Source organism: Astyanax mexicanus, chromosome 21 (genome assembly GCF_023375975.1).
Source record: "Astyanax mexicanus isolate ESR-SI-001 chromosome 21, AstMex3_surface, whole genome shotgun sequence".
NCBI classification, from domain to species: domain Eukaryota; kingdom Metazoa; phylum Chordata; class Actinopteri; order Characiformes; family Acestrorhamphidae; genus Astyanax; species Astyanax mexicanus.
Window position 1 is genome coordinate 5509643 of NC_064428.1, and position 72089 is coordinate 5581731.

General features: G+C 37.3%; 2 protein-coding genes across 3 annotated transcripts; one reads left to right on the plus strand and one right to left on the minus strand.

Moving 5' to 3' along the window:
• The first annotated feature begins 314 nt into the window (after positions 1 to 314).
• LOC103024513 (chloride intracellular channel protein 4) lies at positions 315 to 34348 on the plus strand. Of its 2 annotated transcripts, none has more exons than XM_022674956.2 (6): positions 315 to 3016; positions 22641 to 22750; positions 25082 to 25207; positions 25318 to 25424; positions 27989 to 28170; positions 30691 to 34337. In XM_022674956.2, the coding sequence occupies exons 1-6, from the start codon at positions 518 to 520 to the stop codon at positions 30850 to 30852; spliced, it is 3186 nt and encodes a 1061-aa protein (XP_022530677.2). In that variant the 5' UTR covers positions 315 to 517; the 3' UTR covers positions 30853 to 34337. The 2 variants fall into 2 exon arrangements, with proteins under 2 accessions (XP_022530677.2, XP_022530680.1); XM_022674959.2 differs by lacking the exon at positions 315 to 3016 and adding an exon at positions 20410 to 20583 and having other exon boundaries at positions 30691 to 34348.
• A 5310-nt stretch (positions 34349 to 39658) lies between these two features.
• urp2 (urotensin II-related peptide) lies at positions 39659 to 52782 on the minus strand. Its single transcript, XM_015603792.3, has 5 exons — positions 52127 to 52782; positions 45788 to 46339; positions 43238 to 43278; positions 42953 to 43112; positions 39659 to 40067 (listed from the first exon to the last, which is right to left on the minus strand). Exons 1-5 carry the CDS (start codon positions 52248 to 52250, stop codon positions 40036 to 40038), a joined length of 909 nt encoding a protein of 302 aa, XP_015459278.2. The 5' UTR covers positions 52251 to 52782; the 3' UTR covers positions 39659 to 40035.
• Between the last annotated feature and the right edge of the window lie 19307 nt (positions 52783 to 72089).

Below are 72089 nucleotides of genomic sequence, written 5' to 3' on the forward strand. Positions count from 1 at the left end.
TTTCTGTTCACAACTGTTCAAAAACTTGGTGCTTACACCACTACACCACAAAAAAACGTGTAACAAGCTTTTGAACAGTTGTGAACAGAAACCAAGGAAATAAACTCCTGGTCTAACGTTTGGACTTGTAACAAAGGCGAAACAAAAATGGCCAAAGTCAACCAAAACAACTGAAGAAATAGAGTTTCTAGTTTCTAGGCTTTTCCATTAAAGACTGAGGGCATGCAGGAAGTCTGCCGTGGAGAGTCGGTGAGGTGGAAGGCGTGTCCTGCTCTTTAAACCGATCAGCCTGGGTCAGCCTAGCTCCCAGTGGAGCGGATTTAAGAGAGCCAGCAAGTCATGTGGGGATCAGGATCCGAAACTCACCATAATCCTCCAGAGAAGAAAGGGGGTAGGTAGAGAGAGAGAAAGAGAGAGAGACAGAGAGAGAGACTTAGTTAGTGCAGCAAAACTCAGGCTCGTACACTCAGAGACTCAGCGTACTCTCAACATACTGTAGGCTCCCTACATTCGCATTATGGCCCAGGCCAAAAGTGACGCGGGTCTCGACTCTGAGATTTCTAGTGATACAGTCGTCCAGTCTACTGTGGGACCAAGTACAGACCTGGACAGTCGAAGCAATGAGGAGGAAGAGGAGGAGGAAATCGAGCTTGCGGAGGAAGTGGATGAGTATATTGGCTTTGGAAGTGAGAACGGCACAACAGGGAAGCAGATAGACGGCAGTGGAAAGTCTCCACTTGGCCAGGAAGAGGAATCTAAGCTGGCTGTGGTCATAGCGCATGAAAACCCAGAAGCTGAAGAACAAGGCAACATGGATGAGGAAAGTACTAATGATGGAGAATCTACGGAACAAATGGATGCCCCAAAGGAAGAGCTTGAAAATGTAGCAGAAAAGACAATGACGAAGACAGATGATGAGCCAGAACAAGCACAAGCTAACTTAAATTTAAATGAGCCACAGAATGAAACTGAACCAGCACCTGCACTATTACCATCCCAAGATCCCATCCCAAAAGCACAGCCCATTGCTGAAGAACCTTCTGCAACAAACATGGAGGACAAGGAGCTGGAGCTTGAGCTTGACAAGCCACAAACTCAACTGGAGGAAGTTCCAACAAAATCTCAGGAAATCCAAGAGGAAGAGAGGAAGTCTGACATTTTCAATGCAAACTCAGAAGACAAAGGTATAATAAAGATAGAAAAGGTGGAGGAGAAGTCAGATATTCAGGAACAGGCTGGAGAAGAACGTGGCACAAAGACAGAAATGGAACAAGTGGTGGCACAGGCATCTTCTGAGGTAGGAATGATGGAGAGTCAGAGCCTGGAGATAGAAAACCAAGCTAATTTTCTCTGTTCTAATGATAAGACATTGCAGGAAACTGTGCATTTGACTGATGCCATTTCCTTTGAAGTACCCCAGAATAAAGTTGAGCAACCTACAGAACTGGAGAAGCAATGCATTGTCAGTACAAATGCTACAGTTCAGGAGGTTAAAGAAGTGGTGGTAGATGCTGTGTTAGGTGATCAACCAGCTAATGAGTTCCAACAGTCTGAAAAGTCTAAACAAGTTGCAAGCCATCCTGTTTTGAGGAGTGAGATAGGTATTGCTGAACAGGAACAAGCACTAGAGAAGAACCAACCAGATTTGTTCAACAGGTTAATCACAAAGGAGCCATTGCTAGAACACGTAGAAGATAAAACAGCAGCGGTGGCAGTGGTAGAAACCAATGCTGAGGTCCCAACAAATGACTCAAAGGAGCCTAATGTGGAAGGACTTGCTATTATTAGTCAGCCTGATGAAGAAATCCAAGCTGAGGAGAATAAAACAGAGGTGAACGAAGTTAAAACAGAATTAGTTATACCAAATGTGTCTTCAGTAGAAGCAGAAAAAGACTGCCAAACCATTCCCAAATCACCAGAGTCCTTTCAAAATGATGATGCCTTTAAAAGTGACAGTGGACACGCCAATAAGACCAAGCAACAGACCACTGTAGAAGATGAGCCAATGAACAAAGAGCTCGACGAGGTGAGATTGGAGAAGGAAGCCACCATTTCTTCAACGGTTCAACAGCAAACAGAAGAGGCTACAAGCAATGAAGGCAACAAGCTTTCAAAGATGGCTGACGAGACTGGTCTGGAATTAGCGGAAGAGTGTGAAGAACTAAAGATGCAAGATGAACAGCCGATTGAATCAGTAGAAAAAGATATACCAGAAGAAAAAGAGGGAGATAATAAAGAAATACCTGTTGAAAAGGAAAAAAAGAAACATGAAGAAAATCTCATTCAAATCACGGAGGATCCGACCGCTGACCTGAGAGAGAATACAGGTCCAGTAAAGCAGGTCAGCAAGGAGGAGGGAGGAGTGTGTAATGCGATAGAGAAGCCAGCAGCAAAGGGAGTGTGTAAGAAGATAGAACAGCCAGGTGAGGTCAGCAAGGATGAACCTGACCCCGTGCAGGAGAGAAGGAGCAACAGGCTAGTGCTGGAACAGCTGATCAGAGTGATTGAAAGCAAGCAGAAGGCAGCAGAAGCAGAGATCACCAAAAAGGAACAGCCAAGTTCGAGTCCAGTCACTGAAGTGGTGCCAAAAGCAGCACAGGAAGAAGAGAGTAAGGTAGTAGAACAGTCCAAGGCCGTCACTGAGGACGAGCCAAAAGATGAGCCAAAGAAGAGAGTGAGAGAGGGAGGGCGTAAAGTGGCGATACCCGCCTGGTTAATTGCCAGCGAGACATCAGAAGTACAGGAGCCTCCGAAACCCCCTGTTAATCGATTGAGGAAGTTTAGCATTGAGCGTGAAGCAGAGACAGGTTTTAAAGCCAGAAGTCCAGAGGTCATGGTGGAAAATGGACTTCTCGGGTCTCCAGTGAGAAAGCAATCAGCTCAGCTGAAGAAGTCGCCCCCAGACGTGATGCCAGAGGAAGCTGTGGAGCCTCCAAAGACGACTCCAGTGGAGAAAAAGAAGGAGAAGATTTACAGTTCTGATCCTGCGGACTGGGAGATCTCCCTCTATGTGAAGGTATTTTAAAACACTAGATTTAGAAACTATAATCATATTGAATTACATTTTATTCTGATCAACACTTTTTGGGGCAGTTGTGTAAATACAAGTATTATAGGATCTGATCATTTCCAACGATAGCTCTTGTCAGCAGAGCTTCAGTCAGTATTTTCTTATTTGAACTGTGTGGTACATCACGCAAATCTGTGTGGTTTGTGGTCTCCAATGCTGCCCGCTACCCATTCCCAGTTCCATTTACACACCCCAGGTTGCCAGGTATAGAAGACAACAGCACACAAACTCTGTGCTGCAGCCATAGAAATGGGCGAGCTGGTTATTTTTCTGCTAAACATGTGATCACTAAGCCTCAGTAAGGTTGCTAAGCATTGCTTGGTAATTTACCATCACTATTTTATATGTATATATATTCACTGATCAGCTACAGAGTAAGATCTGTTGTTGTCTGCCATGCTTGTCAATCTGGCAATCCACGTGAACTTTGTGTCTGGGAAAGTTTGGGTGGGGCAGAAAAATCTATCCTGTGTTTGGAAATTGGGATTCCTGTAGCCATTTCACACACACACTTTCATTTAATACTGATTATTCCTTTAACCATAAGTCTACATTGCAAAATATAAAGAACTAAGTGAAACGGTTTTGCCTTAATGTTTTAATAATTTGAATCATTTAAGTTTAAATTATACCCTGAACTAAGCACCAACAATGCATATTTTAAAGCTCCACTAGGTAGGATTGAGATTTTGTGCTTGTGGGCTCCCCCTACAGTTGCAGAGTGTAATAAATGTTTCAGGCGGATTAGTTTCTCTTTCTCGTTTTCTGGCTTTCACAGACATATTCAGTCTGTTTCCAGCTTCTGCCAGAGTGTCTGTATGTTACTTTGTAAAGAATGAACCAGTATTCTTTGTAGAACTGTTAGAACTAAAGGTTGGAAAGCAGGTCGCAGTTCTCGCGAGCGTTGGTCGCGGGCTCCTCTGAAAAAGTACAGAGTCTGGTTTGAGCTCAGAGGAGCTCCGGCACAGACACGAGAGCACCGCTATTCCTCCTATTACACCTCAATGCAGCGCTGCAGTGAGCTTCAAGCTGTAATTTTACTTCTTTAAAAAGTTCAAAAATCCTGCCTAGTGGGGCTTTAAGTGTATTAAGTGACCTGAGCTTACTACATTTAAGTTGGCATTACTCAAACAGCACTCTTTAAATCTGGACCCAACACAGCTCACTGATATGAGACCTAAATCTTATCTTAAGTAATAGCTATTGATCCCATAGCTCTGCATTAGAGCACAAGTAGCCATTTTAGCTTATAAAGCCATTTTCATTAGCTGAAAAAGGGATGGTTTGCTCCTACAGCCTACAACAATAATGCCAGACAGTTGATAGCCAAAAGGGCAGTTTCTTGGACAAGGCTTAAGCAAGTATTTTCCTTTCATTGGGAAATCTTTGCTGTGACTAGGTTTAATCCCTGTCTGAGAAACTGACCTAATATGTACGTATTATGGGTGAACACATAATGGAATGTACAGTAGACTGTGAGGAAACACTAAACAATGATGGTCATTTGAAGTATGCAAATGAATGGTCCTAGGAGCCAATGGGAGCACTGTTTGACTTGTTAAGTTTAAACTGTCCATAAAATACTTTATATAGCACATCCTAAAGTTCAACATATTTCATTAAATCTCTTATTAAGATCACTGCAGGCAGTATAACTCAGTATAACTGTATCAATTCATCTTAACCCAAAATCTGCCAAAATGCTGATCTTGCACAAATAAACTGAAGGTTGTCTCTCAACTATTTATTTTATTTTATTTATGTACAGTAGTAGTGCATTTTTTACAGTAGGAGTTACATTGTATTTTGGAATTACAGCAAATATTTAATGTTACTAAATGTCATTAATTTATATGTTACTCTAATATCGCCGCTACAACACTACACAATCAAATAAACCTGATAATTAACTGGAAACTTCACTGGATTCTAAATCATCATTAGATTGTAGATCTTCAAAGATTTTTGAGTACATGATCTTTGCTCAAGCAGTCATATTCAGAAAAGGTTGGGACAGTATGCAAAATACATTTACATTAAGGGTGTACTCACACTAGGCAATCCGAACCGTGCCCGGGCACGGTTACCTCCCAAAGCACGGTTCGTTTGGGTAGTGTGATCGCTCCGAACCGTGCCCGGGCACGGTACGCTGAACCGTGCCCGGGCCCGCTTGGAGAGGTGGGCCCGAGCACGGTTCACTTGGACCCGGGCACGGTACAGATGCAGTGTGAGCGCAAACCGTGCCCGGGCACGGATCAAGATGACGTCAGTGACCCATTTTATTATTACTTGAGTTTTATGTTTTGCTCCTTTGGTCACTATTTATGTATATAGCAAGTACGTCTCTTACCTTACTGATGAACGTGAATTGTAGTCCGCGAGTAAAGCTGCAAATTTCTCCCTGGACGTCTGCTGCTTGTGTAAAAACCTTCTTACACGTGCAGCACGATTAGCAGTAAATCGTTGTGTTGCACAATCAATGAATCTCTGGTTCAGTTGCGTATTTGCACGCCCAAAACGACTCCAGAGAAACAAAAACAACAGTACAATCCTGAACTCCATTGTTTTGCGCGCGCATACTGTTCTTCAAAACAAAAGTCACCTGTTGACGAAAGCGTGCTCGGGCACGGATCGTTTAGCGCAGTGTGAGTGCAGGCCTGCGGGGGAGTGGGGAGGGGGCCGAACCGTGCTCCGGCACGATTCAACCAAAACGGGCCTAGTGTGAGTACACCCTAAGTTGAGTTAATAGCAAACAGTATGAACCCAGTTATTATAGATATTGCATGTTTTGTCTGCTTAAATTATGTTTTATTATTAATACTGTATATTGTACATCCACTCCTTATTTTTACGTTGGCAACTGATTGCAAAAAAAATAGGATGGTAAAGCAGTTTTCACTTTGTAATGTTGCTAATCCTTCTAACAACACAAAAAAAGACTTTCTGGTACCAAAAATACCAATCGATGAAATGTGTCACATGTTTAATAACTATTCTGTTATCCGTGTTATTATTATTATTATTATTATTATTATTATTATTATTATTATTATTATTATTATTATTTATTGTTTATTTGGTAACTGCAACCACCTAACAATACCTTATGCATCCACTTAGCAACATCAGAGCAATACCATAGCAACCACCACAGATACCAAAGTAACATCATAGCAACCACCTGGCCATCACTTAGCAATACCTTAGCAATACCATAGCAACCAGCACGGATACCATTGCATCACCTTAGCAACCACCTTGCAACCATTTAGCAACATCATACCATGATCGGAGAGACCACAGCAACCAAGGCATTTCTGTCACGAATCACACATTTCTAATTTTGTGTTTTTTAGTACTCCAAACCCATCTTAATGTGTGCAACATATGGGTTGTGTTATTTCTTGCCAAAATTACCCACATATTTGGTTGGGGACAGTCCAGTAGCTGCGCCCCTGAAATAGAAATCCATCAAAGTCAGAGCGCACCTGACTCTTACAGGGAATGGCGAGTGACATGCTCATTGGTTTATTGCATGTTACGCCCAAAACACACCCATGATTAATTAATAGAATTAGTACATGCCTTTGGCACGTTTTAAGCCACACATGGTGTACTTTTCCTGTCATTACGATAGCAAAGACTAACTGAAACGCCCTAAATCAAGATGCACGGTTGATGGCTCGCCTGTAGATCACTAAAATAGGGCCCTTAAACTGTTCTGAAGAAAGACAGAAATTAAACAGATGTATGCAGTGTCCAATCATGTATATATGTGTTTATAAATTAAATTCTGATTAATTAATAACATTGCAGTGTCCAGTCATGTAAATGTTGCTGCAGCGTTGCATTCATATCATTATTATCAAGAACTAAATAAACTAAATAACATCGGTCTACACGTCTTTATGTGGGAAACCCCAGTACTTAAATACATCAAAAGAATTTGATAATATTAACATTGGTTTTCTTTATATTATATTTATATAATATTTATATTTAATTTAACTATGTATTCTATTAATACCTACACTATAATGTATATGTATTTTAATATAATGAATATCTGTACAGTTTTCTGTATAATTAGAGTACATCTTCACTGTTAAATGAAAAACAAACAAAACAATCTAGGCAGCTGTCCTTCACAGTTGTGTCCGATGTTCTTGCCATCTTACACCCCGTCAACAGTCTATTTATTTTACACCTTGCACCCGTGATGTTAAAATAGCATCAGAGTTTAGTAATAAATCTACACTGATGGTTCAGGTAAATTGCTGGCCTGTTTCTATTTTTATAGTGGAAAACACAGGAGCTCCACTGACTGATTAAAACCCTGACAACAGTCAAAAGTCAGAGTCCATTCCTATAGGTCCACCCAGTGTGCAGAGCTCAAACCCATCTTTTAACTCAACAATAAAATAAAGAATTAAGAATAAAATAACATTGCTGTTCTGCTGGTGTATCTTCACAGTGTGAACAATCAGATCAGTATCTGTCTCTGCTGAGATGCACAAAAGCACCGCACTGTTAAGATAATTGACTGATAATTGACTGATTGGTTTATTTCAGGTTGTGCCCAAAATTAACCACACCCATGATTAATTAAGAGAATTAGTTCATACCTTTTGCATGTTTTGAGCTTCACAAGGCGTATTTTTTGCACCCTCATGATATTAAAGACACTCCGACACGCCCTTAATCAAACTGCACGATGCACAATTAATTGACTGATCCTCTATATATCACTAAAATAGATCTATTAAACTGATTTTTTAGGTGCAGCTGTAGTTTGCTTCTTTCTATTGCCAGTTCATTAAGAATTTAAATAGATTTATTTTTAAATATAGCGTTGTTGTATAACATTTCAGAAAATGTAGTAATCTGTTATTGTAATATAAATAGAAGCAGCAGCAGGTGAGTGGGTGAGTAGTAGTTACAGTGACAGTAAGCCACGAGGTGATGGATGTTTAAAGCTTATAAGATTAAAGAGGATTGGTGATGATTCACAGGTCAGCACAGCACCTAATCCCAGCCCACTTTTACTAATTAATAATTATAAGGCTGCAGGGATTTTTACTATATTTAGATCAGCTTTTTGCCCCATAATATATAAACATAATAAATATGTTTGACAAAATTCTTCCTCATAAAATCACTATTGAAGTCATCCGAACTGTGACGGAGCATAAGGAATGTTGTAACTTTCCTGGAGTGGTCCTGATGAGGGCCAGTTCCATCATAATTTTATTTGCAACTGCACTTGATGATACTATTTTTTAATTTTAATTATATATTATATAGATTGACAGATCTTCATTTCTTAAAGTATTTTTTTCTTTATTTAGTTGAGTAGTTCTTTCTTCTCATAATCTGGATTAGAATATTACTCAAATATTCTCTATTCACTGTATACCTGTAACTCTACCTCTTCACTACTTTACTTTAACTGATGCTCTCAAACACTTTATTAAGAGACAAGAAATTCAAGTAATTAACTCTTGATGAGTTCAGCACAGCTGTTAACTGAAAGCCTGAATTCCAGGAGACTCTACCTCATAAAGCTGACTGAGAAAATCCAGCAGAGATGTTGAAAACTGTCATCTAAACAAGACAGCCCAGACCCATTTATGAATATTGATACCAAATTCAAAACTGAATCAGATTAATTCAGTGAGCAGATATTTTATGTTTGTTTCTTTATGTGGGAACGTGGCTGTAAATATAGTAAAGTTAAAATCCTAATGCAACACACGACACAACAACAATTTAATAACCTATATTTGACCATTTTGTTCTATAAATCAGATCAATACTAGTTATAGCAACGTAAAACATTTAATTAAAGTGTTTTAACCCTTGTGTGGTGTTCGGGTCTGTGGGACACGTTTTCATTTTTCATCAAAAGATACAAAAAAAAACTTCTAACTAAAACTCATTGGCATTGGCTCATTTTTTGTGAAGAACATATATCAAAACACATTTTCGATAAACACACACTGTACACCCCCCCACTACACATTTATATTACATACAGTATGTTTGGCCAAGGGCTAATAAATTGCTTCATTTGTAAATTTGAAACTAAACAGTTTTTCTACTCATATCTTGAGTTTAATTCATTTTCTTTTACATTTTATTAAAAAACTAATAAAAAAAGAGTAGCACTTTTTGAAAGAAATGTAACATAAGAAAGGTAAAGGGCAAATATTAACCATGTAAGCTGTTTAAATTGCTTGCAGTTTAGGTGAAGCAAGCATGTGTAAAGCATTTTAATGTAAAATTGCTTAATTTTGCTGAATTAAATACAAGTAACAAAGTAAACGAGTAACACAAATATGAACACCACACAAGGGTTAATAGTTAAACTGGTTTTGTAAAATGTCGAAGTAAAAAAATACACTTAAAAAAGAAGCTAGTTTTCTGGTAGTGATGCTCTCTGGATGTTCAGAATCTGTCACTAAGAAACTTCACGAGTTAAAGTGAAGGACAGGGACCTGTATGGAACTTTAAACAGCTTTTAATGTATTTGTGCCACATGTACATCACCATGGCTTCTTTTGGGTTAATGATTAATCAGTACAAACTTTAATAGACAGTGACTGGAATTGTAATGGGTGATGGAAGGTATATCCATAGCTTGACAGAATAAAAACTGTATTTTGCTGATAAATTGCAGGGTACCACTTTAAAATAAGACTACCTTTATAAAGGGTTTATAAATGGTTTACAATTAGTTTATTAATGGTTAGTAATTAGGTTGTAAATGCCTGAAAAATGATTAATAATCAGTTATAAAACGTATAATAATACGTTTTATAACAATGACCTGTTGTTTGCCTAATAGTGAACCCACAGCCGTCTATACTGCTACCCTTTCTACGTATGTGTTATAACTGATTATTAATGATTTCTAAGGCATTTACAACCTAATTAGTAATCATTAATAAACTAATTGTAAACCATTTATAAACCCTTTATAGGGTAGTCTTATTTTAAAGTGGTACCAATTGCAGTAATCCACTGTTATTGGTTAACCCACTCAACTATGTTACTGTTAATTTACACGCGCTGCATTATTATATAATATTACTTTACAAATATTATTAAATACAGTGCAATACTACTTTAAATCACAGTACAGTCATTCAGACAGTAGTAGGATGATCTCTAAACCAGTGTAATAATGTATGTAATGAATACATTACACGTCTGATTAAAACATCGTTAAATAAACATCAGATCTGTTCATTGAAACTACATTCAATTTTAATTAAAGCTAAAATGGTAAAAAGACGTTTATTTAAGAACACTTTGCCATACTTTATATTTTGTTTGTATTTGGTGAAAAGTTAAAAAGATGCCAGTCTATTCACCAGACATTTTGGCATCTTTATTCCTAACAGCTTATGTATTATTATTGTGTAATTAATGCTCTCTCTGCCGGGGTTCCTCATACCTGCTGACATTTAGATCCATGTCATAGAAAAGGCGAGAGGAAAATTCCTGTGAATAAAGGTGGCTGAGCAGTCGGATTTAAGCCTAGTAAAAATGTCCTAATAATAAATCTCCTGTAAGGTCTAAGCAAAGCAGCTCCCCAAACAAAGGCTTCCATTGTTTGAGGTTATTTCATTATTCGGCTGTTTATTTTAGTTACAGAACAGAGCTGACACCAAAATAATTGAACACTTTATTTATTAGTTATTTATGATGATATTAATAATATGCAAAAAAGCACAACATAGCCAGAATCTATTATAATGGGCTAGTAAATAAAGAGCATACATTAAAAACTGCACTTGGTCTTAACCCTTTGATGTGCATCATATGCAGACCCCCTCTAATGCAAAACATGAATAAAAAAGTGCTGTTTCTTAAATTAGTTACTGCATACTTGGAATAGAAAAAAGATTATTTTAAAGATATATCATGGAAGCTCTATTGGATCATTTTTGACCCATATTGTGCATTAGAGGGGTGGTGATATAAAAATGGCTTTTATTAAACAAAAAAAAAAAGAAAAATAAAATAAGGATATATGATAGTTTGACAAGTTAATTAAGGAATGCATTGAATACTGAATGATTTAATTTATTGCAAAGATATAGAAAATTAAATCTAATTCAGGTCACTTTGACTCAAGGATTCAAAGAGACTTTATTACAGAAACTGGTATAAACAATATGGTGACCATTTAGTTAAGCTCATTTACTGGCATCCCCCAGGGCTCTGTTTTAGGGTATATAAAGTTGTATAATGCTAATTGTGGCAGTAGTGTACAGTATTTATAAGGAAGGAAACTAAAGTCTTTCAGTATAGGCAGGATTTAAAGGGTTATACAGTGGGTACGGAAAGTATTCAGAGCCCTTTTCATTTTTTACTCTTTGTTTTATTAAAGCCATTTATTCAAATAAAAAAGTTAATTTTATTTCTCAATAATGTACACTCAGCAGACCATTTTAACAGAATTTTTTTTTTTTTTTTTTTTTACAAATTTATTACAAATTTCACATGGCCATAAATATTCAGACCCTTTGCTCAGTATTGAGTAGAAGGACCCTTTTGAGCAAGTACAGCCATTATTCTTCTTGAAAATGATGAACAAGTTTTTCACACCTGGATTTTTTTTTTTTTATTTGGGCATCCTCTCTAGTTCTGTGAGGTTTTATGGTAAACGTTGGTAAACAGCCATTTTCAGGTCTCTCCAGAGATGCTCAATTGGGTTTAGGTCAGACTCTGGCTGGCCCAGTCAAGAATGGTCACGAACAATGAGTTGTTCTGAAGGCACTCCTTTGTTACAGTATTTTAGCTGTGTGGTTTGGGTCATTGTCCTGTTGGAAGGTTCAGTGAATGTAAGGTGAACCTTTGGCCCAGTCTGAGGTGCAGAGCACTCTGGAGGAGGTTTTCTTATTACAGGATATCTCTGTATTTGGCTGCATTCATCTTTCCTTCAATTGCAACCAGTCGTCCTGTCCCTGCAGCTGAAAAACACCCCCATAGCATGATGCTGCCACCACCATGTTTCACAGTTGGGATTGTATTGGAGCCGGTAATGAGCATTGCCTGTTTTTCTCCACACATATTGCTTAGAATTAGTGGCAAAAAGTTCAATCTTCATCTCATCAGACCAGAGAATCTTATTTCACATAATCTGGGAGTCCTTCACAAAAATCAGTAATATTTTATGTCTAATATTTAATGTCTTCTGACATAATACTCTTACTACATCTCTTATTTCTGAATTTCATTGACCGTCGAAGAATCGGTCAATAAAATGCAAAGAATCACCCCTGGCTTTGATTGAAGAATCATCCCTGGCATTAAATATCTTTAGGAAGGTAATTAAATGTAAGTTTTTATGTAGAAATCCCTTTGCTAGTGTCTTTGTAAAATACCCATAAGAGTAGAGGGTTAATCTCTGTATTGCTCTGCATTCCACTGAACTAATCTCATTAGGATGTTTGCTGGTCTGGACATGTTATGGGATGCAGTTGGTGATTGTGGGGGCAGGGCAGTGGGATTTAACCTTTTACATAAGAGCTCCTGGTGGAACCATGTACTACTTGTTTTACCAATAGCACTTATATTGGACACTGAAAAATAAAATGACCAGTGTTGAATTATTTTAGAGTTTAACATCATTCATTTCATCCAGCTATACAGTAAAATGTAAAGTGTTAAAGTGTTAATAGAGCTGAATTTAAAACGGTCCTGTATAATATATGAGGTCCTATTTTAGATTTGATTCAGGACGTGTCAGTGTGTCTTTGCTATCGTAACGACGGGAAAAGTATGCATTCTCTCTTAATTAATTATGGGTGTGTTTTGGGTGTAATGTAAAATAAACCAATCAGCATGTCCCATGCCATTCACTTTTAAGAGTCATAACTTCTCTGACTTTGGCGGATTGGTATTTTAACAGCGCAGCATTTCTGCACTTCTCAGCAGAGGAAACTGACCTGCTCATTCACGTTGTGAAGGTGCGTGAGCAAATCTTTACAGGAACTGGCACGTGCTATGGGTTTGTGTCAGGGGCTTCGCTAGCCTCTAATTGAGTCTCAACACCACTAAAATTCAAAGCAAGAACATTTTTTGTTGTGTCTCTGATAAGCTTATAATCCTAAAAAGTAGATAATGAATTTTAAGCACGAAAATACAGTAGTCTCTCCTCTAAGCACAAATGATAATCCACTTTCTCTTTGCATGAGTGCACATGCATGCACACATAAAAAAAGGTCTTTTTATTCTGTTTTTTCTTTTAATTCAGTAAGCTAACGCTGAAGACGAGGTGCTAGACTAGTACTGTCTGTATGTGTATCAGCTAATTAATGCAACAGAATATTGGAAGATATGATGAGACTGGTGATGCCACACTCCTGATACGTCCTGTGTAGTTTTATGTGTGTGTCTGACATTTAGACATTGATATTGGGTTGTTTTTTCAAAGTAAAAAGCAAGTTCAGTTTCAAATGAGAGAGTAAGGTGAAAATAAATGATGGGATTTCATTGTCCAGCGTGTTCAGATTCCCACTTTAAGCTATTTCAAGAACCACTAAGCCCTTAACCATATTTTTTCAATTAATACACTGTAAACCCAGAAGTTGTTTAAACTCAAATGATTTAAGTCTGTTTTACATAAATTTGGATATTTCTAAACTATTTTCCAACTATTTTGAGTTAGTTGAACATTTGTGGGAACATATACTGTACTATTCAAACTGAGATCTTTGAGTTGAACCAACTTATAATAACTGAGTTTAGTCTGTTTTGCCATTGGCAGCTTCTTTTCCATTGGCTTCTGTCACAATCTATTTGCATACTGGGTGTGTCCAACAGTTTCTGACTAACACTTACCATCAGTGTGTAGTGATTCCCCCTGGGCTACCTTACAAATAAATCAACTTCCCCTTTAGTTGTAATAACTTGATGTTCTAAGTTATGCTAACTCAAGTTTTCATTACTTGAGCAAATTGAGTAAACAGGCTGCCTTAAAAAAGTTAAGTAAACTCAACTTATCCGGTCTTACAATTAAACAAAAATAAAAAGTTAAACTTTTTAAAGTCAACTTCCCCTTTAGTTGTAATAATTTGATGTTCTAAGTTATGCTACCTTAAGTTTTCCTTACCCGTTACTTAACTTTTTTAAAGCAACCGGTTTCCTTAAATTTTTTAAGTAAATTCAACTTATCCGGGCTCACAGTACAGATGAAATGTGTTCTTTTGAAGTAATGAAAAGTACCAGTCCTGCTTAAAATTTATAAACATTTCCCAACCTTCCTAAACGCTTTTATTGTGGTAATTTTTGCCTCTGTGGCTCCTCTCAGGTTCAACTCTGCTATAAGTGAGGATGATGTGTCAGTGTCCTTTAATAAGCAAACATATCACAATATGCAAATCAGTCAATCAATAATACTGCTATTAGAGGGACAGTGCTGCTGCTGCTGCAGCTCAGCCTCTAAACCCATACATCACCCAGTGCCCCTCTGAAAAACTACCCCTCCCATTTTTCTACCATTTTCAAATTTGAGCTTAGGGTGGAGTCATCAAAATCAGGGGGTTTAGTGCCTGTTTAAATGAGACCAGATAATTGAGAATGCTGCATGACCAAGAGTTTTATTTATTTATTTATTAATAATTATAATATATATATATATTTTTCTAATTTTCCCATTTTCTCCGCAATTTACACAGCCAATTACCCAACCCACTCATTAGGACTCCCCCTATCACTAGTGATGCCCCAACACACCAGGAGGGTGAAGACTAACACATGCTTCCTCCGATACATGTGAAGTCAGACACCACTTCTTTTCGAGCTGCTGCCAATGCAGCATTGCCAAGCAGCCAGCGTGCTTGGAGGAAAGCACAGCGACTCGGTTCTGATACATCAGCTCACAGACGCCCTGTGCTGCGGACATCACCTTAGGAGTGATGTGGGGAGAGAGCGCCATCTACCCACCCGGAGGGAGCAGGGCCTCCCTCCGCTCCAGCTTGATGGCAAAGCTTTATGAGCGGGGTTTGAACCTGCGACCTCCCACTCATAGTGGCAGCTCTTTAGACCGCTGGACCACTCGGCGCCCCTGAGTTTTTTTTTTTTATCTGCTGAAAAGATGTTTAAAATGAAAGTAACACACCTGATTTGAATCTACATGATTATATTCATGTACAAGTTTTGTTTTTAAGGTAGGGCAGTGTGGCTGGTTTCATTGGGTGCTCAGCACCCCTTAACCTTTGATCCTGGAATCACCCCAGGTTTGTGCATTGCTGCGTGTCCATGTGTGCGTAATGAGTAAGGGTGTTTGTTGGGGATGTGCCTGTGACAGTTTGCTAGCAATGATAGCAAGATAGCAATGAACGTCTGACTGTTGGCGTCCGTCTAGGTAGTTTTCTGTCAGTGCACCTGTGTTTTCCATTGCCAAGATAGCAATACACCAGAATTTTACCTAAACACACCTCATTTCCAGACCACCACGCCCATCAGTGTAGATATATTCACAAGCACTGTTGCTATTTAAGGGACGCAGGTGGAAGGCTGGGTGTAAGATAGCAATTAGCATCGTGACATGTCTTGTGCAGGGTGTAAGATATATAATAGGGCCTCATGAATTTTACTACATGGTCTTAAATGAGCACTACAGGTGTGTTAATTCTACAGTGAGGATTGTGCTGTGAGTAAATGAGCTTGTTGGTCACTGACACATGAGCAGACAGGACCTGACTGAGTCCCCTGAGATGTTCAGCCTCTTAGATCTTAAAGACCTTCTGAAGGAGTTAAGCAGCTGATCCATGATGAGCTTTCGTTACCTCGAAGTAAACAGAGTGTAAAGTGTCTTTACGAGCTGAAGCACACTTTCATACAGCAGATTTCAGAGCTGTGAGGAAAGAAACCCTGCAGTGCCTCCATTTAGTAACCCTGCCCTGAGATTGACACAGAATAACTAATTTAGCTCCACCCCCCCCCCCCCCCACCGCTCTCTGCACCTGTTCTCTACTATAGAGGCTAGCGTACCATTTTTAGACCTCCGCTGTCATCGTTCTGAACCTCATGTGAACATTAACCTGATTATTCAGCTTCTTTCACAAGCACTTTATTACACGACTCAAAATACTGCTCCCAAACTTAACAGTAAATAATGAAAAAAATATTTAATGAATCATTCTATTACAGAAACACACATAGATATAATACAACATAAAAAAAAAAAAAAAACATTTATTAGGTCATTTGGTAATACACTACTAAGTGAAAAGTTAGAGTTTAAAAACTAAACTTTAAATGTTACAGAAACATGGCCTCAAAAACATAAACACAAATATACAAAACTAAACACAACAAGTAATTAACCAACTAAATACTAACACTGTCACGTCTGGTGCTGTTAGCTCCTCTGTCCCTTCCACACCCAGCTCTAACGGAGGTTCTCAGGTCAACAACTACACTACCCAGAATGCACCACCCGCTGACATCACGCACTCACCTGGTCACGTGACACCTCACCTGCTTCCTCCAGGAAGTCCCGAATACTGATTACTGGCACTATATAAGAGCCCTCCACACAAACACCCACGCCGCGTATTGTAGGTTCTCTTCTTTACAAAGCGTTACTATATCTCTTGTCTCAGTTTATCTTGTGTATGACCTTGGCTTTGTTTTCTCAACGCTGATTATTGCCTTTGCCTCTGATTTTGGATTGCTTGTGTATTACCTGGACTGTGTTTTCACTACTGCCTCTTGGATTACCTCTGATATTGGACCTCTCGTGTATGAACTCTGGACTGTCTCTCGTTTATGGTATGGTTTTGTCTACATTGCTCTGGTTTCTGGTGATTACCCATTTTCTGTATCAACCACGTCTTACATCTGTTTATTTTTATAATAAACATAGTGTTTTATCAGTATCTGCACGTGTCTGCAATTCTGTGCTCACCATGACAAACACAAAATACAATATACTAAAAATACTAAAATTCAAACTACAGTGCTGTAAAAACATGTTTGCCCCCTGTCACGTGGGTCAAACCAAGAAAAGATAATCGCAGTATCAAACCGACAGTATCAAAAGGGCAACAATAATAAACAACATACCAGAGTGAGCAGGAAACAGGGTCAATCCAACACGAAAGGGCAAGGCAAAAAGTAGTCAAACAATAGGAAAAAAACAAAAGAAACACTTAGTAGAAGCGCTAGTGAACTAGATTCAATACCCGATGAGAGAGAGAGAGAGAGAGAGAGAGAGAGAGAGAGAGAGAGAGAGAGAGAGAAAACCGAGGGGTATATATACAGGACAGACCAGGTGTGGGTAATCAGAAGCACAGAGAGCTTGAACGCTGTTGCTGATCAGCTGAATCAGGGAAGTCCGGTATGAGTGCACGCTGGGAATTGGAGTCTTTGTTTGCTAAGTTCAGAATCCAGAGCATGCAGACTGACAGCGTCAGGACTGACAACCCCTTACAGATATTATAAATATAGAATCTGAGTAAATATAAAAAAGCAGTTTTTATTTGTTGATTTTATTTATTAAGAGAAATAAACAATCCAAACCGATCTGGCCCTATGTGAAAAAGTTATTAACGCCCACATTAAATTAACTTTAATTAACCACATTTTGTGGAAAGTTGATTAAATTTCACTACTGACCACAACCAGACCTGTAGAATCAAGAAATCACTTCAATAGAACCTGACTGACAACATTAAAAACTGCTCTATAACAGAAAATCCTGAAGAAGAATCATCTGTTTGTGACCTCAAGCTCAGGAGTACTTGGGTTCTGCAGCAGGACAATGACCCAAAGCGCACAAACAAGTCCACCTCTGAATGGCTTAAAAAAACTAAATGAAGGTTTTGGAGTGGTCTAGTCTTAAACAGAAGGTTCATGCTGAAAAACCCTCCAATGTTACCGGAATAAAACAATTCTGTAAAGAAGAGTGGAAAATTCACTCCATTGGCAGTTATCAGTAAAGTAACGAGTAACACAAAAGTAACGCAATAGTTACTTTTACTGGTAACTCAGTTAGTAACTCAATTACTTTTTTGGAGAAACTATTACTAATTACTTTTTTAAAGTAATGTGCCCAACACTGGTATTAGGGTAGTGAAAAGTTTTGTTTTTGTTACTGTAAATCTTTAGCTAAAATCACCTTACTGAGCTTCTGCTTTCTGTAGAACACTCAGATAAATACATTTGGACAAAATCATCAGTAACAGTTTGTACACTGCTGTCCTCTGCTGGTGGATAAAGCTAATACATGCCTCAGGTTTCTTAAAGATCAGAATATACAGTACCAGGCAAAAGTTTGGACACACCTTAAATTCAGTTTTTCATTATTTTAAAATGTTCTGCATTGTAGATTAATATTCAACTCATCCAAACTATGAAGAATAACATATGTAATTATTTAATAAACAAAACCAGAATATGTTTTATATTTTAAATAGATAGATAGATAAAAGCATAAAGTATGACGATACATATAAATACAATAGAATAAAAAATAAAATGTAAAGTATAAAAGTACAGTCTTTAGTGTGTGTGTGTGTGTAATGTAGAATAGAGGTAGTGCAGTTGAACAATAGACAGTGAACACCAGTTGATAAAGTGCATAAAGTGAGGATAACTGATGTCAGCCATACAGAAAGTGCAAATACACAGTTATATAATAATTTAAATTTAGCAGTGCAAAAGATACGTAAACAGTAGATGAATGAAGTAGTGAATGAACTACTAGTGCAAAATAGGGTAGAACTATTAAAGACTCTATTACTAACTATGAGTATACTAATAGAGTACTAACTATTAAAGAACTATTTAAGACTCTTTAAAGTAGCACTTCTTGCTTAAATGACAGCTTTACACATCTTGGTTAGATTTTCTCAGTCAGTTTTATGAGGTAGAGTCACCTGGAATTCAGGCTTTCAGTTAACAGCTGTGCTGAACTCATCAAGAGTTAATTACTTAAATTTCTTGTCTCTTAATAAAGTGTTTGAGAGCATCAGTTAAAGTAAAGTAGTGAAGAGGTAGAGTTACAGGTATACAGTGAATAGTGAATATTTGAGTAATGTTCTAATCCAGATTATGAGAAGCAAGAACTACTCAACTAAATACAAAAATAAAATAAATGACTTTAAGAAATGACGGTCAGTTAAATAAAAAAAAAAACAAGAATTTTGAAAGTGCAGAAAGAGTAAGAGTTTCCTCTGTTGCACAGGATGAGTTCATCTGAGTTACCAGCCTCAGAAACTTTAACAAATTACTTGAGGTAATTACTTTGCTGTAGTTTATGATTAATTTAAATATTTTTGGTTCAGCTAAGATTTAAGATTGTTTAATATATATATATATATATATATATATATATATATATATATATATATATATATATATATATATATATATATATATATATATATAAATTATATATATATTTTTTTTCATTGCTGTTGGATTATGACTGGATCAGTCTGGGGAAGAAAATGTTTAAAATGAGTAAGGATTAGTTTTTTTTTGTATTTTCATTTTTTAATTATTGAGATTGTAAAGGGGGAGAAATTAAAAATGAATAAAAAAAACTGCAAAAACTATAAAAAAAAAAGTTGTACAATTAATGTCCAAATTCACATTAAATGGTTAAACAATTAAACTGATAAACTTTACAGTCATATGAAAAAGTTTTAGATCATTTGAGAGTTGTTTTGATGAGCCCATGATGCCACTCTTCAGAGGAGATTCAAATAGGAGAACAACTTGCAATTGGCCACCTTAAATACCTTTTCTCATGATTGGATACACCTGGCTATGAAGTTCAAAGCTCAATGAGGTTACCAAACCAATTTTGTGCTTCAGTAAGTCAGTAAAAAGTAGTTAGGAGTATTCAAATCAATAAAATGATAAGGGTGCCCATACTTTTGCACCGGTCAAATTTTGGTTTAATGCGTATTGCACATTTTCTGTTAGTACAATAAACCTCATTTCAATCCTGAAATATTACTGTGTCCATCAGTTATTAGATATATCAAACAGAAATGGCTGTTGCAAAAACCCAAATATTTACAACTAAAAATGATCAAGATTAATAGGGGTGCCCAAACTTTTTTCATATGACTGTACAGTCCAAACTTTCAGTCCCAGTCTATTATCCATCTGTTCTACTTGTGTGCCTGGTGTATCTGTTTCAGAACAAAGAGCTTTAAATTCCTCTTTCCCACACAAAGCAGCAGAACACAGTTCAGAACAGTGAAGCTGATAAACAGGCCGGCTATTGACGTGTGTTTCCTGTAACAAAGAGCGAGTGTTATATTTCTGCTCTGAGCTGCATATTTCACCGCACTCCACATCAGCATTACACACAGTCCACACTGATACAGACGTGAAGGATGATCATTTTAATGCTATTAAACAGTAAAATAAAAAGGATATAAATTAAAATACAATGGTAAAACCAGTCTGGAACAATGGCTTGGTTTGATATAGCAGCTAAAAGGTTTGGATTTCCCACTATTGAACTGTTTGTGAAGGTAAGAAATTCTCCACACAAGATATGGCATTTGATTTTTAGATTTGATGCACTTTTTCTTGTTGCAAGATAAATATTTGACTTATATGAAATAATCTGTTTGTTTTAAGTAAAATTGGATATTTCCAAAAATATATGAAAAAAAAATTAGTTAGGTCAATATTAGTTGCTGTATATACAAACATACAAATTTAAATCTTTGAGTTAAACTGACTCAAGTATTGAATTGAGTTTAGTTTGTTGCCATTGCAGCTTTTCCATTGGCTTCTGGCACCATCTATTTGCATAGTAGGTGTGTCCTCCAGTATCTGAAACTCACCATCAGTGTGCAGTGTGTAAACTACCTGGCCCTGGTGTTGTAGGCTGTAAGAACAAGCTAAGCTAAAAACTCTGTGTTGAGTATGTCAAATCTATATTTAAGTTAAATTAATTTAAAAACAATCTGTTTTTATTCACCTGCTCGAAGAAGGCGCAAAAAGCATGAACTAATTATCTTAATTAATCATGGGTGTGGGTGTTAATTAATCATTTTGTGCATCTTAGCAGAGACAGATACTGAGCTGCTCGTTCGCACTGTAAAGATACACCAGCAGCTCATTTAAGGGAACAGTAATGTTATTTTATTCTTTATTCTTTTTATTTTTATGTAAAAGCTGTGTTTGCAACACTGACTACTGATGTTTTGATTCATTTTCGAATCATGGCAACAGCACCACCAAAACCTCGACCTATCCTTTATATTTGACAATATTTGATTAACTTCCTTACTCATCTTAAGTTTATTTAACTTAGTTTGAGTTTTATATCTACTGTGCGTTTCCAGCAGCCAGTGGTATTTTCTAGTGCTGGACGAGACTTTAATTAATGAATTAATATATTTTATATTTTAATATATGTGACCTGATGATAAGAAACGAACGGTAACATATAGCTTTATAGATAGATAGATAGATAGATAGATAGATAGATAGATAGATAGATAGATAGATAGATAGATAGATAGATAGATAGATAGATAGATAGATAGATACTTTATTGATCCCCGGGGGGAAATTCTTGGCATCCAGCAGCAGGTTACACAATACACAAAGTTGAAAAAGATAAAATATAAAATATAAAGATACATATAAATACAATCAAATAAGAAATAGAATATACAGTGTAAATGTACAGTCTTCGTGTGTGTGTGTGTAATGGAGATGGAGAATGGAGGTAGTGCAGTTGAACACAATAGACAGTGAACACCAGTTGATGTGCATAAAGTGAGGATAACTGATGTCAGCCAAACAGAAAGTGCAAATACAGTTATATAATAATTTAAATTAAATTAAGCAGTGCAAAAGATACGTAAACAGTGCAAAAGATACGTAAACAGTAGATGAATTAACTAGTGAATGAACTACTAGTGCAAAATATGGTAGAACTATAAAAAGTGTTCTAGGCATCAGCAAGTCTGAGAGTGTGTCCATAGCTGGGGGTGTGTCCATGGTGTGGCCAGAGTGGCCGGAATGAAAAAGACCTGTGTGATCATTTTCTTTTTGAAGTATTTCTTATTGAATTCGTTTTTGAAGCTGTGTCACATTGGCCGAGAAGATTTGGCAAATTTTTCATGGGCACAATTCACACACTCATCTCTGCTGCTCATCCCACAAAATATTGTTCCTTACAAATGTGGATCCATTTTAACGGGAAATTAACAGATTTTTCAACAGTATAGGATGTATTTCAAAGAAGCATCATTACAACAAAGAAATAATCTAACAAACATGGATCTTCTTACTTTTTGTGCTATATTTATAACTCATATAAGACAGATTGCAGTATGTTTTGTAGGTTTGTGTTGATTAAAATTGTGTTTTTTTATTTCACAAAAGAAGGCTGTAACCACATAAAAATCCTTGTCTGCTTTTGAGTCTGGACTTCAGACTGTGTTTGTCCACGGTCAGCTATGAAAGAGAAATAATGTTGGATTAATCTGAGCTTTTTATATCTAGGGTGAAAACTACAGACTCTGATAGTTAATATTTCACTAAGCGAATGCTCTGTTGTATTTTGCAGGCAGGAAGTGATGGTGAAAGTATTGGAAACTGTCCTTTTTCTCAGAGGCTCTTTATGATCCTCTGGCTAAAGGGGGTCATCTTCAATGTGACGACTGTGGATCTCAAGAGGTAATTTTACAATTTATAAAGCAGGGATGTGCTAAAACAGTTTTTTGGCCAAAACTGAACAAAATTAAACATTTTACCAAAGTTAGACTACAGAACATGGTATTTTTTATTTTCCACTTTGCAAATTTGTCCAATTTTATTTAAATTAAATAGCCTAAATGCATATTTGTCTTTAAAAAAAAAAAAAAAAAAAAAAAAAAATATATATATATATATATATATATATATATATATATATATATATATATATATATATATATATATATATATATATATATAAAATTACAATTTAGAATATTTACTGAGCACATTTCAGGAGACAAACCAGCAAAACAAACACATTTACCTCAGCAGTGCTATTCTAATCATGAATTTACCTCACCAGTGCTATTCTAATCATCCATTTACTTCAGCAACTATTCTACTCCCTCATTTATCTAGCTAGCTGTTTAAGCTAAGCTTATGAAATTATAATTAGGCCATACATTTACCTCAAAGATGCTGTTCTAATGATAAATTTACCTACAAGGTGTAGTTCTAATCATACATTTACCTCAGAGATGCTGTTCTAATGGTAAATTTACCTCAGTGAAACTGTTCTAATCATATATTTACATCAGAGGTTCTGTTCTAATCATACATTTACCTCAGAGATGCTGTTCTAATGGTAAATTTACCTCCGTGAAACTGTTCTAATCATATATTTACCTCAGAGATGCTGTTCTAATCATACATTTACCTCAGAGATGCTGTTCTAATGGTAAATTTACCTCAGTGAAACTGTTCTAATCATATATTTACATCAGAGGTTCTGTTCTAATCATACATTTACCTCAGAGATGCTGTTCTAATGGTACATTTACCTCAGTGAAACTGTTCTAATCATATATTTACATCAGAGGTTCTGTTCTATTTATACATTTACCTCAGTCATCATTTTCCTATCATAAATTTACCTCGGACATGTTGTTCTAATGATAAATGTACCTCAAAGGTGCTATTTTAATAATAAATTTACCTCAGTGAAACTGTTCTAATCATATATTTACATCAGAGTTGCTGTTCTAATTGTAGATTAACCTCAGTTATCATTTTCTAATCATAAATTTACCTAAGAAGTGTGGTTCTAATCATGAATTTACCTCATAGATGCTATTCTAATCATGAATTTACATCAGTAAAACTGTCCTAATTATATATTTACATCAGAGTTGCTGTTCTTATTGTAAATTTACCTCAGTTATCATTTTCTTATCATAGATTTACCTTAGAATTGTTGTTCTAATCATTAATGTTCCTCAAAAATGCTATTCTAATCATAAATTTACCTCAGTGATGCTGTTCTAATCATAAATTCATCTCAGCATTGTAATTTTAGCTACTTAAGGTGCATGTGAGTGAAATATACACAGAAAAAGCAGTCAGACTTTGTTAAACAAACAAATGCTCAGCTAAAGTTAATTTTAGAGCACTGTGTAGCTTGCATATTTTTTTTCCGGAAAACAGAAAGTTTGTGAAGAAGTAGAGATCTGAGTAAACCGATATAGAGCATGATAAATGCTGAACGCTTTATTTTATTTCAGTTATGCAAGTAGAATTCAGTGTGTAGGCACTCCAATGTTAGCTACCTGCTGTCACTGTTTAAACAATCAAACTGCAATATGCAATAAATTATTCATTGTTTGGTATAAATTAGGCTGTATTTTCATTTTATTCAAACAAACACTATATATATACGTATATAGCTCTGGAAAAAATAAGAGACCACTCAAAAATGAAGAGTTTATTTTATTTTACCAAATTAAAAACCTCTGGAATATAATCAAGAGGAAGATGGATGATCACAAGCCATCAAACCAAACTGAACTGCTTGAATATTTGCACCAGGAGTAAAGCAGCATAAAGTTATCCAAAAGCAGTGTGTAAGACTGGTGGAGGAGAACATGATGCCAAGATGCATGAAAAAAAAATGTGATTTAAAACCAGGATTGTTCCACCAAATACTGATTATTTCTGAACTCTTAAAACTCTTTATGAATATGAACTTGTTTTCTTTTTCTTTGTATTTTTGAGGTCCAAAAGATCTGCATCTTTTTTTTTGTTCATTTCTCATTTTCTGCTCTAAATAAATGCTCTAAATGACAATATTTTTTTTGGAATTTGGGAGAAATGTTGTCTGTAGTTTATAGAATAAAACTTCAATGTACATTTTACTCAAACATATAGCTATAAATAACAAAATCAGAGAAACTGATTCAGAAACTGAAGTGGTCTCTTAAGCTGTATGTTATATATATTTTTGACATATTTTTGGGTTTATATGGTTTATAGAAAGCCAGCGGACCTGCAGGACCTTGCTCCAGGTACCAACCCGCCTTTTATGACCTTCAATGGTGAAGTGCTGGTGGACGTCAACAAGATCGAGGAATTTCTTGAGGAAAGGCTCGTGCCACCACGGTACTGATCTAGATATTGTGTCTTTTGCTACTTTGCAAAAATAATTCACTTAAATTTCTTATTCCTTATTTTACAGTTTTCTGATTGACCTTTTATAAATGCTCTTAAAGGTACCCGAAGTTATCTGTGAAGCACCCAGAGTCAAACACTGCAGGAATAGACGTGTTCGCCAAGTTTTCTGCCTACATCAAGAATCCTCGCAAAGAAGCAAATGATGGTAAATAAATCTGAACACTGAAATTATTTTATTCCTCTGTAGTTAAAGCTCTGTAGCTACTAACGCTACGTTCACACATCAGTTGAAAGTGGTACAAATAGTTTTTCTCACCAGTTTTTTTCACAAACTGTTCACACTATGTTTTTAGTGCAACACATTACATTACATTACATTACATTTGGCAGACGCTTTTGTCCAAAGCGACTTACAATAGTGAAGTTAGTTAGAGGTGTTAGGAGAGTAGGTGCTCTTTGAAGAGCTCTGTCTTCAGGAGTTTATTAAAGATAGTGAGAGATTCTCCTGATCTGGTAGTAGAAGGTAGTTAGTTAGAGGTGTTAGGAGAGTAAGTGCTCTTTGAAGAGCTCTGTCTTCAGGAGTTTATTAAAGATAGTGAGAGATTCTCCTGATCTGGTAGTAGAAGGTAGTTAGTTAGAGGTGTTAGGAGAGTAAGTGCTCTTTGAAGAGCTCTGTCTTCAGGAGTTTATTAAAGATAGTGAGAGGTTCTCCTGATCTGGTAGTGGAAGGTAGTTAGTTAGAGGTGTTAGGAGAGTAAGTGCTCTTTGAAGAGCTCAGTCTTCAGGAGTTTATTAAAGATAGTGAGAGGTTCTCCTGATCTGGTAGTGGAAGGTAGTTAGTTAGAGGTGTTACGAGAGTAAGTGCTCTTTGAAGAGCTCAGTCTTCAGGAGTTTATTAAAGATAGTGAGAGGTTCTCCTGATCTGGTAGTGGAAGGTAGTTAGTTAGAGGTGTTAGGAGAGTAAAGTGCCCTTTGAAGAGCTCTGTCTTCAGGAGTTTATTAAAGATAGTGAGAGATTCTCCTGATCTGGTAGTGGAAGGTAGTTAGTTAGAGGTGTTAGGAGAGTAAAGTGCCCTTTGAAGAGCTCTGTCTTCAGGAGTTTATTAAAGATAGTGAGAGGTTCTCCTGATCTGGTAGTGGAAGGTAGTTAGTTAGAGGTGTTACGAGAGTAAGTGCTCTTTGAAGAGCTCAGTCTTCAGGAGTTTATTAAAGATAGTGAGAGGTTCTCCTGATCTGGTAGTGGAAGGTAGTTAGTTAGAGGTGTTAGGAGAGTAAAGTGCCCTTTGAAGAGCTCAGTCTTCAGGAGTTTATTAAAGATAGTGAGAGGTTCTCCTGATCTGGTAGTGGAAGGTAGTTAGTTAGAGGTGTTAGGAGAGTAAAGTGCCCTTTGAAGAGCTCTGTCTCTCTGGTAGTGGAAGGAAGTGTGTTCCACCATTGGGGAACTGTGTAACTGATGCACATGCACAAAACAGCAGTGCTTCCTGTGAAGTTTCAGGTTCATCTTTGCCAGAATCACAGAAGATATGCATAGCTATAGCATTGTTTTGTGTCTTTATGTGTTTTGAAGCTATTTTATCTTCTTCTTTGAACAGAATTCAGTGCATACCTTGCTGTCCCATTACTGAATTTATCACTCACTGCTGTTGTCCTTTCTGTCTTCCTTCTTAATATAAAAGTTGAATGGATTCTGATCTGGCTGTTCTGTATATGTATCAGATTTCATATTAGAACACATATTGACATGGCCCACAGAATTAAACATATTAAAATAAAAAAAGTTTATTTTGTCATTTATACAATAAATAAAACAAAACCTTTGACGACAAAATCTAATTTTGGTCACTATTTCCTGCTGTGTCAACATAGCCTTAGTTAGGTAACTTTTAATTAAGCATATATACAGAAAATATACATTTGTATATCGGCAAAGTCCAATAAAAAACAAGTATCTCTACTTTTTTTACTTTAAGTGTACAACATAATTTGGCCACACAAACTTTACCTTAGACTGGGTCAGCCTTTTTCGATGAATGGACAAATAGAAATTCTTAAAAATGTTTTTGTATTCCATTGTCTTCCATTAAAAGGTAAAAATAATTTTCTCTATCCTGTAAATGTTCTATTTTAAAGATACAGGTGTTGGACAATGAAACAGAAACACCTGTCATTTTAGTGTGGAAGATTTCATGGCTAAATTGGAGCAGCCTGGCGGTCAACCTTTATTAATTGCACATTACACCAGTAAGAGCAGAGCGTGAAGGTTCAATTAGCAGGGTAAGAGCACAGTTTTGCTATTATAAAATATTGCAATGCACACAACATAATGGGTGACATACCAGAGTTCAAAAGAGGACAAATTGTTGGTGCACGTCTTGCTGGAGCATCTGTGACCAAGACAGCAAGTCTTTGTGATGCATCAAGAGCCACGGTATCCAGGGTAATGTCAGCATACCACCAAGAAGGACCAACCACATCTAACAGGATTAACTGTGGACGCTGTAGGAGGAAGCTGTCTGAAAGGGATGTTCGGGTGCTAACCCGGATTGTATCCAAAAAACATAAAACCACGGCTGATCAAATCACGCAGAATTCAATGTGCACCTCAACTCTCCTGTTTCCACCAGAACTGTCCGTCACCACAATAAATTATTGTGCTCTAAAACCAGGTGTTTTAGTTTCATTGTCCAACCCCTGTACAAGGTTTTTACTGGACAGAGACAATATGCTGTATTGTTGATTATTGTTTTATATGCTTCTCTTGATCTTTAGGTTTGGAGAAGGTTCTTCTGAAATCTTTAAAGAGATTGGATGAGTATCTGCAGTCTCCTCTGCCGGAGGAGATTGATGAAAACAGCACTGATGACCCTGGACCGTCCACACGAAGCTTCCTTGATGGACAGGATCTGACTCTGGCTGACTGCAACCTGCTTCCAAAACTCCACATCATTAAGGTATTTATTCTTAATCTCAGTGATTACACCACAGCATTTTAAAGTGACAATCATCAATCAAACTTCTGCATCTTTTTCTCATCTGCACTTTGAAAAATTATCTACAGCAAGGTTACAGAAACAGAATGCGCTATTTAAGAGAGCTCTTTAAAGCCTTATCTGGACGGTATTAGTTTCTCAGGGGGTCCTGGGGTAATTTTCTCTTTTATAGGAGGTCCTCTGTGATTTTATTTCTGTCCAGAACGACCATGTACATGTTTTTCTCAGAGGTCCTCTGAGAAAATTACAGGTTGAATTATCTACTGTTTTTCTCTGAACTCCGTGCTCCTCCGGTAATTTTAGTCCCGTCCGGATCCACATCTCTGAGATTCATCACCTCATGTTCAATAAAATAGTTATTTGTCCACTGCCGCGCACCGTAATTACACTTTGGGCACGTGGGCGTTTCCATGGGGATCCATGTTAAAAACACAACAGCAAGTGGAAATGGAGGAGCTACTGAACATGATGTCATGTGACCGAGAAAGCCTAAAAACTCACTGGTCCTCCTGTTTTTTCAATTGCCATCTTGAGCAGAAGTGTGGAATATTTTTCACAGACGTACCCTGATAAACTAATCCCGTCCACATAGGTCTTTATACAGCACCCTGTATTCAGTGTTTTGTCATTATTTAAATATGTTCTACATTGTAGATTAATACTGAAGTCATCCAAACTATGAAGGAAAACATATGGAGTTATTTAGAAATCAAAAAGTGTTAAACAAACCAGAATATGGTTCTCGAGCTTTACACATCTCTGCTGGATTTTCTCAGTCAGCTTAATGAGGTAGAGTCACCTGGAATTCAGGCTTTCAGTTAACAGCTGTGCTGAACTCATCAAGAGTTAATTACTTGAATTTCTTGTCTCTTAATAAAGTGTTTGAGAGCATCAGTTAAAGTAAAGTAGTGAAGAGGTAGAGTTACAGGTATACAGTGAATAGTGAATATTTGAGTAATGTTCAAATACATAATATAGCAAGAACTACTCAACTAAATAAAGAAATGAAGATCAGTCAGTCCGAAACATTTTAAGAACTTATTCAAGAAAGTATCATCAAGTGCAGTCATTGCAAAGACCATCAAAAACATTATGGCTCTATAAAACTGGCTCTCATCTGGGCCGCCCCAAGAAAAGGAAGAGCAAGAGTTCCCTCTGTTGTACAGGATAAGTCCATCTGAGTTTCCAGCCTCAGAAACCACAAGTTACAGCACCACAGATAAATCTAAATGCTTCTTCACAGAGTATTTTGGTTTGTTTAACACTTTTAAGTTACTACATGATTCCTTATGTGTTCCTTCATAGTCTGGATGACTTCAGTATTTATTTACAATGTAGGAAAAAAAAACAAACAAACATTGACTGGTAAAGTATCTGCCTGAGACACACTTTACCAGCATGCTAAGTTTAGTCCGTGAATGTATAATAAACCTACACCTTCTATATGATATTGAACTTGGGTAATATAATGTATAATAATGTACACTCACTGGCCACTTTATTGGTGAAATATTCAACTGCTCATTAATGCAAGTGTTGAATCAGCCAATCACATGGCAGCAACTCAATGTATTGAGGCATTCAGACATGGCCAAGACGATCTGCTGCAGATCCAACCATCAGAGCATCAGAATCTATCTATCTATCTATCTATCTATCTATCTATCTATCTATCTATCTATCTATCTATCTATCTATCTATCTATCTATCTATCTATCTATCTATCTATGATACAGCAGCAGAAGATCACACTACAATTCACACAGAATCACCAAAACTGGATAATAGAGGATTGAAAAAACGTTACCTGATCTGATGAGTCTCAGTTTCTGCTGGTAGGGTCAGAATTTGGAGTACATCAACCGTCCATGGATCCATCCTGCCTTGTATCAGGCTGGTGGTGGTGAGGGAATGGTGTGGTGATCTTTTCCTGGCACACTTTAGGCCCATTAATACCAATTGAGCTTCGTGTCTCAAATGCCACAGCCTACCTGAGTATTGCTGCTGACCATGTCCTCCATCCCTTAATGACCACAGTGTACCTGTATCTTCTGATGCTACTTCCAGCAGGATAATGCACCATGTCATAAAGCACCAATCATCTAAGACTGGTTTCTTGAACATAACGATGAGTTCTGTACTGTACTGGAACGGCCTCCACAGTCACCAGATCTCATAGATCCAATAGAGCAGCTTTGGGATGTGGTGGAACAGGAGATTCGCATCATGGATGTGCAGCTGATAAATCTGCAGTAACTGCATGATGCTATCTTGTCCATATGGATCAGAGTCTCTGAGGAATGTTTCCAGTAGCTTGTTGAATCTGTGCTATGAAGAATTAAGGCAGTTCTGAAGGCAAAATAAAGGGGGTACAACCCATTACTACCAAGGTGTACCTAATAAAGTGGCTGGTGAGTGTATGTGAGGTACACTAGCAATGCTGGTCAGTTATTGATTGTATTATTACACTTTTTTTTAAGATTGTTGCAAAGAAGTACAGAGGTTTTGAGATTCCAGCCGACATGACAGGAGTTTGGCGGTACCTTAACTCCGCCTACCAGAGGGAGGAGTTCATCAACACCTGCCCTGCAGAACGAGAGATCGAGTTCGCCTACCTGGATGTTGCCAAAAAGATCAGATGAATGTGGCAAAACATGCCAAAAAGTGTTCTTCGGAGTGATGATGCCACAAAAGACCATATTCTGCTTCCCTAAAGAACAGGTTAATAGATGGTTCTTTAAAGAACCACTTTTTTTTAAATGAGAGGAGTGTGAAGAGTTTGGTCCCAAGCCAAGCGTTATTTTTTATTAACCTTTACTTTAAAGAGTGTGTGCAGGTTAGACTACTTTGTGAGTACATACACTATATTGCCAAGAGTTTGTAGAAGCAGTCTGCATCACTAGCTGCTGCTTTTATACACCTGGCATAGAAGTGTTTGGAACCTTAATGTTAAAACCTTAAGCTTAATGATTTGAATGGGTGAGCAAATATGTTCGGCAATATAGTGTATAAATGTCTGTGAGTGTGCAAATGTGTGTGTCTGTGAGAGAGAGAGAGAGAGAGAGAGAGAGATAGACAGAGAGAGAGAGAGAAAGTGTGAACGAGTGCACTGACTGGGGTATAATGGGGTAATACATTTCTAATGGCTAGGTTTAGGTATTTTATATAGACTGAGGTTATTTGTTTCTTGATGGTATCCCCTCTAAACAATCAAACACAAAAAATAAAGATTTGCAAATATACTGTGACCTCCATAATGTTTGAGATGAAGGCATTAACCCTTCAAGGCTCCTTTCTTCATTTCTAAATTTGCAGCTGTGTTTAAAGAGGACATCTCTAAAAATCCCAAATGTTTTCTAGGAACAATTTTAGGATGCTTTCTCACCTGCCTTGTTTGGTCCGGACTTTCCAAGTTTTCAGTTTGGGTCCAAACCAAAGTAGCAGGTGTGAAAGAAGCCGCAAACCACGGTCCAGATCAAAGGACCAGAGATTTTTCCATCCAAAAGAGGTGTTCTCAGTCCGGATCTACTGAACCATGGTCTGGTTCATCTGCAGTGTGAAAACACTTTACTAGATGGTTCAGACTTTCAGACCACTTACAGAAAGTCTCTAAATAAACCAGAGGAGATCTATAAACAGAAATAAAAGGAATCTGAGGAGAATATTTTACACTTATTCTGCTGCGGGGAGAAGGAAAAGTCAGATTCTGACAGAGATCTGAAATTCAGCACAACATCTGAAAGCAAAGCAACTGATCGCTGATCTCAAACTATCATTCTAACAAAACTATCATTCTACAAACCAATTAACATGAAGTATAGAGAGACTCCGCCCTCATAGCTGTCACTAAACTGAAGTGTAAACAATCTAACAAAGACATTATTAAGCTTTAGTGTGAATTCTGATTTAGACTATCAGGTGTGAAAATGCTCTAAAATGTAGCACACAGGATGTAATGTAAGAACTGTAGTTTTATGGAGTCTGGCCCTGCTAATGCTTGATGATTGATTTTCTTTGATGATAAGTTTGACACCCTGCAAGAAAATGTTTCAGCTTTATACCATTATTATATAAAATCATGGGCAGCCCATGCTTTTTGAGTGAGCATTATCCTGCTGAATGATACCTGTTGGATGGCTCTGCCATAAGAGGAAACATGTGTGACTGCAAGATGTCATTTTATCAGCTTATTTGATAATATTTTGACCACATAAAACAACGTGTACGACACCCTAGCAAGAAAAACTTCCATTTTTTTCTGTTAAATAAAAATCACAAGTCATATAGTAAACACCACTAAGTGCACAGTGTTCACTCAGACAAAACAGTTCAGAAATGTCCTCGCAGCTTAAAAATCATATAGCAAATCGGCCTTAGTTTAAATGGGACATAATATACCTGTTTTTACACAAGTTAGAATAGATCAATGGGCTACACAAAACATGTTTGTGAAGTTCTTTGCAAAAAACAACTCTCACATAAAGAGATCTCACCAGCTCTATTCTTGTAAGTTTCAGTCCCTTTCAGAATGAGCTGTTTAAGGGCTCTGACACTTTTATGCCAATAAGCTGTTGCTGGCCATACCCCATGTTTACACAGAATTCACTATTTGAAAGTACTTACATCTCCCTTATTTGCTGACTTTCCACAGACAGTAGGTACAGATCCCTCCCTCAGACAAAGTCTTCTGGCTAATCCTGCTGTTTTCTGTCTGAGATTCTCAACCAGCAGACATGAATCTGGTTGTTGGTTAATGGGTGAAGGGTGGTGCCAGGGTGGTTCTATGCAGTTTTCTTATTGTGATTTCCAAAAAGCTCATAAAAACATATGGTTTCTCACATCAAACTCTTTTAGCTGATTCACACAAAACATATGGATGGATTTGTTGGTGTTTGGAGTGTTTATGGAAGAAGCCGAGACCCAAGTGGAAACACAAAAACACATAATCCTCTTTACATGCCTGAAAGTTTTAAAAAACAGTAATTAATACAGTGTGTGCCCTTGTTCCAAACATTATGGAGAGGACTGTATTTGCAGTTTTTGCGAAGTTTCATTCATCTGATTCTTTTTTCTCTAACGCACTGACTAATGTGTGACTCTAAATTTGATTTCTGTATAAAAGTATAAATCTCATCAATCAGTAACTTTAGCAATGTGATGTTTGTCTCTGTTTTGTTAGGGTTGTTGTGTTATGTGCTTTAGCGTTTTCCAGTATATTGGAGAATATTATTAGAACGTATGACACACTGTAGTCATGTCCGTTTTCTACTTATATTTGATACGTGAAAAATGTCTTTTACATAAATGCAATTAACTCTTTTTTCATCTTCTTTATTAGTCTTTTATATAAAGGTGAAAGCTCTCCTGTTTATTAGTTGTTTCTAAGAACTGATTCTTCCTTCTTGTGTTTTGTCACATAAATTTCAGAGAAAAACAAAACAACTGTTTCATTTTTTTCTTTTTGATTGTTTGCAATAAAAATGCTTTTAGCATCTACAACTCTGCAATGTTTACAATGGTCTGAAAAAGAGACTTTAGTAAAAGTGACTGAAAACTTTTCAGATAAATAAAAAAACTGTATTTATTATATTTATAGACTACTGAAACTACAGAAATTATTAATTAATCAAAAACGTGTCTCAATTAAGCTACATTTTGGACACTTATTTAATGATTTTCTTTTTTTTCGTACATCATAAATTAATACTGAAGTGATCCAGACTGTGAAGAAACACATAAGGAATCATGAAGTAACTTAAAAAATGTTAAACAAACTAAAATACTCTGTGAAGAAGCTTTTAGATGCTGTTAACTTGCAGTTTCTGAGGCTGGTAACTCTGATTAACTTATCCTGTACAACAGGGGAAACTCTTGGTCTTCCTTTCCTGTTGTAGTCCTGATGAGAGCCAGTTTCATCATAATGTTTATCATAAACGGTCTTTGAGACTGCATTCGAGGATACTTTTAAAGTTCTTGAAATGTTTCAGATTGACTGACCTTCATTTCTTTTAGTCATTTTATTTTCTTTATTTAGTTGAGTAGTTTTTACTTCTAAAATATTCACTATTCACTGTATAGCTGTAACTCTACCTCTTCACTACTTTACTTTAACTGATGCTCTCAAACACTTTAATTAAGAGGCAAGAAAATCAAGTAATTAACTCTTGATGAGTTCAGCACAGCTGTTAACTGAAAGCCGGAATTTCAGGTGACTCTACCTCATAAAGCTGACTGAGAAAATCCAGCAGAGATGTGCGAAACTGTCATCTAAACAAGAGGAGCTACTTTGAAGAATCTATATTATTCCACAGTTAGTAACCTAGCAATGATGCAGCGCTTACAAGCCAAACAGCGCAGCCACAAACAGAGCAGCAATGGAACTATTTTAACTCGTGGAGTGTTTATAACCAAACAGATTGTATTTTCTCATCCTCTTCAACTCAAACTCTTTCAAAAAACTGTGATAATGAAACTGTGATATAATTACAATAATACACTTGAGGTTCATGCTATAACGTGTATTATTGCCACTGCCTGGCGCAGCACAGCAGTGCCAATATTACATGTTATAGCACTAACCTTGAGTGTATTATTGCTTAAATATTAAACATATTCTGGTTTGTTTAACACCTTTTTGTTTATTTAATAACTCCACGTTTTTCTTCATAGTTTGGATGACTTTAGTATCTATCTATCTATCTATCTATCTATCTATCTATCTATCTATCTATCTATCTATCTATCTATCTATCTATCTATCTATCTATCCATCCATCCATCCATCCATCCATCCATCCATCCATCCATCCATCCATCCATCCAAAAGTAATTGTTTTCAGTCCCTTGAAAATAAAACAGTGTGAAGGTTGTAATGCCACTGTATGTCAAGACAATACAGTAGACATTTCATTTTTGGACCTTTTTAATTAGCTTAATAATATTTTAATGAAAACAGCTAAATAAATAATTTCAAATTAAATTATAAAGCTCTAAATTGTGTTATTTAACCAGGAAGAAAAAAACTCCCCCCACATCAAAAAATATATATAAAATGTATAAAAAGTCCACAAAGTTCTTTAAAGTGAAGGTTAACATACCTCTGTATTTGTAATAATTGTGTGTTTATTCAGAGTAAATCTTGAGAAATGTAATGTGACACAACGTTTGCATGAAATGTAAACTATAAATAAATAAAGGCTTGCTATATTGATATTTACTCTTAGACAAAAAGTGCAGGAAGACAGAGACAGTCAGGAAAAGGAGTGAGAGAAAGGTCATCAGACTCTTTGGGCCCAAATCTCCCATCATTCCTCTGAAGGAATGCTGATCCTGATCCCTCAGAATCTTTTTTTCCTGTCTGTCTCTCCACAGACGTGTTGGAGGAGCTCGTTAACTGGTAGTCTGGGAAACTCTGCAGCCCCGTGAACAATCAGATCACTTTTAAAGCCATAATATCAACAGCTCGGCTTTATGGGTTACTAAATATACTCTGTCACCACAGAGACCCTAAGAGGACCATTCGGAATAGAGCTTGAGCAAACGTTTAGAAAATATAAACCGGCCTGAACGAGAGGAGGGGGAGCAAACACCTCATACCTGACCTCTGTGAACTCTACACTGTAAAAAAAAAAAAAAAAAAGAAAAAAAGAAAAATCTGAAAACTTAGAATTTTAGGGCAACATCATGCACTAGGAGGTTAACTACTATGTTTTATGTGCTAAGATAAATATAAAATTCCTGGTCAGCAAATTATTATTTTTGTGTTTATGGAACAAAAACATATTTTACTTAAAAATTTTAAACTAAAAATATTCACACGTATTTTTCCTAAAACTAAAAAAAGTACTTAAAAACTCTCAACTACTCAACCAAAAAAAGAGAGTTTAGTGTATGACGTTTTATATTGACCAAATACATCTACTTGGACCAACAATATATTTTGTGTTGTTTCCCCAATTATGCTCTCCCATCCAGATAAATTAAGATTAAGGTTAAATTAAGATCATAACAATTAACAATATAGTTAATCATTTTTTATAGAAATTTATTTATTAAGCCAATTTATATTTGCTTGTCAAAACAATGCTGATTTATTTGAACAGAAAAATAGTTGAAAGTAGTTAAAAATGTACAAGAAAAATTATGAATTCTTTTCTAGAACTAAACACATAACTAAAAAACTCTACTACTCAACTAAAAAAACGACTTATGTCTACACAATGTTTTATATTATTGACCCAATACCAAATCTAGACTGGTGGATTGACTACACATTGTACTTACTGATGGCGAGTAAAAAAAAAAAGAGGGGGGGCTCAACCAATATGCAAACAGATAACTCAAACCGAGCAACACGATGCACTAAGATTTTTTTTATCCTAAAAATGACATTGTTAGTTATTTGTATAGAGATATATTTATTTAGCCAGCTTATATTTGCTTGTTTGTAAAAAAAAATCTTAAGTTTAATGAAAATTGTAAAAAGTACTAGAATGGATTAGGATGTTTCTGTTGCCCTTTCTAACTTTGCCTTGTTTAGTCAACAACAACAAAAAAATACTCAATTACTCAACTGACAAGAATAGATCTATTAAAGGGGTTCCCAACATTTTTTCAACATTTTTACCACTTAAATCACTGCAAAATTTTCCACGGCCCCCCAGAATAATTTATTTGCAGTTTAAAACCAAACATAGCACAACCGCCAACTTGTAGATGGTCCAGCTTCAAGCAATTTTGTTAGTTTTTTTTTTTTTATCATTTATCCACGTTTAAAAAACCATAGAGCTTAGATCGGGCCCACAAAATCCAACCTGATCAAGTTCTTTATGAGCGTCATTTTTTTCTCCCAGTTTTTCTCCCCAATTCAGCTAGACCCAGTGTCCCATCTGTTCAGCTGCTAATCAGCTTTAAACCCCCTATTACTGGTGATGCTACAAGACAAGGAGACTAAAGACTAGCACATGCCTCCTCCAATACATGTGAAGCCAGACTCCGCCTCTTTTTAAACTGCTGCTGATGCAGCATTGCCAAGTAGCATCACAGTGCACTCAGAGGAAAGCGCAGAGACTTGGTTCCAATACATCAGCTCACAGATGCAGCCCTGTGCTGATCGACATCACCCTAGGAGGGATACTCAGCCAGAGAGAACAAGGCCAGTTGTGCTCTCTCAGGGCTCTGGTTGCTGATGTTGAGCACCAGGCAGTCTTTTTTAATATTAGAAATATGTGGGGTATCTAAGAGAACTTGATATACTGATTGCTAGTTCATACAAAATAATTGAGATTTCCTTTTTATTATGTAAATGAAATAAAGTTGCCTTTTCTATTCTACAGTGTGTATCGTCTCCAGATTCCTTTATAACCTTGCAATGATCACCAATGAGAGGAAATACAAAAATAAAAATCTCTTTATTATCAGAGCTTTCGTTTTTGCATGCTTGTAAAGTTTTATTGGAAGTCAGGCAGCGGTTGCTGGTAGATAAAGGGTTAACAGGTTTTAGTGCAGTAGGGATGCACACGTCGGTTGTGTGAGGGATAAGTCATGTTATTAATGTAATGTCTGAAATAAATTTTAAAAAAGTGCTGTTTTAATTGAATGCTTTCGAAAATGGAGTTGAATGCGTGAATGACATTTAGGGGTTTTCAACAGACCTATTCTATAATTATAAAAATAATAAGAGTATGTTGTGCAAATGATCAAACATTAGCAATGTTTTGTACATATACTGTACATTTAAATTAAATGTAAGCTTAAGTAATTGTAGATCTTAGATTTTTTCATACAGAAAATTGGCTGTGGCATTTCAAAATGTCACTTGGTGCGGGCGTGATACAGTGCCCTCCATAATTATTGGCACCCCTGGTTAAGATGTGTTCTTTAGCTTCTCATAAATTGAGTTTTGTTCAAAATAATATAGGACCACGATGGAAAAAAAGAGTAAAATACAACCTTTAACTCAAGTAAATTTTAAGGGGGAAATAAAATCCCTGACTAAGAAATAATTATTCTTCATAAAATCACCTGTTCCACAATTATTGGCACCCCTAACAATTCTTAGGAAATAAATTTAATAAAAGTATTTCTGTCACTTCTACAGTAGTTTACGAAGTTGATCAGAGTATGTAGGAACATTTAATTAGTAATTCACAACTTCCTGTTTCCCTGGGGTATAAATATGACGTGACACAGAGGCCATTTATCTTCAACATGGGAAAGACAAAGGAACATACCATTCAAGTGAGGCAGATGTGTGTTGACCTTCACAAGTCAGGCAATGGCTACAAGAAAATCGCTACTCGCCTACACCTGTCCATATCTACTGTCAGAGGAATTATTAAGAAGTTTAAAACAACTGGAACAGTGGTAAACAAGCCTGGACGAGGACGCAAGTTTATTTTGCCACCACGCACAGTGAGGAGGATGATAAGAGAAATAAAAAGTTCTCCAAAGCTCACTGTTACAGAATTGCAACAAATGGTAGCTTCTTGGGGTCACAAAGTCTCCAAAACAACCATCAGGCGCTATCTACATGCCAACAAGCTGTTTGGGAGGCATGCACGGAAGAAACCATTTCTCACTCACAATCATAAACGCAAACGTTTGGAGTTTGCTAAGCGGTACTGGGACTTCAACTGGGACCGTGTGCTTTGGTCAGATGAAACAAAGATAGAGCTTTTTGGCAACAAATGCTCTAAGTGGGTCTGGCGTAACACAAGAGCTGAGTATGCAGAAAAGCACCTCATGCCCACTGTGAAATACGGCGGGGGATCAGTGATGCTGTGGGCCTGTTTCTCTTCTAAAGGCCCTGGGAACCTTGTTAGGGTGCATGGCATCATGAATGCTCTAAAATACCAGGACATTTTAAAACAAAATCTGGTGGCTTCTGCCCGAAAGCTGAAGATGGGTCGTCACTGGGTCTTTCAGCAAGATAATGACCCTAAACATGTGGCCAAATCTACACAGAAATGGTTCACCGCACACAGAATCAAGCTCCTCCCATGGCCATCTCAGTCCCCAGACCTCAACCCCATTGAAAACCTGTGGGGTGAGCTGAAGAGGAGAGTGCAGAGGAGAGGACCCAGGTCGTTGGATGATTTAGAGAGAATGTGCAAAGAGGAATGGTCAAAGATCCCTCTTTCTGTATTCTCCCATCTTGTGAAACATTACAGGAGAAGATTAGGTGCTGTTTTGTTGGCAAAAGGGGGTTGTACAAAGTATTAACATCAGGGGTGCTAATAATTGTGGCACACATGATTTGATGTTAAATAATTATTTCTTAATGTGGGATTTTTTTCCTACTGAATAAATTCACTTGAGTTAAAGGTTGTATTTTACTCTTTTTTTCCATCGTGGTCCTATATTATTTTGAACAAAACTCAATTTATGAGAAGCTAAAGAACACATCTTAACCAGGGGTGCCAATAATTATGGAGGGCACTGTATATATTAAAATTGTTCTATAAAGTCTATAACTGACAGACATATTTAATTTAAAAAAAAGTCTATCAACTTACACAATTTATAATGCAGGTACTAGAAAATATTTTTTCTAAGATTTATTACAGTTCCTGCTATACTGGGTCGCACCACCTGACATTTTGACATTTTAAATAACAATGATCAAATATTCTTTTAAATATAAGTGAGTATACAGTATGCACAGGGGAGGTTGAGCTATGTCATTATTTCATGTATTTAATTTTTTTACTGAACATAATGCAGTGGGACAGACATCACATCATTAACTGGTTAAATTAGATGCTGATAAGACTGAAGAGGAAGAGGAGCTGCAGAGATGAAGAATGTGGACAGTTGGCGAATCTTTAATTCTGAGAGCAGTACTTCCAGAAGCAAACTGTAACAGAACACAAAACAAAACAACAGTCAGTGAAATGATACGTCTAACATTCTTCTTATACACTCATCAAAACAATAGTTGCACCCAGAAGAAAGTGAAGGATTGTAGTGCTGTTCAGATCAATGAATGATTAACAATTTACACCAGTGATGGTATAGTTACTTTGAAAAAGTAATCCGATTACTGATTACTGATTACTCCTTTATAAAGTAACTTAGTTACTTTATAGATTACTTGATTTTAAAAGTAACTAAGTTACTTTACAACTTACTTTATTAGTTTACTTTATTAAAATATGGTCTTTCTTGATTCCCCTTAACATAAATACTTGTTTTTATAAAAATAAATAAAATAAAGAAAGTCTTTCTTGACCTGACATATTTAACACTGTAAATCTGAACATTGAAGCTGTTGTTCTCTGCAGGGCAGCAAGGAGCGGTTTTAAAAAAAAAGAACCGTGTATATGGTCTAGGCCAGGGATCACATATATGCGGACTGCGCTCCGGGTCCAGATCCAGACGTTGTCCAATCCGGACAGAAACCGATAAACTACTGAAAAGGGTTTAATTTTGACAGAGTTCATTTAAAGTGTCAGAACTTTTCTTGTCTTTACGGTATACATGCTTTGTGGCACGGGAAACTCACAGACCAATCACGTGTGGTGTAAAATGTTCAAACGGCCAATCAGATCTGTGCAGACCGCTGCCCTGGCTAGTGAATTGGGATGCGGCCGGGAAAAAACGCTTTTATAAAGAGATAGGGAGCCCGAGAACTGGCGGAAACGAGAACAGGCGGAAACTAAAGACACGCCGAGCGCGAGAGAGAGAGACAGAGACAGGGGAGTGCGGTGAGTAAACCAGTGGTTGTACCTCATTAACAGGAGAGAGACCCGTGTGATTGGGGGAGAGTGGAGGGGGGATGGGGAAGAGAGCTTGGTGTGTGTGTGTGTGTGTGTGTGTGAGGTGGAGAGAGAGAGAGAATAACGCACAGTGACTTGGATAAGTAACTTTAATCTGATTGGATAATGAATTGGAAATAGTAACGCGTTAGATTACTCGTTACTGAAAAAAAGAGTCAGATTAGAGTAACGCTTTACTGACATCACTGATTTACACTAATATGAGAAACTCTTGGCCATAATTTTTATCTATCCATACAGATATGGGGGCCCTATTTTATATCCTGATGCTCATTACTATTTTACACCTCGCCAACAGTCTATTTACACACCTTCCACTTGGTTATTTAACAGTCTGGAAGTGAGGTGTGTTCAAGTAAATTTCTGGCTTTTTGCTATCTTGGCAACGGAAAACATAGGTGCACCACTGACTGAAGAGAACCTAGACAGTCAGATATCAACAGTCCGATGTTCATTGCTATTTTGGCACGCTGCATGTACAAAGCTGATACACCTCCACTTGTTACATTAACAATAAGCAGAATACAGAATAAAATAACATTGTTGTTCCTGTAAATGAGCTGCTTACACACCTTCACAGTTTCCTCTGCTAAGACTCGCAGAAGCACTGTGACATTAAAATACCAATAAGCCAAAGCCATAGCACACCTGGCTCTTAAAGTGGATAGCAAGTGACACGATGATTGGTTTATTTTACGTTACGCCCAAAAAACCCACTATTGATTAATCAAAAGAATTAGTACATGCCTTTTGTGCAATTCAAGTTGTACTTTTCTTGTCGTTACGTTAGCAAAGACACATCAAAACCTAAATCCTAAATCAAGTTTCACAGTTCGTGGTTGACAGCTTGCCTATAGGCCAGAGTTTGTAACAAGTGTACTGCAACAACTCATACATCTCTGCATGGAGTTGTAGAGGTTCCTAATGGACCTCTCGCGCCTGGTGCTATAAGCACTCCTGTTACTGACCAAGCCTCGTTGGGTATAGTAGTTTCTCTCACACTCAGCTCTACCTGCGATCTTCAGTCAACGGACTACATTGCCCAGAATGCACCTCACTCTGACACACCTGACACAACCAGGAACTAATCACACTGATTCCTAGCACTATATAAGTAGCTCATTTCTCACTTTTCCTTTGCCAAGTATGGATGGATTATCCTCAAACAAAAAGGTATCCTTGATCGTGTTTTTGCCTTTTTCTATTTTTGACCTGTTTTTTCATTTTCTGACCTTGATTTTTGCCTGTCCTTTGCTATTGTCTCGCTGTGTATGCGCTCTCTGCTTTCGTATGCGCTCTCTGTATTGTTACTGTTTGCCAGTTTTGACCCTTTCCTGTCTGACCCACCCCTTTGTCAAATGTTGTTGTTAATAAAGCTCTGATTTTACTACGTCTGTGTGTTCCTGTATTCTGCCCAGCCATGACAATTTTCACCCACTTCCCGCAGATTTTATGGTAGGGGTGGAGTGTTGATAGCATGTCCAAAAGCACATTTTTAATCAGGGATAGGAATAATCTGGGGCTGCAGCTGGCCATGATATAACATCTGTCTGTTCAAGACAAGCTTATAAGACAGCAGCAGTATGTGGACGAGCATTGTCCTGTTGAAACAGAGCACAAGGCTACGAGTTGCAGTAATTTAATACTGGGCTGTCAAAGTTTCTGTAATAGAGACCAAAGGAGAGAAAAATGATTGATCTTATGGATCCCATAGTGTCTCCACACACAGTTTTATTGGTTCACTAAGACAAAAGCGGGACTGATCACTGAAGACTGATGACCTTCTGCCAATCTGAGTCACTTCATGACATTCTGACACAACTCCATTGCTGTCTTTGATGATATAGATGTGTATTAAGAGCAGTTTGTTCTTGTTGGTGGATTCATTCTGGGTGCAGCTTTTTTTTTTTTATGAGCGTATTTACACTATTATCTTCATTGTGATTTTTTTACAGTCTTTCACCTCTTTTGTTGGTTTTCTTGGGAGTTGATGGGAGGGACTTCTTGAATGCTTTTCCGTTTAGGAGTTTGGGGTCGGCTTGGTCAGTGCTGGTCCTCGGTGAGGTGCCACTGCTCCCCACTGACGACACAGTAGTGGATTTCAGGTTTCCATCTGTCTGTACCTTCAGTTACAGAAGAAAATGGAATAATGGAAGATTATAGCTCATTATCGTTGATATAAAAGAGGTTTGCATTTTTTGACATCTAAAACTTGTTAAACAAAAGGAAATAAATAACATGAACATACCGTTTTACTTTTCTTTCCTGAATTTCGTCCATTATTAATACCTTGAAAAAAGACAAAAAAGAAAATCTTATTATTAGTAGTATTTTTTTTTTTTTTGGACATTTAAATGAGAAACAGGTGAATGCCACTGGGGATCCAGTTCAGTTACAAAGGTAGTTTGGTAATAGAATTTTATTGCTAATTTATCATCAATATAAAAACAAAATATCAACCATTCTTACTTGTAAGGAATTAGTTATTTTATTTACAACAGTAATGCATTTTATTTCAATGGCCAGCATGAATAAATAAATATACATCAAAATAAAGCATTTCTTAAAATGTAAAATAGTTGTCAAAAAAAAAGAATAACAATAGTTTTATATATGTATTTGTTGGAAGGGCTTACATATCATTTTGACATGTTTTTGCTTGTTTGAAACATGATAATTATAATTATTATGGGAGATTGAAGAGAAAAGAGAACTCAGAGAACATTTTGGATTTGCTATTTGATACAGCTACAGGAGCATCCGAGCCTCCAGTACTAGACTCTGCAACAGCTTCATCCACCAGGCAGTCAGACTTCTCAACGCACAGAGACAGAACTGAACCCCACCCCACCCACCACTCACCCAACACACTCACACAAAACTAAACTGTACACCCCCCCCCCTTTACACAAAACTAAACTGTACACCCCCCCCCCCCTTTACACTCACAAAGAACTGAACTTCACCCACACACACACCCAGTCAGCACACAGAGGCTGACATGACTTTATTTGCTGCACTCTTAAAAACTATAAACTCTACCTCAGTAACTGCTGTGATTATATATGTTCTATATGTTACAGTATGTCACACATCTCTGCACCTTATCCCAGCTATACACTTTATTATACCGTATCGGTACTGCACTGTCCTGTCTTTAAATTGTCTCGTCTTTTGTATTTATTGTATTTATTGTTATTTAGTGTTATAATTTTATAATTTTATGTTGCACTGTCGTCACTCCTGCACTTTATGTTGTCTATTGCTTGTTGTTCTATGTTGCACCATGGTTCCGGAGGAACGTAATTTCATCACACTGTGTACCTGTACTCAGATTTAATGACAATAAAAGCCTCTTGACTTGACTTGACTTCTATACTGTAAAAAAAATATTCTTGGGCCAAGTACACTTTCTCATTAAAATGAGAAGAATATAATGATCATTAAAACAGCGAGTACAGCCCAATATTGTGAGTTTATTTTGTTTAGGAACTTGTAGAAACATTGCATATACATTTGAGTAAAGTTAACAAGACACTCATAATAAAAATAATATTTAACCTAAAATTATACATTTTAACCTAATAAATACATCCCAGTATTTTGTGTATATTATGATTAGAATTGTGTAGAAACATTGCATATACATTAAAGGCAACATGACAGAATTGAGCACCTAACAAAATATTGTAAGACTGTTTGGGACTCCAAGATACTAAAGAAAACTTCTGAAAGCTTCATGTAAAGCAGTCTCAAAGGATTATGGGGTATAAGCACAGTAACTGTTTATTATTAGTGTGTGAGATATCTGTGTAGTTGTGAGTTGGTTTTAGAGACACAGCGCTGCAGTCAATTATGTTTATTAAACAGTTTACAGACGTTTCTTGGAAATAGGCAAGTAATAAAGCGCCAATATAATACCACCTTAAACTGGTGTCTATCAAGCAACTATTTATCAAGCAACTAACTCGATAATTGAAGGTTTTTACAAGGTTAAGTGGCTCTTTTGTCTGAGTTAGCTCGCTGGCTAGTCTGATCATTTCAACAGCTGGCCATTAGCTATCTGAAGCATGGAGGCTAATTGTTTTGCTTATTGGGAGCCGCTAGCCTGAAGCTCCAATCCCTGTTTCCACAGTGCTAGCCCTATGCTATATAGTGTGTCACTAATGCCGTTAGCCCAATGCTATATAGGGTGTTGCTAATGCTACTAGCACAATGCTGTATAGGGTGTTGCTAATACGCTAGTCCGATGCTATTTAGCATGTTGCTAATGTTGCTTTGTGCACACTTTAAGCACTTCAAAGCAGGTATTGTTTGGGTGGTGGTTCTCAGCACAATATAAAACTAAAGGCTAGTAGTGAAACTCTAAAAAAGTTACACCAGTAAAATTACAATGAAGTATATTTCCAGCATATGTATTCTCTTTATTTCTCTTCACTAATGTATGTAACTATCCTTTAGGTAGACTCCGCCTATGGCTGTCTATGGCTATGTATGTCTTAAGTGTTTACAGGTGTACTGTATACCATAACACCCTATATAAACAGCTCCCCAAGTCTGGGGAGGGGGAGAGAGCAGGGAAAATCTGAAATTGGTCAACATCTCTCTTCAGGGCTGGCCTAGGAACGCCTTGAAGATATTGTCTTAGTCTTTGGAATAAATAATTGTATTACACCTAAGGCAATCTTCAAGCATCTTAACAGCAAAGAGACTGCGATAAACGACAACAGCAAGGAGCCATACTCATTTAAAACTTTTGCTCGATTAGTAAATATTAATAAAATGTATTTTATCTTACCTCTGGGTATAATAGTGATGCGGCTGCTCAGAGTGCTGTCCACTGCTCTTTGAAGCTCTTCGAGAACGCTCAGCATCTTCATTATCTTTTCTCGTCTGTCTGGTTCACTAGTGGATGAACTCGTCCTCGTCCTCTTGTTCTCTGAAGAAGTCTTGCTTGGTTTATTTGATTCAGTGGACTCCGCCGTTAGCTTCAGACGTCTGTAGACATCGTGTAGCTCTGTTGTGGTGAGTTCTTTAGTTTTAGGATCATTTATTACAGGGTCTGTATGAAGGCGTTTATTGAAGTGGATCCGTGCCGGGACTGTGTTTTTCAGTTCATCAGAGAGGATTGTCTCAGAAGCAATTTTTAATTGTCTGTCTAAATTGTTAGTCACCACGTAACTGGAACTGGTGGTTTTGTCAGATCTATGAGAAGCTCCTGCAGTTTTTTCATTCCTATTGGAATTCGTCAGCGCTGGTTCTGTCTTCAGCAGTTTAGCTAGGCTGCTGGTCGCCGTCATCGCCTGTATATCTGGACTACTCGTCCAGGGGTCTGTTAGTTTTGGGTCACCTTTGGATAAAAAAAGACACTTCCATAAGTCATATGACATCAAACATAATACTCTGACATCTTCTTTCTTTTTACACTATTCACTATTTCATTATTGCAGATTTTAAACACTTGACAAATGCTGTGGCATGTTACAGAGTAAATTGAACAACAAAAAAGGCAATTTTGATCTAAAAAAATGTATATTAACTGGTGTTTTCATTTTACTTAAATGCTATATGGATATTGCTATGTTAAATGTAGCAACAATGAAATGTAGTTAATAAATAACAATGTTTCCCAAATGAGTTACCAATACTGGAGTTTTACCAACTGAATTTGTCACAGTAAGACCTCAGTAAGATCAAAACTGAGTTCTGATCACGAAATACAGTTTTTAGTTATATAGTACTTTCAGTAAAGCAGTTTGTAAACTGCCCAGTAACTTAAGTTTACATATAGATCAGATCAGGTAGGTAGGTTGATAGATAGATAGATAGATAGATAGATAGATAGATAGATAGATAGATAGATAGATAGATAGATAGATAGATAGATAGATAGATAGATAACAGGTGTTTATTATGGTACTGCTCTGTTAGCTACAAAGCTAATGCTAGCTACTCTGCATTGGGAGAGAGAAACATTGGAGAGGAGCTCCTTCCTTAGCTAGTAAGCAAATCTTTACTAAAATAAACAATTTGTAGACTCAGTTTTTCTATATTTTGTTATCTGGTCACATTTCAAAATTATGATAGGTTAAAAAAATAATTTCTGATAAAACCAGTATGTAATTACTTTAAATTGTTGGTCATTTGAATTGTTAAACCTTCTGGTTTTGTCTGACTCCAGCCTCAGCTTATATTTGAAAAAGGCTAAACAATGATGTATGGGTTTAGAGGTGGGGCAGGAGGAGAGCTGATTGGTTGAGCTGCAGCAGCAACAGTGTGCTTCTGATAGCAGTGTCAGCAGTCAGTCAGCAGGGGGGCAGTATTGTTGTATTATTGATGGACTGATCTGCATATTGTGATGAATCTGCATACCAAAGTACACAGAAACATCATCATCCATGCCTATAACACAGTTGAATCTATAGAGGAGCTGCAGAGGCAGAAATTACAGCAATAAACGTTTTTTACAGGTTAGGAAATGTTTTAAAAAACTTATGCAGGACTTGTATGTTTTATTACTTTAAAGGAACACATTTCAGTTATAAATGGAAAAAAATATGGTTTAAGGTTTAGTGACACTTTAAAATACAGTATTGTCTTTAAAGGTAGACTAATATATATATTGTAAAAAATATTATGAAAAAAAAATCTTATATTGCTAAAAAAGGGGGTGATTCTTAGTAAACAATTCTAGGTTGGACTGTGTTATTGCTGTTACTCTCTACTGCAGCATTTACACATTTACACACTTTAATCATATAAATATAATATAATATATAATATAACTAGACAAAGATACCGAAACACAGAGAACTGTAACTATTAAAAATAGAAGTTTTTTTTTTCTTTAGAGAAATTACAGATGAAGCCAGAGAGTGGTGAGTACTGTTTCCTACACCTTAAAAAAAGACTCTTAGAAACTGGAGAAAAAACTGCTACAGGAAGAGTCACGTCTGGTTGACCCACATGGAAACAGCAGCTTTAGCCTTTAGCTCAGATTAACATGATTAGACTGAGTCTCAGTTTCAGCAGTGAAGCGAATTAAAATTAGAGGTCTGAAATAAGTATATAAAAGCACTGTAAAACGTACAGTAACTTGCCGGCAGCACACTGTAAACAACAGAGGTATGATATAAGTACTTTTTTGTACTTAAAAGTAATCTCTTCATAATTGTACCCTTAAAGGTTAAATATTGGTCTTTACAGGGTCAGATTTGTTTCCTCTGAAGTACAAAGTCATTTCTAACAGCAATAAGTACAAATTTGTACCATTTAACCTGCAGCCAAAGGGTACATATAGTATTCTGTATCACTGTACTAATAAACTATATATATTTTAATTGCACATTTTTTATTTGAAAGCCAGATAATTTTCAATCATCAAGTTTTTGAGCCATATTTAGTTGATGATAATGTTTATAATCTTTATAATCTTTACTGGCACAAAAAACATGGGTACAAAAAAGGACTTTCACTGAAAGGTACTTTTTTTACCTTAATATAAGGTACAGCCCCAGCGACAAGCTTTATACTCTTTTAATTACAAATCTGTACTTACTTTTCTTAGTGTGCAATTAGGTAGCAAACTGCATACTGTACATTTAATAATAGTGTAAAATACTGTAAATTTTATTACCCAGTATCCAACACATGAGAAAATAAAGAGGCACGCATAAATGTATTGGGAATTGTAGAAAAATATTTTGTCTTTTTTTATTTAACTACAATAAAAGAAGAAGACAGTGACAAACTGCTTGTACACACTCATATAAAGAAACATGCGTACACACACTCTCTCACTCTCTCGCTGACAGTGGCTTAGAATAAGAATGTGGGGGGAGTTGCTAGGGGACATCCCGAGATTGACTTGTTGGCGTCAGAGGCGAGTTTGCGGTCAAGACCTGTCCTGAACATGCCATCACTTCATTAAACGCTCTGTGGAGAGTGATTTTTTTCAGTAATAGTAATGGGGAATAATACTTAGTATTTTTAGTGTAACTTAAAATGTGTAAAAATATAATTTCTTATTTTTACTGTTTGATAAATGACTATATTTATGAAGCTGGCTGAGCAAGCAAACAACAAAAGCATGTTTTTAATTAGTATATCATATATATATATATATATTTATACTTGAATACTAGCAAATATTTCTCTTTAATTCAAAAGCTCATTCATTGTTTCTCTGAAGAGTTTTTGAAGGATATACTGCCGTGGCCTTGTATCCTTTATTATGTAATAATTAGTTTCCTCTTCTACAACGACCACAAAGATTTATGAGCACAGCACAATAAATCCTGAGACTGTTTAAGACCAGTAAACATCAGGCACCACCAGTATGTTTGATGACTGGGGTCTGAGCCTCTCCAGGGCAACACAACTATTCGGACGCTGAAATGTTGAGTGCTATTTGTGCTATTTCACAGAGAGGAATCAGCAGGAAAATACCAAACCATCCCCTAATACCAGAACTAATGGATAAGGAGGGTTAAGGACAAGAACTGATCATTTTATATTCTCAGTAATTTTATTATGACCACCAGTATATCTGTTTAATTAGTTAATTTCATTTAATTATACGAATAAATATTTGACCACATGACTTTAATCAGAAACTACAGAGGAAGGTCCCACTTTATAATAAGTGTCCCTAAGTACTATGTAGTTACACGATAACAATCCATGTAACTACAGTGTAACTACTGATGAAGTACACATTGTTACAGATTAACTACAGAGGAACAGGTTATGTAATTACACATGTGTATTAAAGTTAATTTTGACTTGTGTAAGTACACATGTGTACCAGGGTGAGTGTACTTACACAAGTAATAGAGCAAGTGTACTTACACATGTGTAATAATGTGTGTGTGCTCAATCAGCCCTAATTACATACTAGACAATTTGCTGTTGGATAAGTTTATACTCAACTTATCACACACACTATTACATATATGTTAGTACACACACATTGTTACACATGTGTAGATACACTTATCTGTAACAATGTGTACTTCATCAGTAGTTACACTGTAGTTACATGGATTGTTACCGTGTAACTACATAGTACTTAGGGACACTTATTATAAAGTGGGACCCAGAGGAATTTACAGTAAGCTTGTGATTCTTGAATTTTCTGACAACTGTTCTTACACTAAAATCAGTGTAAATTTGTTTTTATTGAACCAATTTATATTTAAATTTACTCCTCCTTATGCCTATAGCCAAGATTTTTTTATTTAGTATAATGCTTTCTGAACATTACAACTTTTGGTTATAATTCAATCTGTCAATTTTCCTGGATGTTTTTAGGCCGTTTTTATTTATCCTTTTGAAACATTCTTGTAACCTTGCTTCAGTAATGCCACTTTTTTTTAATGGTTTAATGTTTTTCGGAAAGTTACTCCAAACATTTCCGTTACGTTAGTGTTTCTTTAACTGTGAGTACTGTGTAAAAAATGTTTAAATAATAATAGTTTTTGTTTTTAGCGTAATTAATCATTACGCTAATTACATCATCACTAATTATTTAATTATTAATTGACTCTAGTTAAAACATTATTGATTATTACACATTTTTGTCACATAATGTCTCAAATAACTATTAATTCACAGGATTAGGAGGTGTCAAGTAATAATGTGCAAATACTTCATTATTTTCCTTAAGTAGTAATTATTATTCATCAGACACATTTTTTCTTCTACTTTTTACATTTTCACACAATAATCTGAACTTTCTACTCCTTACATTTTAATAAAAACAGTCTCGTTACTCCTGTTTCACTTCAGCTCATTTTCATTCCTGCTTCTCATCGTTCAATAAAACCCCCATCCAGATAAATCTCTCCATCCAGATAGAGTGAATCTGATTGTGATTGGATGTAGAGAAGTAGAAACATATACCATTCCCACTCCCTATTGGTTTAAACTGTGATCCATCACACCTGCACACGCCACCACACCCCCCCCCCCCCCCATTTGTCCTAAAAGGACTTAAATCAGTTGATATTTTATTTAAAAAATGTCATAAATAGCTTACTAGCTTTTACAGCAATCTGAACTAAGACAAGTAACCAGCTATAGAGAAGTTTAGTAACATTTGTTGGTACCACTTTAAAATAAGACTACCTTCATAAAGGGTTTATAAATGGTTTACAATTAGTTTATTAATGGTTACTAATCAGGTTGTAAATGCCTTAAAAATCATTAATAATCAGTTATAACACATACGTAGAAAGGGCAACAATATAGAAGGCTGTGGGTTCACTATTTGGCAAACAACAGGTCTTTGTTGCCCGTTCTATGTATGTATTATAACTGATTATTAATGATATTTAAGGCATTTACAACCTGATTAGTAACCATTAATAAACTAATTGTAAACCATTTATAAACCCTTTATAAAGGTAGCCTTATTTTAAAGTGGTAGCTAAAAAGGTTACTAAACTTTCTCTATAGCTGGTTACTTAGTGGGTCTTAGTTTAGATTGTTGGAAAAGATAGTAAGCTATTTATGACATTTTTTAAATTAAATATCAACCGATTTATGTCTTTTTAGGACAAATTAAGGCTTTTTTTTAGCTAATATAAGAACTTTTAAGAATTGATAAAGATCAGAGGACCATAACTAAATATGCAAATATGTCTTAACCCTTCATCAAATGATACTAAAAAAATATTTTTTCTAACTCAAACTCATTGGCATTGGCTCATTTTTTTGTGAAAAACATCAATTTAAAAACACATTTTCCATAAACACACACTGTACCCCCCCCCCCCCCCCTACACATTTATATTACATACAGTATGTTTGGCCAAGGGCTAATAAACATTGCTTCATTTGTAAATTTGAAACTAAACAAATTTTCTACTCATATCTTGAGTTTAATTCATTTTCTTTTACATTTTATTAAAAAACTAATAAAAAAAGAGTAGCACTTTTTAAAAGAAATGTAACATATAAGAAAGGTAAAGGGCAAATATTAACCATGTAAGCTGTTTATATTGCTTGCAGTTTAGGTGAAGCAAGCATGTGTAAAGCATTTTAATGTAAAATTGCTTAATTTTGCTGAATTAAATACAAGTAACAAAGTAAACGAGTAACAAAAATATCAACACCACACAAGGGTTACACTTACCTCCATTCAGTGATACCTGATGAAGATCTGGTAGCTCTGAAATCAGTGGTGCAGCGTCCATAGCTGGAGCTGAAATCAGCAGAGTAAGTGCTGTGAGGAATTTCAGCATCTCTCCTTTCTGCATGTTTGCGTAGTCTGGGTGTGGATACAGGATTATTGTATTTAAAATGTTTAAATTTTTAATTCCTCTCTAGCTTTCTCACAGCAGGTGAAAGCAGCGTCTAGATAAAAGCGTCTAGATAAATATTAGATATTTTTAGTCTAAATTTTATATTTTAGGTTTTATAGGATCTAATTCTTCACACACACACTTTGCTGGTTTGTTGTAGCGCCCCTACAGTGAGAAGGCTTGTCGAGTGTGTGTGGTTTCCTTCAGGTCCTGTTCTCTCTCATCACGCAGGTTCTACACGGGGTTTTAAACCCAGCACAGCCTGGGTGTGGACCTGACCCTCGCCACACCACTGTCCAATCCAGCGGCATGCCCCGCCCCGCCGTGGCCCGGGCGTCGCTGTGACATTTAGGTCTGTGTTTAGCGTCGGGGCCCTCCATTGTGAAGGAGGCAGCAGGCAATGGGCCCTTCTGCGTCAGAGGCCCTTTCTCCTTCAGCTCCTGTGCAAACACATTAAGAAGCTCCTTATCATTGCTTATACAGCAGGGCGCCCGGCCACTCAATCCTCCAACGCCAGCGCTGGACAGTGGACCCATCAGATTCAAACAACGTTTGATGCATGTTTCTGCGCAAATCACGTATTCACACTCATATTTACTAACTGCATTACCTCAAAACTAAATGCTCGCTAAATACAAAACTCCACATCAAGTCAAATCACGTCACATTTATTTGCATAGCACGTTTTTACATCTGGCATTGTTACAAATCATCTTTACAGGAATCCAGCAATAAAACCAGAAACCAGAAATATATAAAACATACAGTGAGCGGGCCAAAGCAGTAGTGCAATTAAAAACTCCCTCAAAGCTGGAGGAAGAAACCTTGGTAAGAAACTTGGGAGACTCACAGGGGGGACCCATCCTCCTCTGGTTATAAATTATTGATCAAAAGGTACTATAACATTAAATAAGTTTGATTTTTTTTCAGATTTTTTTTTTAGGTGTGCAAATATATACATGAATATATGTATACAAATACATCTCTGTAAATAAAATAAAAATAAATAATAGACCATTTCAAAATGATCAGTTTCTCTGATGTTTGAGTAAAATTAAGTTGGTGTTTTATTCTATTAACTACTGCCAACATTTCTCCCAAAAAATGGTCAAAATAATGAAAAAAGAGGCAGTGCTTTCAGATCTCAATTAATATAAAAACAAGTTCATATTTTTTTAAATACAACAGCAATACTAATTTATTCAGGAAGAGTTCAAAAATCAATATTTGATAGAATAACCCTGATTTTTGATGACAGCTTTCATGTGTCTTGGCATGCTCTCCACCAGTCTTACACACTGCTTTTGGGTGACCTTATGCCTTATACTCCTGCTGCAAAAATTCAATCAGTTCAGTTTGGTTTGATGGCTTATAACCATCCATCTTCCTCTTGATTACATTTCAGATGTTTCCAGTGGGATTCAGGTCTGGAGATGCTGGCAATGACAGGGTCTTGATCTAGTGGTCCTTCATCCACAACTTAATTGACCTCGCTGTGTGGCATGAAGCTTTTTTCTCCAAAAAAATTCACAATAGGGGCGAGACACTGTGGCTTCTACAGGCCTCCCGGTCTCTGTCTAAACATTCAAAGACGTCAACGGTCAATCTCCAGACCTGATCCTATTGAAAACCTCTGGAATGAAATTAAGAGAAGTACTGATGGTCACCATCAAAGAAAATCTGAACTGATTAGGTCACCCAAAAGCAGTGTGAAAGACTAGTGGAGACAGAGTTGCCAGATTGCAGTTTTCCTGTCAAATTGGGCTTGTTTGAAAAGCCAGTCGCAGGTGAAAGAGGAGAGAAGAGAGTTCAGGAGGGGAAAGAACAGAAAAGAGCAAGTAAAAGTCAGTTCTTCTTTTTTTGCTAATTATGTTACTTTTAAATGTTCTTGAATGGGGTATAAAACTTTTATAAAAGTATTAATAAAACACTAATGTTACAATACAATTAATCACTTTAAGATAAATATCAATACTGATCATAAATCCCTTCTCAACTCATAGTTGTTTTGCCATTTGCTTCAAATGTGTGACAGACATATATTTTTGGCTACTTTAAGCTTCTGAATGGCGGGTTTTAGACTGAATTGGGCTAAATATTCTTGTTGGACCTGGCAACCCTAAGTGGAGAGCATGCCAAGACGCATGAAAGCTGTGGTTAAAAATCAGGGTTATTCCACCAAATATTGATTTCTAAACTCTTAAAACATTAGTCTTGTTGTTATTTGAAAAATCTGAACTTCTTTGAATTATTTGAAGTCTGAAAGCACTACATCTTATTTGTTATTTTGACCATTTTTCAGTTTCCACAAATTAATGCTCTTAATGTCAATATTTCCATGAGGAATTTGGAGAAATGTTGTCAGTAGTTTATAGAATAAAACAACAGTGTTTATTGTTCTCAAACATAAACCTATAAATAGTAAAATCAGAGAAACTGATCATTTTGAATTGGTCTCTTATTTTCTTTCTGGATCTGTTCATATCAACTCACATACATTTTTATTTTCAGTCTCTGTTCACAAAATGACATCAGAAGATTGAATTTATGCAATAAAGTAATCTTGAGTAACTTCTGAAGGTTGACCCTACAAGCTGTAGCAATTCTGCATTACTGTAGAGGGATAAGTCTATAATAAGAGAATTCGGTAACACTTCCTATGAACCCTGTATTCATAATGCCTTATGAATGCATTTATAATGCCTTATATGACATGCATAATACCTTATATTGACTGTATTAAGCCTGTATAATAACTCATAAGCACTTACAGCGACATTCATAACACATTATAAACTACAAATGTAAGGGTTCATAAAGAAAAGTCTTATAATGCCTTATAATATCTGTTCATAAGTGCATTGTACAATGTAAGTGTTGTAATGCACCATAACACAGACTTGGTATATGTTGGTATAATGCATTATAATATGCAGCTATGATTTCTCAAATTAAGCTTTTATTAAAGTGTGTAACACATTGTAATGCATTATATACAGTCATTACTGACTTTTACGTGAAGTGTGTTTTTTCATTGCCATTTCAAATGCCTACAGTAAGGCATAATAACATTTAAGGCATTATAAGCCCTTTCTTTATAAACCCTTACACTTGTAGTTTATAATGTAATTATGAGCTATTATACAGGCTTATTACAGTCATTATACGGTAATATGCATGTCATATAATGCACTATGAATGCATTTATAATGCATTATGATATGAATAAAGGGTTCATAGAAAGTATTACAGAGAATTCTATTAGTTATGTCTAGAGGCCTAAGGCTTAAACATGAATGTAATGTGAAATGTTTGCAAAATCTCAAGGTATGCAGATTTTATGAGATTAAAAATATATTTTTTGACACACTTTTAGTAAAATGACCAACAGAGGCTAAAGAAAACTATTGTATTTTTAAGGATCTTAAGGATGCTGACAATATGACAGCATCCACAGTTATTGCATGCTCACCTGTACATAATACACTTCCTAAATGGTGTGCTGGGATCCAGCTTTTTGTAATACAGCTTGATTAATGAACTTCCTATAGATTGTGTGGTAGGTGTAGAGTGTTGATCCAGTACTGCATCCAGTAGTATACCACACATTCTCAATCACAGCCTCAAAATTTAACCAATGAAGTGCGGAGCTACTTTGAGCTTCTTAAACTAAGATGGCGGCGCGTGCACACGCTGCGGCTTCTCGCTCTCCCGAGGATACAGCGCTTTCGTGTTTTTTGTCCTGTTTTTGTACGTCTTTGTCGTGCGTTCACGTCCTGAAACGCACCTACAGCCGTGAGTTTCTGCTGGAAGCCGGTAGAAACTCACTTTTGGATTTAAACCGCGATCTCCGAGAAGAGCTGCGAGCCTGCGGCGTGCTCCGGACACCCGCACCCCCACCGACCCCCACCGCTGCATCTCGCCCACAATGGAAGCGCCACAGGCGGCGGGAGAGACGGCAGAAGCGCGGTAAGCGGGGAGGTATCCGAGCGAGGCTAGCAGCTAGCCCACACAAGCCAGCTATCCCCACCATGCTTTTGGCGAATGTAAGATCGCTGGACAATAAACTGGACTACATCCGCTTACTTCAGTCAACTCAGAAGACCGTGAGAGACTGTTGTGTTTATATTTTCACGGAAACTTGGCTCAACAACAGCGTCCCGGACCATGCCGTTCAGCTGGAGAGGCTAACATGCTATCGGGCGGACCGCGCGCTAACTGACGGAGGTAAGAGCCGCGGCGGCGGACTCTGTGTTTACATCAGCGATGCTTGGTGTCGGAACGTTGTTGTGGTCTGTAAACACTGCTCACCGGTAGTGGAACTGATGATTATCAAATGCCGTCCGTTCTATCTACCGAGAGATTTCTCCGCCGTGCTGATCGCTGCTGTTTACATCCCTCCGACCTCCAACAACAGCGTGAGGAGTGAAGCACTGAATGAACTGTACCAGTACATCAGTGAGCAGCAGACAGCGCACCCAGATGCTTTTCTCATTCTGGCTGGAGATTTCAACCATGCAGACCCAAAGAGTGTGTTTTCTGGACTTTTTAAACACATAGACTTTCCAACCAGGGGAAACAACACTTTGGACCAGGTCTTTACTACACACAGAGGAGCCTACCGAGCCTCCCCCCTCCCCCACCTGGGAGCCTCTGATCACCTCACCATTATGCTAATGCCAGCTTACAGACCACTGGTTAAAGTCTCCAAACCAGTTCTGAAGCAGGTACGAGTGTGGCCAGAGGGTTCCTCAGAGGCACTTCAGGACTGTTTCAGCACAACAGACTGGAACATGTTTAGAGAGGCTGCCACCCACAACAACTCCACGGACATTCAGGAGTACACAGAAACTGTCTCTGCCTACATCACCAAGTGCATTGATGATGTAACCGACCTCAAGACCATCACTGTTCGGGCTAATCAGAAGCCATGGCTGACAGGAGAGGTCCACAAGCTCCTGAAGGCTAGAAATGCAGCCTTCACAGCTGGAGACCAGGCAGGCCTGAGGACAGCCAGGGCCAACCTGTCCCGCGGCATCAGGAAAGCTAAGAGGCAGTACTCCAAGAAGATATCCCAACGCTTCAGCGACAGCAGAGACACACGGAACCTGTGGCAAGGGATTCAGTCTATCACAGGCTACAAACCCCATCCACAGACCTGCAACAGCGACACATCTCTGCTGAACGACCTGAATGGATTCTTCGCAAGGTTCGAGCCACTCAACAACACACCCGCCCAGAAATCCATCCCTCCTCCTGGTGACCAGGTGCTAACGCTCTCCCAAGACAGTGTGAGGAGAGCATTCAGCAGGATCAATGCTCGAAAATCTCCTGGACCTGACAACATTCCTGGTCGTGTGCTGAAGGACTGTGCCTGGGAACTCGCAGAGGTTTATACGGACATCTACAACACCTCTCTGAGTCAGGCGGTGGTTCCCACATGCTTCAAAGCCACCACCATCATCCCTGTCCCTAAGAAGGCATCGCCATCCTGTCTCAACGACTATCGTCCGGTTGCACTCACCCCCATCCTCATGAAGTGCTTCGAACGACTAGTCATGCACCATATCAAGTCTTCACTCCCCTCCTCCCTGGACCCCTACCAGTTTGCATATCGGTCAAATCGCTCGACCGATGATGCCATCTCCACTGTTCTCCACTCAGCCCTCACACACCTGGACAAGAAAGACACCTACGTCAGAATGCTGTTTGTTGACTTCAGTTCAGCATTCAACACAATCATCCCCCAACAGCTCATACACAAACTGGACAGTCTGGGGCTGAGCACTTCCCTGTGCAACTGGCTGTTGGACTTCCTGACTGGTAGACCACAGGCAGTGCGGGTTGGCAGCAACACATCCAGCATCACCACACTGAACACAGGGGCTCCCCAAGGATGTGTACTGAGCCCCCTCCTGTTCACTCTGCTGACCCACGACTGCACACCAGAACACACCTCCAACCTCTTCGTCAAGTTTGCGGATGACACGACGGTGGTGGGTCTCATCAGCAACAACGATGAGTCACACTACAGGAGCGAGGTTAGCCGCCTGGCCTCCTGGTGCAAACACAACAATCTCTCTCTGAACACAGAGAAGACTAAGGAGATTGTTGTGGACTTCAGGAGAACTCACACACTGCACACTCCTCTGTCCATCAACGGAACTGCTGTGGAGAGGGTGAGCAGCACCAAGTTCCTGGGTGTGCACGTCACAGAGGACCTCTCCTGGAGCACCAACTCAGCATCACTGGCCAGGAAGGCAAACCAGCGTCTCTACTTTCTCCGCAAGCTGAGAAGAGCTGGAACCCCCACCCCCATCATGACCACTTTCTACAGAGGGGCCATCGAGAGCATCCTGACCAGCTGTTTCACCGTGTGGTACGGGGCCTGCACAGCATCCTGCCGCAGGACCCTCCAGCGCATCGTGAGAGCAGCTGAGAAGATCGTTGGCACCTCTCTCCCCTCCCTTCAGGACCTGTACAGCTCCCGCCTCACGCGGAAAGCCCTCCGTCTGGCAGGAGATCCCTCCCACCCACTACACAGCTTCTTCAGCCTGCTGCCATCAGGGAGAAGACTGCGGAGTCTCGGGTCTAGGACCAGCAGACTGCGAGACAGCCCCATCCATCAGGCTGTGAGGATGCTGAACTCTCTTCCCGCACTACCCCCCATCCCAATCCTGCCCACAGCACACACACTCTCATCATCCTGACCCCACATCCTCCCACCAACACAGTACTGAAACTCTGCACTAGTACACACACAGTACTGTAACTTTTGTAAAAGGACCTGCACTACACACCCAATACCTGCACTACTGTTACGCTGCACTGTCATAAACACTTTAATTCCCCAAGAACTGGGAACTTTAAGAACTTTACCAGCCTTAAGCTAGATACAACATTGCACTACTGTTATACGGGTTCTATTTATATTGTCACTTGATCTTAATCACCATTAATATTGCACTATTATCTTCTGTCTCACAAATGTCTATTGTGTTTTTGTTGTATTGTACATATAGTGTCTCCCACTCATTTAGATTTAGATTATATATTTATTTCTTTTTATTTCTATTTATATATCTATTTCACCCCCACCACTACTGCACCTTGTTCTGTCTCATGTATGTCTGTGTCCCTGCTGCTGTATTGTACACATAGTGTCTCCCCTTTTTCTTTATTTTTCTTTATTATCCATTATCTGTACTTGCTGTAAAATTGGGAAGGAGAGTAACGTAATTTCAATTCTATGTATGTCCTGTACATATGCAGCATTGACAATAAAACTACTTGACTTGACTTGACTTGACTTAACGGTGATTTCTTTGCATGGGAAACTCTATGCCCCATTGTAAACCTGTTGGAAGCCTAAGATTTTTCAAATTGATGTTTCATTTCATGATGTCTCTTAATATTAAACTCCTTAATTACGGCAACTTTTAGACTCTTTTGGCCTTTTTCTGCGCTACAACTGAGCACTCTCTCCGTTTTTAGACCCTTTGGCCTGTTTTTCTGAGCTACAACTGAGCACTCTCTCCACTTTTAGACTCTTTGGCCTGTTTTTCTGCGCTACAACTGAACACTCTCTCCACTTTTAGACTCTTTGGCCTGTTTTTCTGCGCTACAACTGAACACTCTCGCCACTTTTAGACTGTTTGGCCTGTTTTTCTGCGCTACAAGTGAACACTCTCTCTGTTTTTAGACTCTTTGGCCCGTTTTCTGCACAACAATAGATCACTCTCTCCGCTTTTAGGCTCTTTGGCCAGTTTTTCTGGGCTACAACTGAACACTCTCGCTGCTTTTAGACTCTTTGGCCCGTTTCTGACACCTAGCGTTCAAACTTTGAATCTAATATTATAAAAACCTTCACAGCCTACAGTAAAACTTTCATTCTATTTCTAAAATACCTCGCGGGCCGCTCCAAAAAGGAAAATGGGCCTCAAATCACCTGCGGGCCGTAGAAAAAACACAAAAGCTGCCGTCTCTTTCTCATCATTTCTGACAGACATTTTTTTCTGTAACGCCTTATTTACAACTGAACACTCTCACCACAACTCTTTGGCCTGTTTATCTGCGCTACAACTGAACACTCTCACCACAACTCTTTGGCCTGTTTATCTGCGCTACAACTGAACACTCTCTCTGTTTTTAGACTCTTTGGCCCATTTTTCTACGCTACAACTGAGCACTCTCTCCGTTTTTAGACTCTTTGGCTCGTTTTCTGCGCTACAATGAACACTCTCGCCACTTTTAGACTATTTGGCTCGTTTTTCTGCCCTACAACTGAACACTCGCCCCTTTTAGACTCTTTGGCCCGTTTTTCTGCGCTACAATGAACACTCTCGCCACTTTTAGACTATTTGGCTCGTTTTTCTGCCCTACAACTGAACACTCGCCACTTTTAGACTGTTTGGGCCATTTTTCTGCGCTACAACTGAACACTCTCTCCGTTTTTAGACTCTTTGGCCTGTTTCTCTGCGCTACAACTGAACATGCTCTCCGTTTTTAGACTCTTTGGCCTGTTTCTCTGCGCTACAACTGAACACTGTCTCCGCTTTTAGACTCTATGGCCCGTTTTTCTGCGCTACAACTGATCACTCTCACTGCTTTTAGACTCTTTGGCTCATTTTTCTACGCTACAACTGAACACTCGCCACTTTTAGACTATTTGGGCCGTTTTTCTGCGCTACAACTGAACACTCTCTCCGTTTTTAGACTCTTTGGCCTGTTTCTCTGCGCTACAACTGAGCACTCTCTCCGTTTTTAGACTCTTTGGCCTGTTTCTCTGCGCTACAACTGAACACTCTCTCCGCTTTTAGACTCTATGCCCCGTTTTTCTGCGCTACAACTGATCACTCTCACTGCTTTTAGACTCTTTGACCCGTTTTTCTGCCCTACAACTGATCACTCTCGCCACTTTTAGACTGTTTGGCCCGTTTTTCTGCGTTACAACTGATCACTCTCACCACTTTTAGACTCTTTGGCTCATTTTTCTACGCTACAACTGAGCTCTTTCTCCACTTTTAGACTCTTTGGCTCATTTCTCTGCGTTACAACTGAACTCTCTCGCCACTTTTAGACTCTTTGGCCCGTTTTTCTGAGCTACAACTGAGCACTCTCTCCGTTTTTAGACTCTTTGGCCTGTTTCTCTGCGCTACAACTGAACATGCTCTCCGTTTTTAGACTCTTTGGCCTGTTTCTCTGCGCTACAACTGAACACTGTCTCCGCTTTTAGACTCTATGGCCCGTTTTTCTGCGCTACAACTGATCACTCTCACTGCTTTTAGACTCTTTGGCTCATTTTTCTACGCTACAACTGAACACTCGCCACTTTTAAACTATTTGGGCCGTTTTTCTGCGCTACAACTGAACACTCTCTCCGTTTTTAGACTCTTTGGCCTGTTTCTCTGCGCTACAACTGAGCACTCTCTCCGTTTTTAGACTCTTTGGCCTGTTTCTCTGCGCTACAACTGAACACTCTCTCCGTTTTTAGACTCTTTGGCCTGTTTCTCTGCGCTACAACTGATCACTCTCACTGCTTTTAGACTCTTTGGCCCATTTTTCTGCCCTACAACTGATCACTCTCGCCACTTTTAGACTGTTTGGCCCGTTTTTCTGCGTTACAACTGATCACTCTCGCTGCTTTTAGACTCTTTGGCTCATTTTTCTGCGCTACAACTGATCACTCTCACCACTTTTAGACTCTTTGGCTCATTTTTCTACGCTACAACTGAGCTCTTTCTCCACTTTTAGACTCTTTGGCTCATTTTTCTGCGTTACAACTGAACTCTCTCGCCACTTTTAGACTCTTTGGCCCGTTTTTCTGAGCTACAACTGAGCACTCTCTCCGTTTGTAGACTCTTTGGCCTGTTTCTCTGCGCTACAACTGAACATGCTCTCCGTTTTTAGACTCTTTGGCCTGTTTCTCTGCGCTACAACTGAACACTGTCTCCGCTTTTAGACTCTATGGCCCGTTTTTCTGCGCTACAACTGATCACTCTCACTGCTTTTAGACTCTTTGGCTCATTTTTCTACGCTACAACTGAACACTCGCCACTTTTAGACTATTTGGGCCGTTTTTCTGCGCTACAACTGAACACTCTCTCCGTTTTTAGACTCTTTGGCCTGTTTCTCTGCGCTACAACTGAACACGTTCTCCGTTTTTAGACTCTTTGGCCTGTTTCTCTGCGCTACAACTGAACACTCTCTCCGCTTTTAGACTCTATGGCCCGTTTTTCTGCGCTACAACTGATCACTCTCACTGCTTTTAGACTCTTTGGCCCGTTTTTCTGCCCTACAACTGATCACTCTCGCCACTTTTAGACTGTTTGGCCCATTTTTCTGCGTTACAACTGATCACTCTCGCTGCTTTTAGACTCTTTGGCTCATTTTTCTGCGCTACAACTGATCACTCTCACCACTTTTAGACTCTTTGGCTCATTTTTCTACGCTACAACTGAGCTCTTTCTCCACTTTTAGACTCTTTGGCTCATTTTTCTGCGTTACAACTGAACTCTCTCGCCACTTTTAGACTCTTTGGCCCGTTTTTCTGAGCTACAACTGAGCACTTTCTCCACTTTTAGACTCTTTGGTCCGTTTCTGACACCTAGCGTTTAAACTTTGAATCTCACATTATAAAAACCTGCTTAACAGCGGGCCAAATTTCATTCTATTTCTAAAATACCTCGCGGGCCGCTCCAAAAAAGGAAACGGGCCGCAAATGGTCCGCGGGCCGTAGTTTGGACACCCCTGCTTTAAGCAGAATTCAGTAGACATGTTATGTATTGGAAATGTTCTATCATACTTTAAATAACTGTTTTGCCTCTCATAAACCATATATATGAGGTTTTAAATATTAAATTCAACATTATTGCATGTCATATTGATACATTTTCATTAATTTCATTCAATATCTTAAATCACCATTTGAGTAATTACTTGAGCCGTTCAGAAATATTCAAATAATGCTTTATAATACACTACTAAATGCTTATGAATGTGATATGAAGCCCCTATGTAGGTACCCTTCAAATAAGGTGCTACAGAAAAAATGTGTACTCTGCAAATACTTTTATAAAGGTGAGGCACAGGTTTTTCAGTCTCTGTCAGAAATGATGAGGAAGAGACGGCAGCTTTTGTGTTTTTTCTTTACGTCAGTGATACAGGAAGTGCGGGTCTGTGTTTGCCCGGCTCTCTGATGTCAGGAGTGGAGGGTGTGGAATCTGGGCTGAGCTGGCGAGAGAAGAGACAGAGGGAATGGGATGAATGGAGGTTTGGAAAGCCAGTTGCTGGGAGGAAAGGATTTAACCTGAGAGTATTCAGGAATTCATTACCCTTTTAATGCCTGAATACTGACTCACGCTCACAGTGTATTTACCTTTCTTCCTCCTCAGAGCTGTGAAGAGACATTCTGGACAGAACTGTTTAAGGTAGTGTGAACTCAGCAGGGTTTTATTCTATTACATACAGCACCAGTCAGAGTTAGGACACATCGTCTCATTTGAAGTCATTCAAACTCTGAAGGAGGAACACATGCACTCAAAAAAATGAGCCAAGCCCTCCTTTGGCGTGCCACATTATGTTTTTGCTTGATTTGGTCGAACAAATTGGTTAAATATTAAATGCATTTAGATATAATTGTTTCAACACAATACATTTACCCATCATTCATGAACCCAATACAAATCTGTTCGTTTCAATTTGGGACCTTTCCGTGTGCAGGGAAGAAAGACCGTCATAAAGCGGCGTGAAGTAAGTGTGGAGGGTGGCCTGGCTTTCCTTTGCTTGAAATATTGAAATGTTTGAAGTGATTTAGTGTTTTTTTTAACTCAGGGCTGATGGTACATGGTGCCCAATTCTGGTTGGGCAGAGTTGTGCTCTTTTCTGTTTTGAATAATAATAAAAAACAACAACCAAATTTTGTGTTTTGTGTCTGAAGTACACTGTAAACCCAGAAGTTGTTTGAACACAAATAAATTAAGTCTGTTTTACATACATAAAATTGGAGATTTCTAAACATTACTCAACTATTTTGAGTTAGATGAATATTTGTGGGCACATACAGTCATATGAAAAAGTTTGGGCACCCCTATTAATCTTAATCATTTTTAGTTGTAAATATTTGGGTGTTTGCAACAGCCATTTCAGTTTGATATATCTAATAACTGATGGACACAGTAATATTTCAGGATTGAAATGAGGGTTATTGTACTAACAGAAAATGTGCAATATGCATTAAACCAAAATTTGACCGGTGCAAAATTATGGGCACCCTTATCATTTTATTGATTTGAATACTCCTAACTACTTTTTACTGACTTACTGAAGCACAAAATTGGTTTGGTAACCTCATTGAGCTTTGAACTTCATAGCCAGGTGTATCCAATCATGAGAAAAGGTATTTAAGGTATTTAATTGCAAGTTGTTCTCCTATTTGAATCTTCTCTGAAGAGTGGCATCATGGGCTCATCAAAACAACTCTCAAATGATCTAAAAACAAAGATTGTTCAACATAGTTGTTCAGGGGAAGGATACAAAAAGTTGTCTCAGAGATTTAACCTGTCAGTTTCCACTGTGAGGAACATAGTAAGGAAATGGAAGAACACAGGGACAGTTCTTGTTAAGCCCAGAAGTGGCAGGCCAAGAAAAATATCAGAAAGGCAGAGAAGAAGAATGGTGAGAACAGTCAAGAACATTTTCTGTTCTGTTGTGTTCTGTACAATAAACCTCATTTCAATCCTGAAATATTACTGTGTCCATCAGTTATTAGATATATCAAACTGAAATGACTGTTGCAAACACCCAAATATTTACAACTAAAAATGATTAAGATTAATAGGGGTGCCCAAACTTTTTCATATGACTGTATACATTCAAATAGAGATATTTGAGTTGAACCAACTTATAATAACCTAAGCCTCTTTTCCATTGGCTTCTGTCACAATCGATTTGCATACTGGGTGTGTCCAACAGTTTCTAACACTCACCATCAGTGTGTAGTGATTTCTCCCAGGCTAGGTTAGGTAAACTTGTAGATCTCATATTATAATTAAATACTTGGTCTCTGTGTTGTCGGCTGTAGAACAGCATCATTTACTGAGCTGCAGTAACTCTGTGTTCTCACTGTGCTCTCAGTACTTTTCATTCTTTACTGTTTTCTTTCATCTACTTTTCTATCAGTATTTAAAAAAAACAGCTGAATTAAACCAGAAAGAAGACTAAATACAAGTTCAGAAAAATATAAATTTTAAATATATATGTATATGTATTTGTTAAGTTCACTATACTTAAAAATTATATAACATGAACTTAAAATTTATAAGTAATCGGTTACAACAAAAGTTTTGAATTTAGTCAACTTATCAGGTTTTACAGTGTAATATAACAAATACATTTTAATCGGTTTAGGCCATTTAATATATGTATATTGTTGTGGCTACATTAGATAATGATGTGTTTGACCAACTCAGTTACATTGTAGTACACCGGGGTATTTCAGTTATTGTGGCTACATATAATGAAGATGGGTTCGACCAACTCAATTACGTTGTGTTCCATGGAGGTATTTAGGTTGGGTTGAGGCTACACAAAGTCGATGTGTGGAAATCCTGCCCACAATTCTATTGAGTTCATCCAATGAGTTATTTTTTTGAGTGTAAGGAATTATGCAGTGACTTAAATGTGTTAAACAAAAGCACCGTTGCTATTTAAACGATATGAAAGGAACGATGAAAGCTGTGAAAATAGAATGTTGGCAAGGTGTAAGATAGCAATGAGCATCACTTCGCACCTTACGCAGACTAACCCAGAAGGGTTACTCTGTAACATTGAACAAATAATGTTCCAGGTACATTTTAAAAACATTTTGTGATTTAATAATAGTTTGCATCTCAATGTTATTAGAACGTTCCTCACATTACATTCTCAGCTAGACCAATACAGACATATATTTTAATTTAAAAACATTAAAAGTTGCAGCGATGTTACCAGAACATGTTAAATAAAAATGTGATACAACTTTCAGAAACTTTCATTTTAACATTCAAAAATTGTTAGCTGTTTTACATTCAGTTCAAAAATTATATTCACTTTTATTTGTACTGTTTTTGATAAAAGAAAATCGACTAATATGAAGCAGCCAATCAGCAAAAAAGAAAGAAAAGAGAGGCACTTCAGCGAGGCTCATTCTGATGTGTGGTACTGTATCATGATATTGATGAATAAAAAAAAATATCCCTGCAGATTTCTATAAAAATGTAAAGTCTTTAAAAAAAGAAAGTGTATATTAAAGGAAAAGTGTGAACTCAGTAAACTTTAGACGTGAGGAAGGCACCTCACCCCTGATTGGTGTCCAGATGGCTGGAGGGCGGCCAACTGCTGCTGGTGTGTGTTTTCACTGCTATAATCACTCCTGTGAGTGTGTGTTTGTTCACTGCCACTGACCGGTTAAATAGGTCACTTTTCTAATTTATTCTTAATTACAATGATAAGAATACCCCCTTTAATGAATGACCTTTAATGAAAATACATATATATTTTTTAGAAATTTGATTATTTTCATGCAATGTCTTAAAAAAATCCCAGAAAAAAACAAACAAACAAAAAAATGTTTACAAAGCATTTTTTTGAGAAGCTTATTTTTTTTTTTTTATCAGAGTCAGTATGGACTCATCTTTTCATGCCTTAAGAAGCTTCTTCTTTAATGAACCACAACCAATGTGGTATGATTTTAATAATGATAATATATATTCAATATATTATCCATTTAATAATATATATTCATTTTTTTCATAGTGTCTTATACAAAACTGATATACAAACTCAAATGTTAAAAATGTGGTGAGTTATATTATTTTCTATATGTAAAGTGGCTATAAAAAAATCTTAAAGAATAGTCCTCAAAAAAAAAAAAAAAAAAAAAAAAAAAAACGTATGGAAAAGTATAATGGAAAAGTCATAAGAAAAAAATCATGGGGACAAAATCTAAAAAAAAAATGCTTACAGAAAGGAACAAATTCTAAGAAAAAATCTTGAGGAAAAAAGATTAAGGAAAAATCACAAGAACAAATATTAAGGAAACATCTCATGGAGCATTTCTGAGAAAAATCTCAATTAAAATTCTTAAATAAAACTCTTACAGAATAGTCTTCAGGAAAAAGCGTAAAAAGCATGAATTAAAATCTAATGGATAAATCATAAGGAAAATTAAAAAAAAAACATCTTAAGGAAATTTCTTAAGAACAAATATCTTTTTAATGTCTTTTTAATCTTTGGTTAATTATGTGAATCCACAGCATAATTAATACACTGTGCATAATATTTTAAACACATTTTTTTTTATCTATGCAACCTATATAACATAGTTTCTGTCCTCTCTAAATGAAAAAGCAGAAAGAAGTAGAAAGAACATTTGCACTAATGTTTATACGGGTTCTGTCTGTCATTCCCTCATTAATCCCCATCACTATTTTCACTATGCACTATTTTCTTGTGTGTCTTTTGTCTCATGTATGTCTATATCTGTGATCTTGTTGTATTGTACATTTAGTGTCTCTCATTCTTTTTTTTTATTTATAATCTTATTTTCTGTACGTGCTGTAATTTGTTGGGAAGGAGAGTAACGTCATTTCAATTCTCTGTATGTCCTGTACTTTTATGCACCCAGTGACTATAGAACTGCAGTACTGACACCTGCCGTTAGATGGCGCTGTAGTACAGCAGATAACATTTCTAAATCTGGGTAAAAACGTGATATTTTAGCCCCCCAGAACAGCAATTTCACACTTTATATTCCACATATAAAAGTCACGTGTGTTTCTGTTTATTTTTATTTTTTTTAATTCTTCTTTAGAACTATACCAAACTATTAGACATATAATAGATATATAATAGAAAAAAAAATGGGCTTATTAATGTTTTAATTAAAGGTTTGTTGATTGATTAATTGATTGGTTGATTGATTGATCAGTTAATTGATTAATTGGTCTACTACTTCCCTTTTGTTCCCTACATTACGCCTGAGATTTATAAATCAAGAGTCTTAGAGCTCACACTGGGCCGATATGTGATATAATAAAGAAGGGAGGAGTGAAAGAGGAGCAGAATTGAGAGAGGAAGAGTGGAAGAAGAGTGGAGGGAGGGAGGGAGGGAGGGAGGGGGAAGGTCAGCGCCCAGAAAAGAGCGATTTGTTTTCAGTGAAACTGGAGAGCCCACCCCCACTTACCACCGGCGCAACCTACAGCGGAATCAATTACCACTTGTCAGGATGAAACCCAAGCCCTGCAACACAATAAGGGCATGACCCAAGGTGTGTGTGTGTGGGTGTGTGTGAGAGAGAGAGAGAGAGAGAGAGAGAGAGAGAGAGAGAGAGAGAGAGAGAGAAGAGAGAGAGAGAGAGAGAGAGAGAGAGAGAGAGAGAGAGAGAGAGAGAGAGAGAGAGAGAGAGAGAAAAAGAGAGAGAGAGAGAGAGATTGTGATTTTTTTTGTGATGGTATTCTCAGATGTTGGGTTGTTGAGTTACAATCAAAAGCAAACTGTAAAATAATAATAATAATAATTATTATAAAAATAATAATAATTTAAAAAAAGTCAAACGCTACACAGTAAAAACAGGAGAGTTCAAATTTCAGAGTTAAACAGCTGAGAGTTGATTTTCACTCTCAAAGTGTAATTTTAACTCATTTAATCTCATTAATCCCACTAAACCCAATAAATACTGGCCAACTCTACAGAGATTTAATTAAACTCCGCCCAGTTAAACACCTTATTTGCATAATGGGTGTTTCCCCCAGATCCTAACTTACCATCAGTGTGAAATCTTGCCCACCAGGGCTCCTTCCATTGGGTATTGTGTTATATTTTGTTTAATGGTTGTTTGTCTAGCCAATATATTGTAGGCTATAAGCGCAAGTTACCATCCTTTGTACAGTAAATTGTGATAAAGTGTTGGTAATGCACTAAGAAATACAATGGAAAATTTAACGCTAACCTGTCCTGAATTATAATTAAATAATAAAAAGTCATATTGATTGACTAACCTTCTTCTCATTTATATATTTTTTAACTCTTTTCAGTGTTAAAGTAACAATTTAGGAAGTTAAAGAAATACAAATGTTAGTTAAAAAGGAACTCTGGCGTTCTGGTGTTAACTATTTTAAAAGTATACCTATATAAAGCCTGAAAAAGAGTTAAAATCAAAACTCTGTGGGAGTTAATTTAACACTTGCCTTTTTGCTGTGTAGAAAGAAAAAGCAAACAAGCTGGGACCCCTAAAACACTTTTAAAAATCTGGGTTAAAATGAAAGAGAATACGAATCACAAAATCAATTTTTCTGAAGAAAAAAAAAACATCTATCTATCTATCTATCTATCTATCTATCTATCTATCTATCTATCTATCTATCTATCTATCTATCTATCTATCTTTTATAGTATAAATACTGATATTTAAGACATAAGCGCAATGTTGGTACATTGAAAAAAACCAGCACACAGTGATAAGTTGGTGTGTATGAATAAATTCTATGCCTCAGTGTGTGTGTGTAAGTGTGTGTAAGTGTGTGTGTGTGTGTGTGTGTGTGTGTGTGTGTGGGAGCACTGAGGGCAGTCTGTGTGTTGTCACTCTACACCTCACGGACGCTGTGGCTCACCAGAGGCCAGTGTGGTTCAGCGTGGGTTTGGAAACGTCTGAAACCTCTAACCACAGGAGCAGCCGGCCACCCAAGCCGTCAGAGCGTGGGCTCGAGCCAACAGCAGCCCGAGCCGTGCCACCCTGCTGCGGCCGCTGCCGCAGCACACGCAGCAGCACACGCAGCAGCAGCAGCACACGCAGCTACTGTACAAACCAGACTGTTACACTACACTCCCGGGACTCTGCGGAGCAGCGGGGTGGGGGTTACCTCCATTCAGCTGTAATTAAAGATCCTGCACTGTCCCACAATTATCTTTCACAATTAATAACAAATAAACTAAATATAACAATGGAATAGTTTTATTTTTTATATATATTATTATATTTAATATATATTTAATATATATTCCTCTAATAAACATTTTTTGTTAAAATTAAAGCAAATCACAAATAAAAACAAACACAATAAATAAAGTGTACCTTGCATAAAGTTACATAATTTTTTTCTATTTGTTATCTTGTGAATGAAGCTGAACACTGGGCTGAATAATAATATCAATTATACCACAGTTAGTTCCAACCCTGCAATGTGATTGGCTGAGAAGCGTTCTATGAGTGCCGTTATCAGCCGGTAATGCACTGTAACTGAAGCTCTCCATGTATTACTCCGCCACATACAGGTAACCTAGCAGTGATGCAGCGCTTACAAGCCAAACAGTGCAGCTACAAACAGAGCAGCAATGGAACTATTTTAACTGGCAGAGTTTTTATAGCCAAACAGATCGTATTTTCTCGTCCTCTTTAACTCAAAATCTTTCAATAAACAGTGATAAAATGCAAAAACAAACTCGAGGTTTGAGCTATAATGTGTAAAATTGGCACTGCTGTGCTGATCTAAAAACGCAGCACAGCAGTGCCAATATCACACAATATAGTACAAACCTCAAGTGTATTTTTGCTTAAATAATATCATCAACATGAAAAAATATCAACGATATATTAGTCTTTTTGTAAAATAGATGAAAAAAGTAATGAAATTAATGCTGTCCTTTATTTGTGTTCTTTATTAAAGGAAGATGGATGATCACAATCCATCAAACCAATTTTTGCACCAGGAGTAAAGCAGCATAAAGTTATCCAAAAGCAGTGTGTAAGACTGGTGGAGGAGAACATGCCAAGATACATGAAAACCAGGGTTATTCCACCAAATATTAATTTCTGAACTCTTAAAACTTTATGAGTATGAACTTGTTTTCTTTGCATTATTTTAGCTCTAAAAGCTTAAAGATGGTTTTAGACATAACTCATTGTGCCTCTGCTGGGAGAAGAATGTTAGGCTAAAAAAATCTTCTAGAAGTCACTGTATCAGTAGAAAGTTGATTATTTTTTATTTGTGTATTTTTTTTTATTGAATAGAGGTTGAATTGTTTTATTTCCTAAATAAAATAATATTTTCTTAAAGTTGTTTTTAGCTATTTTCATAAAAATATCTTGCCCACCCTGGATTCAAAATCTCAGTGACCAAAGATGGAACCACCCAAACCATCACTGATTGGTGGAAACTTCACACTAGACCTCGAGCAGCTTGGACTGTGTGTCTCTCCACTCTTCCTCCAGACTCTGCTCCCTTCATTTACAAATGAAATGTAAAATTTACTGATGATCAGTGATGGTTTGGAGAGACATGTCTGTAATCTGCTGGTGTTGATCCACTGTGTTTTATTATCAAGTCTAAAGTCAGTGCAGTTTTGTTTTCCCACAAAATCTTACAGCACTTCATATCTTACAGCTTCCCTCTGCTACTGACAACTTTTATAGAGATGCAGATTTCATTTTCCAGCAGGACTTGGCACACTGCCCACACTGACAAAAGTACCAATTGTTTTTATATAATATTCTTTATTATTTTCTGATACACTGATTTTTTTGAGTTTTTATTGGCTGTAAGCCAAAATCATCAACAATACAAGAAATAAACAGTTAAAATAGATCACTCTGTGTTTAATACATCTATATAATATATGAGTTTCATATTTTGAACTGAATCACTGAAATAAAGTAAATTTTCAGTAATATTCTAATATCACTATTTTCTGAGATGCACCTGTACATACAGTACCAGTCAAAAGTTTGGACAAATCCCTTCCCATTTAATGTTTTATTTT

Bases quoted from the DNA above. Each gene is read 5' to 3' on its own strand.
- LOC103024513 (XM_022674956.2), top strand. From the start codon at position 518: ATGGCCCAGGCCAAAAGTGACGCGGGTCTCGACTCTGAGATTTCTAGT. The intron at 3,017-22,640 runs GTATTTTAAAAC...TGTATTTTGCAG, and splicing joins AGATCTCCCTCTATGTGAAG to GCAGGAAGTGATGGTGAAAG. The intron at 22,751-25,081 runs GTAATTTTACAA...TATGGTTTATAG, and splicing joins ACGACTGTGGATCTCAAGAG to AAAGCCAGCGGACCTGCAGG.
- urp2 (XM_015603792.3), bottom strand. From the start codon at position 52,250: ATGCAGAAAGGAGAGATGCTGAAATTCCTCACAGCACTTACTCTGCTG. The intron at 46,340-52,126 runs GTAAGTGTAACC...TTTTATCCAAAG, and splicing joins TCAGGTATCACTGAATGGAG to GTGACCCAAAACTAACAGAC. The intron at 40,068-42,952 runs GTGAAAGACTGT...GTTCTGTTACAG, and splicing joins CAAGAAAACCAACAAAAGAG to TTTGCTTCTGGAAGTACTGC.